The sequence below is a fragment of the Helianthus annuus genome, chromosome 15 (genome assembly GCF_002127325.2).
Source record: "Helianthus annuus cultivar XRQ/B chromosome 15, HanXRQr2.0-SUNRISE, whole genome shotgun sequence".
NCBI classification, from domain to species: domain Eukaryota; kingdom Viridiplantae; phylum Streptophyta; class Magnoliopsida; order Asterales; family Asteraceae; genus Helianthus; species Helianthus annuus.
The window spans coordinates 171117905-171171734 of record NC_035447.2 but is presented as its reverse complement, the minus strand read 5'-3'; the positions used below and the strand labels follow the sequence as shown (position 1 = coordinate 171171734).

The window sequence follows — 53830 nt, the reverse complement described above, 5'->3', positions numbered from 1 at the left end:
CCATTGACATTCCTAAATATTGGTAAAGCACCAAGTTGGTGTGTGAGGGTTATAAACAGTAACCATACCGCTAATCATAATCTATCATTACTGTTTATTAATTTCTTTTTTATATTTTTTTATCGATCTAAAACATGTATTGTCATTTTTTTTACCGACATTATTTTTACCCTTAATCATGTAATAGTTTATGTTGAATGTGTAATCACGTAATGGGTATTCAAAATCACGTAGTCATGTACCGCGTATTCAAAATCACATAATCATGTAGTGGACTAATGTATATTCAAAATCCTGCTATTCAATTTAAAGAAAACTATAGCAATAGACTGCTCGAATTAAAGAGAATAAAATATTCGTTAATACGGTGTCATTTAAAATATATATATATATATATATATATATATTAACGTATGAAAAAAGTTATAGCCGTTTGAAAACCAATGGAGAAGTTGTTTCAAGTGAGAAAAAGACTAAATTACCCTTCAAACCAATACCACTTGTCCTCCCCTCAATGTCTCGTGGCTTCGTACGAAATTTTGTCTTCTACATGATCCAACATCATATAATCTAATCTATTTGAAATGCTAAAATAGAAATTTAAATATATATTAAAATAAAACAAAATTTAAATAATTGAGGTTAAACCTTTAAATGCAAACTTATGTATCCCATCACGCCAACGTCGGTTAGATGGTTTCGTTGGTTTCAAATGGATAAAAGCAACCACCACAGTTAGATTATTGCAAATATGATGCCCCTTTTCTCTGCATGTTTCGATATTCATCCATAGGTTACAACGAGATAGAAGGTAAACGGGCAACAAGGTGCATTGCTACCCCTTTTTGGATATAGCAAAAGTAAGTTTTTTAAAAACTACGTCCATAAATCTCGGGGTCATAACATTATTATACATGATCTTTTAACACGACTAAACAGGTCCACAACCTTTGACGTAAGGAGACCATAAGTATAAAAAACAAATGGGATAAACACGTGTTGGTTATCAAATAGATTATGTGCTTGGTTGTAGGTTCCTTGAGGGGCATTTTCAACTAGTTTAATTTGACACCCGGATGCAAGACGATATTGATTGATCTTCCAAACACTTTATTTGCTTGAATCAATGACATTGAAAATTCGATGGCGGTGATCCAAGCAAGGATACAAGAAAATATGTTCAAAGAGATGGTGTATAGCCATTGATGAACTATAAATGGTTGAAGACTTATGGTGTATAGAGTGGAGTAACAAGACTGCGCATCGACGATGATATCACAGTTATAGTTATGTTCTCATTCTCAACTGCGATTCACTGACCGACACAGAGAACTTCCATATATTTTAACAGGAAGAACAGAGAGGGGTATGAAGGCGCATCGACGATGATACCAAGGTTATATATATTTTTGTTCCTCAATTGGAATTTATCGACCTACACATAACTTGCATATGTGTAACTATATATTAAATATACATAACTACACATGTGTTAAAGGGAAAAGTTTAAACATTAAAAAAACATATGAACAAGCTAATTTGACGGGTTTTTATGTATATAGCATACATATTTGTGTAATTGTATGCAAAAAGTAAAAGTTATAAATAGGTTGGATGAATCTTGAATACATTTCCAAGTCGGAGGTTTTTAAATCCTTGAGTTTTTGTTTTACTTCGTAAGTCTCCGTTAAAAAAAGTAGGTATATAATATACATATTTGTATGTAAATGATATTTTTCCCCCTTTTCTCACACTAATACCATCTTCTAAAATTATACTTTTTCAAAGAAAATAACAATTTTCATAACATAAGTAATTGTTTTATTTATTTTATTTTATAACAGCGACATAAATAATAATGTAATTCCGTTGACGTTGACTTAGAAAGTAAATCAATGTTTCCACATTGCCTTCCTTTCAAAATAATAGAGGAAAATGACATTAGAATAAATAATTGTTAGAATGGAATCTCCTTTTCTAATTTTCGTTTGTTTAATGCAAATTGTGCTGTAATAATTTGTGATTATTATTACACACAAGGGAGAGGCTTAGATGGTATGCGGGGAGGAGTTCTGTACATGGCCCCTTATCTCGAGGGGCATATGTTTTCAAAAAAATATACATGTTACTTTTTTTAAATAGTAAACCCATACCAATTTTAAGTAGGCAAATTAGACTTAAATAATCACAACTCACTGTTATTGGCCAATAATAATTCCAACTCATTTAATCACCAATAATAATCCGAACTATTCCCTTTTGTTTGTAAAATACTCCCATGTTAAAAAACACTAACTAGGTTAAAATATTGCTGATGTGGCTTAACATGTGTGGACTGACGTGGCTACAATAAACATTACCATCGGTGCCAAGTCTAAAAATTACCATCGGTTTCCAGCCACCCTACGAATTGCAAGCAATTCATGGTTACAATAAACATTACCATCGGTGCCAGGTCTAAAAATTTTGGGGTTTTGTGAACGAATTGAAGGAGATGGAGAGTTTGAGCTCATGTTTTCGTTTGGGGATCAACTGAATTTGCCCAATTTGTAGAATTAGGGTTTTGAAGGAGAGTGCGATTGTGTGTGCAAATAAGGCTAATAATGATTATATACACAGGTAAGATGTTAGCCTGCCACGTCAGTGCACACATGTTAAGCCACATCAGCAATATTTTAACCTAGTTAGTGTTTTTTAACGTGGGAGTATTTTACAAACAAAAGTGAATAGTTCGGATTATTATTGGTGATTAAATGAGTTGGGATTATTATTGGCCAATAACAGTGAGTTGGAATTATTTAAATCCAATTTGTCTTTTAAGTAAGGCTCGTTTACAAATATTTTTTCATGGTTTAGACTTTAGAATTTAGCCCACTGGGTTAATTGAGCCTATTACTAATTGAAAACGAAGTCTTAGATAATATAAATTGTGAAGAGTTGATCCACCGATTTGCTATGAAGAATGCAAGGAGGTCTGCACGAATCATTGGTTAGCTATTAGCTTATTAGTTATTACGGTATGTAACTCATTCGAATACTATTTTCTCATTTTTCGTAATTGCATTGTTTTGTCGAATACTGCGATTTTGTCATTTCGTAATTGCATTGTTTATTGTTAAGGCATAAGGGCACATTTTTTGAGCTCGAACAGGGTACATGAGTTCTCAGAGACGCCACTGATTACACATGACCACCCTTCTAAAGAAAAGGACCTTCCCATTAATAGTTATTTTCGATAATTCAATGGCAACTTCTGTTCTAACTATAAATTGTAAAATTTCCCCCTTTTCTATTAGTATGGTGATTAATTGAGATTTCATGGATTAAACGACTACACCCTAGTTGAAAGGGGTTTCACAAATTAACTTCGTTAGGTTTAATCGTGACGGAGTGTGAATTTCCGTCCTCCTTTAGTTGCCAATCGACAGGAATGCTTTTTCACCCATACTCATACTGTGAAAATGGCCAAAAATTTCCTAGCAATGATCGCCAGGTATCCATGATCATGCTTTTTTCTTGCCATTAGGGATGACAAACGAATCTGAATCCAACCACAAGCTGAAACTGAAACATTTGAGATGGGTTATACATATAAGAAATATTAAGAATCTAACAGATAATTTTTAAGAAACGAACATGTATATTCGTTATCCATGGATAATAAGTTATTGGCTACCAGGTGGATTATGGATAGGAGATACCGTTTTACAATCAGATATACGATTATAATCAGGAATAAAATTGTTTGCAAATAATTTCTGGAAAAAAAAAAAGTAAAACGACATATGTTACTTCACTAACATTTTAAGAACTATTTTTCCTGGGCGGCTTAAGTTACACAAAATTTGTCTTTGATGGGGCTCTAACCCTTAATTTGAAGGGGAGAAACACTTTAACTACAATGGTATTACCAATTAAACTCGATCCCCAACCCTTTTCAAGAATTAATTAAAACATCAAGCGACTGTTAATAACCGAACCTTTCACCCCCACCCAACAACAACCTCTACACTCGCCAATAGGCATAAGTCTTGACACCCAACCCTCTCCCCCTACCTACACGAGCTTCCATGACAAAACAATCCAAGCCATCGCAACTACAGTTTTTTCTCATCTACGACTATAATCTAAAAGATTTTAAAAGTTCAAGGGGGGGGGGGGGAGGGGGAGGTTACATAATCTTACGTGGGGCGCTCAGGATTATAACGTGTGTATAACACTGAAAAAAAAAGTTTAGTGGGGGGGGGGGGGAGACGCACCCCCACAAGAGAGCGTAGATCCATCCTAGTCATCCTCCTCATCGTGAGAGAGGGTAAAAATATTTATTGCTCAAAGGGTTTAACAAAACCCTAGAAAATTAAATCTCACGTATTGACACTTTGATGTTTTATAGATATTTTTAAAAACTTTTTGTTATTTTGTTATCCTTACAAATGGTGAACTATTAGGTGTTTTCACTTTTCACCATATTACTTTTTTTTACTCTCATTTTATTACTCTATTTTTAATGGCCAACAAATTCGTCAAATAGGCTATTTGTGAAATTCACCACATCAGGATACCCTCGCATCCGTACTGGGGAAAACTATCACCTAGGGCGGAAGCCCGTGAACACCTCACTCGAAGGTACGACAGTGCAATGAGGTAAAAGGCACTTAAGAATCGAACTAGCGATCGTCGCCTACTCATCCAGTCTCGAATTATCATTAGGTACCGCCGAAACTAAATAGTGGGATAGGAATCAACCCCGTTTATCATTTAATTATCATTCAATTAAATAATTAGATTCATCAAATACTTAAATATTCAATCCGTATTATTATTACAAATGATGAAACCATATTAAAACCTTATCTAATCAAACTATATAGCATATCTTATTATATCTTATAGCATTCACATTGAAACCTTTATATTCATAATTTCTATATAATATAGAGAGAAATATAGAGAAAACAATTAAAATAACACTACATTGGATTCTCTACTATAGATAACATTTTATAGAATACAGTACACCTCTATATTTAGAGGTTTATATGTAACTCTTTATTATTATTATTATTATTTTTTTTTTTTGTAAGTGTGTATGAAAGAGAAAATAATAATAAAATAAGTATTTATGAGTGAGATAAAAGTAGAGATAAAGAATTGATGTGAGATGTTTTGAAAAGTATACTAAATTTATAAAAAAGAAATATGTTTTTTTTGGATCAAATTTGCAGAGGAATATAAAGGTTTCAACATGAATGCTTTTCAACACACCTCACAATAAAATAAAATAAAAAGTTAGAAACTAATAACAAGTGCTACATTGCCACGTGGCACACAGTCACTTTACTTGCAACTTTTTCTTCATGATCATCAACTATCCACATTCCACTTCGACAAATATCTTTCAAGTTTCACTTTCTCTTTAAACTAAAGTCAAAAAGTCAAAAACACAATAATGGGAAATGCACTCCGGTTTCTGTACGGCCAATGCTGTTCTCCGCCACAAACCACCGCAGACGGCGCCGCCGGTGACGTTGTCCTTGGCTACCACGGCGTCTCTTCCTCCACCGTCGGCGTCTCCGCCCTTGCCCAACACCTCTACCACTTTGAAATCACCTCACAGGTACACAATATTATTATTTTTATTTTTATTATTATAATATTATAAACTTGTTTACACAATAATATTGCAGGTTCCTGATGGGCTGAGTGCACATGTGATTTCATCCAAGAAAGCTCAGTCAAACTGGTAATTTTTAATATTTTTTAGTTACCCTTTTCAGTTTTAATTAATATTTTTAAGAGTTTTATGAAGGTATAAGAAGCTATCAAAGGCTTGGAGAGAGTCAAAACCTCCACCAACTACACCTGAAGAAGCTTCTAGACTTGTACTTCACACCCTCCAGAGACACCAAGTACCTGATGTTCAGGTAAGTAATTGATCCGTCCAAACGGGTCGGGTCGGGTAGTTTTATTCATTTAGTTTTGGATTTATTTTAGGCAAATTGGATTTATGTGTGGGCGCTCGGGGGCAAAAGTGAAAGTGCACTAATTTTAACGTTATTTTAAAATAAAGTTAAAAGAGGGGATGGTTAATCATGCGTGGTGGCGTTGATAGCCGAAAGACAGGGGTACATGCACTAATCGGCAGTTGTCTCAATTGTTGAGTGTCATGTGCCTTATGTCAAGGCTTGATGCAAAACTACTATTGAGCCGGGGTCTCACTGGAAGCAGCCTCTCTATTCCTATGGGGTAGAGGTAAGGCTGTCTACATCTTACCCTCCTTGGACCCTACCTTAGCTTAGCTATTGGTGGGATTTACTGAGTATGATGATGATGACGATGATGATTTATTAATTCAAACCGTGACCCATTGGCTGATAATAATTTATACATACGACAATATGACTAGTGACACAATATGTCACGTCATCAGGCGTTACGTTGAGATTGCCTTTGGTGAAAATAGTGAAAGTTAGAAGTGTCATTGGTCAAACTGTTAGCGTGCATCATTATCGGTCAAGTGGCCATAGTTTGGACTATTATAATCCAAATTGTCTTTGTTTATTAGTATGCTTACTAACATTACATAATTACATTTGTAGACGGCATAGTTGTTAATGGCGAATAGCGACAAATAGCGATAAGGTACCTCTATGCTACAGAGCGAGTGGCCATAAATAGCGATACACTAGAAAAAAAAAATTATATGTATATTATATCAAAATCGTGATATATATGCTATTTTACAGGTATATTTAACAAAAACCTAAAATCCAGCTATTTGATAGCTATTTTCAATTGCTATTTATATTGAAAAAACAAAAACAAAAATTGTCGCTATTATTGCTATCTATCGCTACAACCCTAATAGCGAGCCTAGACCTATATGCTACGTAGCGCGCTATAGTGGTCACTATGCTCGCTATTGACAACTATGGTAGACGGTAACCATTGTGGGCCGGTTTAGTGGGTCAATGCCCGTTACTGGTCGGCCCATTAGAGTTAAGTTCAACATCCCTTACAAAAATTGTATAAGGACTTATACCCACATAAGAGTTGGAAGAATGATGTCTCAGATTTCCTTTATGTGTTGGTATAAGTCCCCTTATATAGATGGATGTTGGGCTTAACTAGAGGTGTAAACGAGCCGAGCCGAGCCCGAGCTCGGCCAGGCTCGAGCTCAAGCTCGATTAACTTATGAGAGCTCGGCTCGATTCGAGCTTTGTTTTCAAAGCTCGAGCTCGGCTCGTTTACTAAATAAGCTTATTTAGGCTTGCGAGCTCGATAAGTAAAGCTCGGGCTCGTTTACTAAATAAGCTTATTTTTAGGTTCGAGTTCGGCTTGTAAACAAGTTTAAATAAGCTCGGCTCGACTCGGCTCGTTTACACTAAGGCTCGACGAGCCTAACGAGCTTCACATGTGAGGCTCGAGCTCGGGCTCGATAAACAAACGAGCTTTGTTTTGAGGCTCAAGCTCGATAAGGCTCGGCTCGTTTCGAGCTTTTTCTCGAGCTGATCTCGAGTAGCTCGCGAGCCGCTCGGCTCGTTTGCGCCCCTAGGCTTAACCATAATGGGACTACAAGACTATGCACTTAAGCCCACTAGACCGGGCCCAAAATGGGCACCGCCCACAACACTATCGAATTTCAATCCATCTTTATTTGCATAAAAAGATTTAAATGGTTGTATGGATCACAAATGTAGTTTGGATGACTTTCGACCTGTTCGCCTGATTTTGCCTTTTATGCGCGTATTCTATTTCTGTTTTATAAAGGGATTACTGTCATTTTATGGGCTTCCTATTCCTTATTCACTTGATGAACTCTCGGCCGGTGAAGCTCCATCCGTCGTGGATGGCCTTATGTTTGAGTTACACACTCTTCCTGTAAGAACAAGTTCCTGCGAAACTCACAATCACACTTTCTTCAAACACGAATTCTTATTAGTTTTGCATATTTTTACTTGATTACAAAAGGTTGATGGAAAGACGGTACCAGATGGAGATGGTGTAAATGTGTATGTTAATACCACAGATGTGCGGGAGTCGTCTCTCGTGCCCCATGAGGTACATATGGCTGCGGTTGAGCGCAACCTAGCGCGTGCCCAAAGGAACTACGCTATGGCAGACGCGCTACACAAGCAGATTACTGATGCGGGTTATAAGTATTTACTCATGTCCATGTCATACTAAAGTTTTTTTTTTTAAACTTTAGTGGAAATCATTTCTTGATCGTACTACTTGTTGATACAGGGTGCTAAATATCAACGACGAGGAAATTCTAGCACGAAAATACCGGATTAGACTAAGGTATTTCAAATAGATTGTGGAGTGAATTTCAAGAATTATCCTTTATCTTTATACCCATTTTAGGCGTTGTCCTTTATGTTCAAAATTGACGAGTTTTGTCCTTTATGTTTTCATATCATACACGTTTTGTCCTTTAGGCTTAACCCAGTTAGCTTTTTCAGTTAAATTTGGTCATATGCTTTGCACATGAGGGCATTTTTGTCAATTCAAAGGTAAGTTCAACGGCAGATTTACAACTCAAAGCTTCTGCAACCTTTGAATTGACAAATATGCACTCATGTGCAAAGCACATGACCAAATTTTACTGAAAAAACTAACTGGGTTAGGCCTAAAGGACAAAACGTATATGATATGAAAACATAAAGGACAAAATTCGTCAAGTTTGAACATAAAGGACAGCGCCTGAAAATGGGTATAAAGATAAAGTACAATCGTTGAAATTCACTCTAGATTGTGCCTTGTTTTTGTTTGGTCTTGCTCTCTACGATGAAGTGCCAAAATGTGTCACTGCGAGAAAGGTAAGGGTGTGAATTTCTGATACGACAAGAATCTAACACGAAATTTGCGGGCTTTGGTTAAATAGGTTTAGGCCAGTTTTCCGTTGAACCTACAAACAGATTTAGCTAAAGGGGTTATGTTTAGGATGAACTGTGTTGACTCGTTTAACCTGTTTATTTAAAAAAAAAATTGTTTTATGTCGTAACTTAAACTGACTTGGTATTTTATGCCAAAATTTAAACATAAATGAGAAATGAAAAATCACGTGTTATAGTATAAACGTGATTATAATATACGTGTAAATTTGTAATTTTAGAAATATGCAAAAACTGAAATAAAATAAAGAGTAAACTTTCGTTTTGATCCCTGTGGTTTGGTCATTTTAACGGTTTTGCCCCAAACCTTTAAAAATAACCATTTTCCTCCAATAGTTTGCTATGGTTTTTCCATTTTGCTCCCTGCCTCTAACTCCATCCAAATTGTCTGTTTTTCCATTTTGCTCCCCGCAGGGAGCAAAATGGAAAAACTATAGCAAACTATTGGAGGAAAATGGCTATTTTTAAAGGTTTGGGGCAAAATCGTTAAAGTGACCAAACCACAGGGAGCAAAACGAAAGTTTACTCTAAAATAAAGTTTCGAGTTGAGCTGGTCGTTTACAATGTCAACTCGTGAAAACCCATGTCGTGTTCGTGTTTGACCTGCCAACCCGAGAACAAGACCCATTGACACCCTAAATAAAAGAGTCAAATGGGATTGCCACGTGCCTTTTGACTTTTCTTTTAAATTTAATAATAGTTAGGCCACAGGGTGTGGCTTAACGCGACCCCGCCACCTCACCAATTATAGCGCCCGGGGCGCCAACCACCATAATAAAAACGGACGCAAAGTCAACGGTCATTAGTTAAATCTGTCATGAACATATAATCATGTGTCCAAAGTCGGTGAAAAATCATATATGTTGCTTTGCTTTTTCATATGAGTGAATCGATGTCAATGGAAACAGGGGAATAGATGCGCCTGAAAACCAGCAGCCGTATGGGAAAGAGGCCAAAGACGAGCTCGTGAAGATAGTTGATGGCAAGTGTTTGAAAATTCAAGTCTTTGACGAAGATCAATACGGGCGTTTTGTTGGAGACGTTTACTGCAATGGCCTCTTCGTACAAGTAATTCCATTGCTTTTATACGTGTACTGACAAATGTAACGCAACAAATTTACAAAAACGTGATTATGCAGAAACGAATGTTGAAGAAAGGACTTGCATGGCATTACACTGCGTATGACAAACGTCCACAGTTTGAGAAGGTGACTGTTTACTTCTTTAAAGTTATGTAATCGTGTTAACAATAATTTTTTTTTTTTTTTTTTTTGAGTAAACTGCCATTTTCCTGAGGTTTGGTCAGTTTTGTCATTTTAGTCCAAAACTCAAACTTTTTGCATCTGGTCCCTGTGGTTTCAATTTTATTACCATTTTGGTCCAAAAATGAAATCAGGTCATATTTGTCTTATAAAATCCTGCAATTTTGTCTTTTTCCTCAAGGGCAAACCAGGTCATATTTGTCTTATAGAATCTAGTATTTATTTATAAAAAGAAATTACCATTTTGCCCATGAGGAAAAGGACAAAATAGCAGGATTTTATAAGACAAACATGAACTGATTTCATTATTGGACCAAAATGACAATAAAACTGAAACCACAGAGACCCAAATGCAAAAGGTTTGAGTTTTGGACTAAAGTGACCAAACCACAGGGACCAAAATTACAGTTTACTCTTTTTTTTGTGTTCTAAAATCGGGTTACTGGTTTGATATCAGTGGGAGAAAGAGGCCCGGGCTAAGGGAATCGGGTTGTGGGCTTTACCGAACCCTGAAATGCCATGGGAATGGAGAAGGAATCATCGCCAAAACAGATTTTAAGCCCGGCAACACAGGTTTAAGATGGTCTTGATTATCAAAGTGTTAAAATTAGTTTACTCTGCATATGTATGTTGTTTTGATCATACGTGCTTGTTCACTAATGCTCGGTCTGGTATTTGCAACACCGGTGTAAACTATGTAAAAATGTTTTTGGATTTTTCGGTCTTGATGAAGTGTATGTAACAAATGGTAGATATGGAACAATGTTTTTGGTTTTTTCAGTCGTAATCATCCAGTGGCGGAACTAGCCCAAAAAGTTAGGGGCATCCTAATTTTTATTTTTTAGGATCAGGGGTATCCTTTACATAACAGAAACGGAGTTGAGTTGTATTTTTACACTACGGAAATGGAGTTAAGGGGTGTTTTTATACTACGGAGACAGGGTTGAGGGGTGTTTTTTATACTATGGAGTTAAGGGGTGTTTTTATCAACACTATAAGTCCGCCACTGTAATCATCCGAGTTTTATTAAGACAATTATGGTGGCAACGTCTAGTTGTAATCGCTTTACAATAACTCTGATGTCTGATCAATAAATTTTGGGTCCGTCGACAATTTGGAATTCAAATACTTGAAAAGTAATCTAATTACTTGATATATTATGCGTAAAGCCGTAGTATTTCATTTTTGAAAAATACGAAACATAAATGTCACTCGTGTATCAAATGTGTACTTTGAATATGTTTTAACGATGTGTGTAATATTATACAAATGCTGGCTAGTAGCTTAGCGGTATGAAGGGGTTCCTTTATAAGTGGTTGAGGGTTCTAGTCTCATGGTTTACGTATGTTTAAACATATGATCCATGTATGTTTAAAGGGGAATTGGCCTGTAATAATCCCACTTAGACCTTATTTGCCATTAATAATCCCACCTCAGAATATTCCCCCCACCAGTCCCACCTTTCACCTATTTTTCCTACAATGGTCCCCCGTTAAAAAAACTTAACGTAGTTAAGCTTTTTTCCAAATTACAAACAGATTTTTTCGTGCTTTTGATCAAAAAGATGATACGAGTCCATTGATGTAAAACTTACTTCGAAATGGTGCTCCAAGTGACTTGATTTTGGTTACTTCGAAATGGTGCTCCAAGTGACTTGATTTTGGTTAATTCGAAATGGTCCATTGATGTAAAACTTACTTAACGTAGTTAAGCTTTTTTCCAAATTACAAACAGATTTTTTCGGGCTTTTGATCAGAAGCGCTGTTTTCAACGTTTGGATCACCGTTTCGAGGCAAGTTTTACATCAGTGGACTCATATCGTCGTTCTAATCAAAAGCCTTAAAAAATATGTTTGTAATTTGGAAAAAAACTTAACTCCGTTAAGTATTTTTAACAGGGGACCATTGTAGGAAAAATAGGTGAAAGGTGGGACTGATGGGAGGAATATTCTGAGGTGGGATTATTAATGGCCAATAAGGTCTAGGTGGGATTATTACAGGCCAATTTCCCATGTTTAAATGAGCATTATTAAATGATTAAATACTTACACGTCATTCGTACAAGTGATAATAATGCTACCAAACGGCTTGTAGCCTGGCGGTATCAAAGTGTAGTAAGGTGTTTCTCTCATATGGCTAAGGGTTCAAAGTCCCATGGTAGACAAAAGATGTTGACTTGGGAGTAGAATTAGGGAGTGTGCTTTAGCCGTTAAAAAAAACGATGATAACACCCGACTACAGCCACCAAACACAAAATCCGATGCACAGAAATAAGAAATCGGTACGGAAAGAAAACACTAGAAAATAACCCTCGGTTAGAGGGCTGAACGCCTGAACCTAACAAAAATTTTGAAACCAGAAGTCATGTCTTCAAATGGCTGTAGATATGTTCGTTTTACCTGCAAAAAATATGGCGAATCAGCTTAAAAAAAAAACTTCGATTCCTCATAGGTTTGCGGTAGAGAGGGGCGTTTTAACCCACTTTCTTGTAAACAAGGTCAACTTGGGTGACCCATTTTCTTGTAAATGGATCGACGTTGGCTGTGACCCATTTTCTTGTAAACGGGTCTACTTGGGTTGTGACCCATTTTCTTGTAAACGGATCGACGTGGGTTGTGACCCATTTTCTTGTAAACGGGTCTACTTGGGTTGTGACCCATTTTCTTGTAAACGGGTCGACGTGGGTTGTGACCTATTAATAGGAAACAACCTTCTAAGTGTTTTTATTCGAAAGTGTCGATTATTATAACAAACTATTGTTTTTCTTGTCATAAATAATACATCAAGTGTAAAAGATAACAAAAGCGTTCACCAAGTCCTTGTTTCAGCCCATACAAAAAATGATACCGTTCAACCCGACCCGTTTTTAAACATTATCCAGCCCACCGGTCTCGCCAACGTAATTAAAAATATATATAATTTCAGCACAAACCTACGACTTTATCGAGACTGTTGCAGCAGTCTTGCCTGAAAAAACAAAAAAAAAAAGAAAAGACTTTTTATCAAGAAATTTGTACAAAAATAGATATAAAATAACGAGTTAATTACAATTTGCCTCCTTGTAGTTTGGGTCACTTTTCACTTTGCCCCCTTAAATCAAAAGCTTTTTGTGCTGCACACTTAGACTTGTATTTGCTTGCAATTTGTCACGCTGTGGTATGACTTCCGTTAGTCTAAAGAATATTTTGTTAACGTTGACTAACGTGGCAAGGGTAAATCGGTCAATAGAAGTCTCTTTATATCCACAAATAGGGGTGCAAACGAGCCGAGCTACTCGCGAGCTACTCGAGCTCGGCTCGAAAAAAAGCTCGAACGAGCCGAGCTTAAACGAGCTCGAGCCTGAGCCTAAAAACAAGCTCGTTTAGTAAACGAGCCCGAGCCTGAGCCTAAAAACAAGCTCGCGAGCCTAATCGAGTTTTTTAGTTATATATTTTTTTATTAATATATTAAACATATATTTATATAATAATAATTACCATTTATATAAATATAAAAAATAACTAAATTATATGTATAATAATAATTATAATTAATAGGTTTAGGATCCTGTACAAAGTGCTTAATTTGTAAGAAGTGTAAGAAATATTCCTGGAATGACAAGTGTCCATCCTCTTAATTAATTCAAAAGGGTAGTTTTGTAATTGTACATTTTGTCATTTAATTCAAATATCAGCGAATTATATGGTAACCAGCGAATTATATGGTAACCGTCATCAATCTCCAAAAAATCAACGAATTTCTTCATACTTTATCATAAATAGATCTATAATCAGATTCATGGCGTGGTGTTTTAAAACAACTGGATAAATTGACTATGATGTTGGTCATGGTGTTTTATATAGAAGGTTGCTGGGGATTCTAGATAAAACACCATGACTTGAATCATGGCGTGGTGTTTTATCTGGTGACATTGTTCATGGCATAGTGTTTTAAACATCTGGAGACAAAACACCACGCCATGAACAATGTCTCCAGATAAAACACCACGGCATGAATAATGTCTCCAGATAAAACACCACACCATGAACAATGTCTCCAGATAAAACACCACGATATGAACAATGTCTCCAGATAAAACACCACGCCATGAATAATGTCTCATGATAAAACACCATGACTTGAATCATAGATGTTTTAAAACACCACACTATGAACAAGGTCTCCAGATAAAACACCATGACTTGAATCCTAGTCTTGGTGTTTTAAAATCTGGGAATGTTTTGTATTTATAAAACACTACGCCACGAACAATGTCTCCAGATAAAACACCACGCCATCAACAATGTCTCCAGATAAAACACCATGACTTGAATCTGCGATTACGTTTTAAAAATCTGGGAATGTTTTAAAGTATGAAGAAATTCGCTGATTTTTTTTTGGAGATTGATGGCGGTTACATATAATTCGCTGATTTTTAGGAGTTTGATGGTTGTGTTTGAAACAGTTACCATATTTGAAAGAATGGAAAAGACACTATTGCCCTTCAATTTTACAAAAGCCCCTTCTAATTAAAACACAATTTACATTTTAATACCCTTTTGATCTCAACCATTAGATCAAAGATCCAATGGTTTAAAACACTTCTTACACTTCTTACACTTTGGACACTTTTTACCATATCCCTACCCATAATTAATATAAATTAATTAAAAAATACTAAACGAGTCGAGCCCGAGCCGAGCTCGAGCTTGAAAAATTACCTTCGAGCCGAGCTCGAGCTCGAGCTTTCATATGTTAAACGAGCTCGAGCTCGAGCCTGGTCGAGCTCGGGCTCGGCTCGGCTCGTTTGCACTGACCACAAAAACCTTATCCTCCTACAGTGTGACAAATTGCAAGCAAATACAAAAGGTTTTTGATTTAAAGAGGAAAAGTGAAAAGTGACCCAAACCACAGGGAGGCAAATTGTAATTAACTCTTAAATAAATGAAATATAATTAGAATTGTTTTTACCAGCATTCTGCTCTAAAAAGTAATCTTGAATAGCGACCATTTCGATTTTCGTCGTTTTCAAGCTTCCGATAGCCTCACAAGTCGCCAAAGCACCCGAAACCGTTGTTATGATCGGAACCTTGTACGCAAGCGCCATCCGCCTGAGCTGACGCCCGTCAACCTGATCAACATCATCGTTCGAGCTCGTAATCACCATTAAATTAATTTGTCCGTTCGCAATCATATCACCCGCATGCGGACGTCCTTCGTGCAGCTTCAACACCTTCCCAACCGGAACACCTTCTAATTCAAGAATACGAGCGGTACCAGAACTCGCAACAATGGTAAACCCGAGCCCTAGAAAAGCACGAGCAATTTTCGTTAATTGCGGTTTTGTCATATCGTTCATACTAAGAAAAACGGTCCCGGAAACGGGTAGTTTCTGGCCTGCGGCGATTTGCGATTTGGCGAACGCGATTGAGAGTTCGGTCCCGATCCCCATTACTTCACCGGTGCTACGCATCTCGGGCCCGAGAAACACATCGCATCCTTGGAATTTCTCGAACGGAAGAACCGCTTCTTTAACTGAAACATGTTTCGGGATTACTTCGTTTGTGAAACCGAGTTCGTTAAGAGACATTCCCGACATTACAAGTGAAGCGTATTTAGCTAAAGGGCGCCCGATCGCTTTTGAAACAAATGGGACCGTACGAGACGCCCGCGGGTTCGCTTCGAGCAAGAAAACGTCCCCAGCACCCGTAATTGCATACTGGCAGTTCATAAGTCCGCATACGTTTAATCGCTTAGCGAGTTTAACAGTCCACGATCTGATCGTTTCTAGGCTTTTAGCCGAAACTGTTTTTGTCGGAATCATGCAAGCGGAGTCACCGGAATGGACTCCTGCTTGTTCAATATGCTCCATAATTCCACCGATCACGACATTACCGTGCATATCCGCAAGCGAATCGATATCGATCTCAATAGCGTCCGACAAATACCGGTCGATCAAAACGGGTCGCTCCGGGTCAACCTCAACAGCCGTTTCAAGATAACTTATCAACTTCTCATCACTATAAACAATCTCCATGGCCCGACCACCTAAAACATAAGACGGCCTTACAACAATCGGATATCCGATTTCTGACGCAATCGCCAACGCATCAGCATCGCTTTTCGCAATCCCACCCTTCGGTTGTTCGATTCGTAGCTCTTTTAACATCGCATTGAACCGTTCTCGGTCTTCAGCAGCGTCAATGGAGTCGGGTGATGTGCCCCAGATGCGGACGTTACCGCCACTGGCGGACGGCGGTTTGTGTTCGTCAAGGTAGTGTTGGATCGGTAGAGCCAGTTTCAGAGGGGTTTGACCACCGAACTGCACGATGATGCCATCGGGCTGTTCAATGTCGATGACGTTAAGTACGTCTTCAACTGTTAGCGGTTCGAAGTAGAGACGGTCACTTGTATCGTAGTCGGTGGATACGGTCTCCGGATTTGAATTCATCATAATAGTTTCGTAACCTGCTTCCTAATAAGATTCAAACAAACAATGTTATTAGGATCCAAAAGGTTTGAAATCTTGCCATTTTCATCTAGTTCGTTAACTTCATCCATTTTTCTCCGTTAAGTCAGGGATATTTTCGTCTTTTTTGTTAACTAAAAGGGCAACTCGGTTTTTTGAATACTTGTACATTATGCTAAATGTTTATACATAAAGTGAAAAAGACCGAATTGCCTTTTAAGTTAACAAAAAGGACGGAAATACACCTGACTTAATGGAGAAAAATGGATGGAGTTAACGAGCCGGATGTAAACGGCAAGATTTAAAACCTTTTAGAGGAAAATAAAAAAACCTTTGAACAAAGTTGCAAAACTGGCCAAACCTCAAGGACGAAAATGGCATTTCACTCAAAAAATATATTAAAAGAAGTAGGGGTGCAAACGAGCCGAGCTACTCGCGAGCTACTCAAGCTCGGCTCGAAAAAAAGCTCGAACGAGCCGAGCTTAAACGAGCTCGAGCTCGAGCCCGAGCCTAAAAAACAAGCTCGTTTAGTAAACGAGCCCGAGCCTCGCTTATCGAGCTCGAGCCGGCTCGCGAGCCTAATCGAGCTTTCTGTTTATATATATTTTTATTAATATATTAAACATATATTTATATAATAATAATTACCATTTATATAAATATAAAAAATAACTTAATTATATGTATAATAATAATTATAATTAATATAAATTAATTAATAAATCCTAAACGAGTCGAGCCCGAGCCGAGCTCGAGCTTGAAAAATGACCTTCGAGCCGAGCTCGAGCTCGAGCTTTCATATGTTAAACGAGCTCGAGCTCGGGCTCGGCTCGGCTCGTTTGCACCCCTAAAAAGAAGGGTCAAACCGCCGAAACAAAACTGACACACTGTCAAAACTGGCCAATCCAACCGTCTTAACCAACCCGGTCAGTTTCCAAAACCGTAAGTAGGGTTCGGCCAGGAATTTTTCGTAAAAACTAGCCGAACCATATCAAGAAAGTAAGAACAAACCTGAAGGGCAAATGAAGCATGGCAGCAGCAATAGTCAAACTCAATCCCTTGACCGATTCTATTGGGCCCACCACCCAAAATCAGAACTTTTTTCGTTTTAGTCGGAGCAGATTCACATTCATAATCATAAGAAGAATACATATACGGAGTGTTTGCTTCAAACTCCGCAGCACAAGTGTCGACACGTTTATAAGCAGGAACAACTCCTAAACTCAAGCGTTTCACGCGAACTTCTTTTTCCGTCGACTTTGTAGCAAACGCGATCTGCTTATCGCTAAAACCACGCTTTTTAACCTCGTAAAACTCATCTTTAGTGACCTGAGATAAACTTTTTGCCATGATATATTGCTCAACGTCTACTAATTCTTTAAGTTGAGTGAGAAACCATTTGTCGATGAAACTTATTTCATGGATCGCGTCCACTTTCATGCCTCGTTTCATTGCGGCGTATAGCGCGTGGATACGGTCCGGGTTCGGGACCCGCAGACTGTATTTAAGTTTCTCCCAATCCCAATCGAGCTCTTTTATCGGTGCACAACCCCAACCCGAGTAACCGCATTCTAGCGATCTAACCGCCTTTTGAAACGATTCTTGAAATGTGCGTCCAACTGCCATCGATTCACCAACGGATTTCATTTGTGTTGTTAATATGGGTTGAGATCCCGGGAATTTCTCAAATGCAAACCTGGGTATCTGAAAAACATGGATTAAGATTAGGGACTTTTAAAATATGACCGTTATACCCTTTTAAACGTTAATAGTTTCGTAGTAACCAACCCAACTTCAGAAGATCAAACATACCCATTGAAACTTAAACGCTCATAATTACCCGAGTAAAGGACACGGATGGTCCCTATGGTTAACCAAAAATTTGGATTTGGTCCCTAGCTTTCCAAAAGTACACAAATGGTCCTTGTGGTTTGCACTTTGTAGCGCATTTAGTCCCCAACTTTTTCCAAAAGTACATGGATGGTCCCTGTGGTTTGCACTTTGTAACGCGTTTAGTCCCTAACTCATAGTTGTCAATAGCGGCTATAGCGACCGCTATAGGGCGCTATGTAGCCATGCGACCAAGTGTCGCTACATGGGTCATAGCGACCAATAGCGTATTTAGCGACAATTTTTTTTGATGTGAATAGCAATTAGATATAGCTATAAAATAGCTGGATTTATATGTTTTTGTTAAATATACATGTAAAATAGCATATATACAAGGGTATTTTGATGTACTATACATATAACAATTTTCAAAATTCTTTTTCTAGTGTAATCACTATTTATAAAATAGCCGTCACTATTTGTCGCTATTCGCTACGTAGCCTATAGGTGCCTTGTCGCTATTCGCTATCGACAACTATGCCCTAACTTGGACATGCTAAAACCTTTAGATTTGTTGATTGGGGACTAAATGTGTTACAAAGGGCAAACCATAGGGACCATCCGTGTACTTTTTGAAAGCTAGGGATCAAATCCAAAATTTTGGTAAACCATAAGGACCATTCATGTACTTTACTTACTATTAATTTAATCAAATGATCATAACCTAAAGAAGGTTTACCCAAATGCTAAAAAATATTATTTTGAGTAAAAATTTGCAACAATTTAATTATCATATAGACCCTTACAAACTTCAAAATTTTTATATATACCCAATCAAAACTAAAAATACCGTATATGCCCTTATAAAATAGTTAAAATATCAAATATACCCAAATTATTAAAAACAATCTATTAAATAATCATTTTACCCTTATTTTTTTAACTTCAAATTTTCATATATGCTCATCTTTCAACTTTATATTTTTATATAACACATTTTAAGCTTAAATTTATTTTTACCCATTTTTATTTTTTTCCCAAAAATAATAGTATATTCCTCATATATAATATTTAAGCTAAATAAGTTAAGCTAGAAATAAGTATATATAATATTTGAAGTTCTCATATACAAGATTTCAAAGTTTCAGAAAATAAGGGTATAACTGTCATTTATTAAATTGTTTTTAATGAATTGGTTATATATGATATTTCAACTATTTTATAAGGGTATATACGATATCGGGTATATATGATATTTTGCAAGTTTGTAGGGGTATATTTGAAATTGCCCCGTAAACTAATATAACGGTCAACGGTTCTAACCTTTGTGACAACATAATCAATAGACGGTTCAAAACTAGCCGGTGTCTTCATCGTGATATCATTCGGAATTTGATCCAAAGAATAACCAACCGATAACTTTGCAGCCATCTTCGCAATCGGAAAACCGGTAGCTTTAGACGCCAACGCAGACGACCTCGAAACCCGAGGATTCATCTCAATAACCATAACCTCCCCATCATCAGGATTAACAGCAAACTGAACATTAGAACCGCCACATTCAACTCCAATCTCCCTAATAATCGCAATAGAATAATCACGAAGCCGTTGGTACTCCTTATCGGTCAACGTTTGCGCAGGAGCAACCGTGATCGAATCTCCGGTATGCACACCCATCGGATCGATATTCTCGATTGAACATATGATAACCACATTGTCAGCCAAATCCCGCATAACCTCAAGCTCGTATTCTTTCCATCCTAACAACGATTTCTCGACCAAAACTTGTGACGTCACACTCGCTGCAAGCCCCGACTTACAAATCGCCTCGAATTCTTGTTTATTATACGCAATCCCGCCACCGGAACCACCTAATGTAAAAGCGGGCCTGATAATTAACGGGAACTCGCCGATTTCTTCGGCTATTTGCGTACATTCTTGTAGGGTAGTACCGATCCCGGACGGTGGAGTTTTGAGCCCGATGTTCTTCATGGCTTGCTTGAACAACTCTCGATCTTCGGCTTTCTTGATTGCTTCAAGTTTAGCTCCGATTAATTCTACGTTATACTTATCCAACACCCCACGTTCCGCCAACGCCACTGCGAGATTAAGCGCGGTTTGGCCACCCATGGTGGGTAAAATCGCGTCTGGTCTCTCTTGTGCAATCACCTATCAAAAAATTCAAAAGAACTGAAAAAATGTTCTTATGAATAATATTTTATGTGCATTAAATAACTGGAATCACCCTTACTGTAGGGATGAGCTCGGTACTGTACTGGTACCGTACCGTACTGTAAAACGCAAAAAGTGAGTACCCGTACCGAAAGTGGCTGATACGGTACCGGTATTCGAAAGTAAATCGACCCAAAATATTGTATCGATGCAGAAAAATGCAAATAAATGGGTACCGAAAATGGCTCAGTACAGTACCAGTTGATACTGTACCCGGAACCAAATGCTCACCCCTACTATACCGAAGGATTACAACAAAAAGACAAAAATAATGATAAAACGTTAATAAGACTGCGGGGAGTGGGAGCGTTGGTTGGGCGGGGAAGCCCTTCAACGCCAGCTACTCCACTCCGGGTGATAGTTGGGCATGCCATTGCCCCTTAGGCGTGGGTACTCAGCCTTGGGGGGGGGGGGGGGGGGGGGGGCAGGGTGACTTGGCTGGCTTTGGTTGGCTGGTTCAATACGGCCCTCTTTGATTGGCTACTTTAATTAAAAAAAATCACATGGCTGGCCACGCCACACCACACCCCTCATTTTTCAACATAAACTTGTGGAATCCACAATCGCCACGAGCAAAGCCCCCAACCCAAGCTCCCCCCCCCCCCTCCCCGCAGTCTAACTACCTTAAGTTCAAATCCATTATTTGAGCCATTTTTTTCGGCCCAAAAATTTCAACAGCAAATGGCAAAACCGAAAAAACCGAAATCATACCGAACCCATCGTGAAAACCGAAAACCAAAACCGAAAGGTTTTGAATTTACGGGTTTTTCTTTAGTTTGAGTCCAAAACCGACCCACGCAGTTATAACTAACTAACAACTTAAAATAAACGATAAATCAAATAATAATAACAGTAACAACAATAACACTATAACAGATAGTAAACTCGGTTAACAACCTGCTCGACTAACTCAGGCGTCATGGGTTCAATGTAGGTCCGATCAGCCATCTCAGGATCAGTCATAATAGTAGCAGGGTTCGAATTAATAAGCACAACCTCATAACCATTCTCCCTTAACGCCTTACAAGCTTGAGTACCCGAATAATCAAATTCACAAGCTTGACCAATAACAATGGGCCCAGCACCCAGAATCATAATCTTTTTAATGTCAGTTCTCTTACCCACATTGGGTTTTTGAGATTTTTCACATTCACCCACTTGATTACCCTGTTTAGAGCTGCAGACATTTTGACAAACACCTGGTGTGCGTGTTGAAAAAGTGAACAATTTGTGGCTGATTTGGGTGTTGTTTATTGACAGTAACGAAGAATGGATAGATTTTGGTTTTGGGGAAATGAGAGTGGGTGAAATGAAGATGTTATCGCATGGGTTGAAGCAATGAGTCGCCATAGATTGAATGTGAGAATGGTGGAAGATAGCGGCGCAAGATAGGGTTTATAGCTAAAATGCGTCACCTTTCGGCTGTGTTTCTCCACTATTGTGCTCCTGTGTCCACTTGGCAAAGATGATTTAGGGCCCAAAAGTTTTTATTTGAAAGGTGAAATCGTTTTCTTCAATGTGTGAACTTGTCTCTTTGTTGGTGGAATTATCAATGTATGTTTGAAATTCTTTTCTTTTGTGCTAGTTGATGTCACGTCTGCGTTGCGGGGCGATAGGCCGAATAATTTTCAACCAATTAAAAAATCAGTACTATAGTTTTACTAGAAAAAAAAACTAAAACGATGATAAGACCGTAAATTTGAGGTCAGGGCAAAACAGTAATTTGTAAGGACTAATGAGCGAGTGTTAGGCAGCTACTTGACACGAAAAACAATTAAATCGACTCAACCAATTAAAAGAAAACACTTTTATACTTTTTCTATAAAAACTAAAACAGTGGTAATACTGTAATTTTTTTAACTGTAGGCAAAGTTGTATTTTTTGACTGAGGGTAAAATCATAATTTGCTAAAAGCTAAAGTGATGGCAATACTGTAAATTTGAACCAGGGGCAAAATCATAAATTTGCGCAAAGGCAAGTTCGTAATTTTGACGTTGGGGTAATATCGTAATATAAATTTGAACTAAGGGCACAATCGTAATTTTAAGCTGGAAGCAAAAGCATTATTTTATTTTGAACTGAAGGCAAAATCGTAATTTTGAGTTGGGGCAAAAGCATAATTTTATTATAAACGGGGAAAAACATTTAATAAATACCCGAATTTATAACAACAAATGATAAATTGAAGACATGCATAAAAAGGAAGACGAAAACTATATTTGACCTGACGGAAATCATGAAAAAATCTACGTCGAAACTTAAACCAATTGGTATTATACTAACACGTACATAAAAGAAAGCATGTAAAACTTCAGGGAGTAAACATGACATTTTACAAAGTTTTTGAAATATTGAGAGGCTATATTAAGGTAAATAATAATAAAACCAATATATTATATATATATATATATATATATATATATATATATATATATATATATATATATATACAAAAGAAAAGAGTAAAATGCACGGATAGTCCATGTGGTTTTGCAAAATAACACCTATAGTCCCCAACTTTTGGAAATTACACCGGTACTCCCTATGGTTTGACAGTTTGTTACTCGGATAGTCCTTGGAGTGGATGACGGTTAGTTTTCCCCGTTAAGTGGATGTGAAATGACAAATTTACCCTTCATCTTCTCCACTCTATAGAAACAAAACAACCTCAGCCCAACCCCACCCACCCCCCACCTTTCTCTCTGTTTCCCCCCACCATTAACCACCAACCACCACCCACTTCCCACCTACACCACAAGTAACCAACTTCATCGTCTTCTCCTAAATCAGCAATATCGTATTATTCCTGACCAGCGCCCTATGGAATTCCTTCATTATTTGAGTGTTGTACCGAATAACCATATTATGTGTGTAAACACTCCGACTTTTTCATTGCATGGCGGGAAGATCTAAGGTTGATTCGTCATCGTCAAGCTTTCAATCCTCCGATCATCATAACTAGTGGCTTCAGTAATTAAGATCCTTCAATCTGCTCACCTTATTCATTCATTCCTCTTGTATATCACATATCCAATTTCATCCGACTAGGGCTCAGGATTCCTTAAAAGAAGAAATTGGTTAATTACACCTGGAAATTGGAGGAACAGAGTAACGAAGTAGAAAAAGTATATAAGTGGAGTTGATATAAGCTTCTCAAAAGAATAATCCCTCTGTAGCTTGCGGAACTCTCATTGATCTGGATTTCAAAACCCTCCATGTCGTTTATGTGGATTCTTAAGTTGTTGAGATTGATGTTCCTGGCTTTCTTGCCTTCACAGAGGTATGCCTATTGCCTATCGCCGGATGCACCGCTGATTTAGGAGAAGACGGTGAAGGTGGTTGCTTGTGGTGTAGGTGGGAGGTGGGTGGTAGTTGGTGGTTAATGGTGGGGGGAAACTGATGCGGGCCCAAGTGTGGAGGAGCGGGCCATCTTGTATTTGGAGACCCAAGATCGCGTAACAAAATGGGCTTCACTAAAATGGCTCTAACTTGGGCTACAAGTGTCCGTTTTGGGCGTGCGACCAGGCGAATCGATCGTGAGAACGAAGCCCATCTTTCTACAAACCACTGTTGGGTCATCGTTCAGGCCCAAAAACGCTTATTTCTATGAGTTATTTATATTTTTATGTTGTTAGTGCTTTTCGTGGACTTTTATTTTGTTATAGCTTTTGGCCAAAGTGTGTTTTGAGGCCCGTTTTCAATTTACGTTATTATTTATATGGATGTAAAGGGAGAAAGATAATCGGTTTTGAAATTTATGAAAAGTCATTTTTCTCTCCCGATTCACTATTGAGTGTTTAGAGTGTGAAACCCCCAACTTTTGGCATTCTTCGTGAATCAACGAATTTTGGAAGAATCGTTCCTGGCATTCTGTGAGAATCATCAGGTTCGATTTCGTATCCCGTTTTCTAGTCTACATCAGAAACAGATAGAAGGGTGGGGTGGGGCTGGGGTTGGGGTTGGGGTGGGGTTGTTTTGTTTTTATAGAGGGGAGAAGATGAAGGGTAAATTTGTCATTTCACATCCACTTAACGAAGAAAACTAACTGTCATCCACTCCAGAGACTATCCGAGTAACAAACTGTCAAACCACAGGTAGCACCGGTGTAATTTTCAAAAGTTGGGGGCTATAGGTGTCATTTTTGCAAAATCACAGGAACTATCCGTGCATTTAATACAAAAGAAAAACAAAAAAAAGTAATAAAATACAAAACAAACACTATTCATTGGGATGTTATGAATTAATATATAACTAGATTCTTGCCATAGGCCGCGCGTTGCGGCGGCAACGACTTAGTTGTTTATAGCTAAGGACACGTTATGTGATGCGTTAATCATATGAAAACGTGTGTTTCCACGTATCCGATCTAACTCAGTGTAACCTATATAAACATTGTAGTTACAAAAGAAACAGAACTGAACCCACCACTACATCATCCTTATATTTGAATCAAGACCTAGCAACATCAACAATCAGTGACTCGAATTTATACTGTCGAATGACCAGAGTCCAGACTCGTTTCCAAACATAATTTACGTCAAAACATAGACCAACCAAAATCGTATGCAAAAATAAGCATGAAAACGTATTATACTTAACCAGAGTTGTTTCCGAAAAAATTTATGTTGAAACGTGAATTTATATAAACTGAAACATGAATTTATAGCCACCCATAAAAATAAACATGAAACGTATTATATTGACCCGACTTGTTTTCGAAAAAAATACGTGAGAAAAGTTGCGTCGAAACGTGAACTTATAATGACACATACTTAAAAAATAACAATGTGAAAATATAGTTTTTTTTTTTAATTTTAAGCTAAACAATGAAAAAACGAATTAGAAAGTGGATAGTTGTACACGAAAAACAAACATCTACATACAAACCTACATATATTCATATATATATATATATATATTCATTCATATGTATCATATTTATTATATGGATGTATATAGAAAAAGAAAAGATAAATAAAGAAATGTATATTGGAAAAGGAAAAATAAAGAATCAAAATGAAAATGAAAATAAAAAAAAATAGAAAAGGGAAAAAAAAGTTGAGAACACCTAGTGAATAAAAAATAAAAAAAACAATGGAACAGAAAAAGAAAATAAATACTAAGAAAATAAATACTGAGACTATTAAATGAAAAAAATACCACAAAAAAGTAATGGAAAGGAATCGAACCTGGATCTATGTGTTACAACAACAAACACTTAACCAATTCAATCAAATCTCATTTTGTTAACAACTTTCAGGTTATGACATATATATAAAAGAATGGGTCGGTGGCTTTGATGTGACAGCCACCGACCATTCTCTTTAAGACTATATAAATATATAATATATAATACAAAAGAAAAACAAAAAAAAGTAATAAAATACAAAACAAACACTATTCATTGGGATGTTATGAATTAATATATAACTACTTTTTCTTTAATCTATATATATATATATAAACATGATAAATAAGGGCTTAGGTGTCATGTTATAAGGGCTTGAGAGATGATGTGGCATCTCGTAAGACCATCTAAATTTTGGTTTTGGCTCCAAAAACTTCCGTGCTTTTTCCCCTTCTCCCGAGACCCGAATTGAATAATTCGGCCCGACAAATATGGATCTTATTTAAACCCTTTTTTCAAGTGAATATGGAGACACTTCCATTTCCCTCATACGCCGCTCTCTAAAACCCTAGATTCACATCTTGTTCCTACATATCTTTTTCTTCATCTCTCTTTCGATCCCTTTTATTTTATGGTTTTTGTTCGTCCATTAAAAGCCGATGATTTTGAATTTTGGCGTATTCTTTTTGGTGAACAGTTTTCTTTTTCGTTTTTCTTCATCCTTCCTATAAGAAACCCTAATGGCAAGCCAACCGATCGATACTTCTTTGGAATTATTTGTGATTCTTGCTTTCACCGTCATGTCCACCTCTTCCACAGCCGCCGCCACTCTGTCACCAGCGATTTCAACAGGTACGTTTCTATCCAGCAGTTTTTGTTCAAAGTTGTTTCTATCCAGGTACGTTTCTTTTTGTCTCTGTATCTTAATTCTTCACTTCTGATTGTTGCTCTTTTTTCAGACTACATGAACAACATTCAGCCATTGTCTGCTTGATTCTATCAATTGTAGGTGGTATTTGTTTAGAGGTATGTTAAATTGTTTCTTTTTGGTTTATTTTTTAGATTTCAATGGATGCTTTTATGGTTTGTTGCATTTACGTATATTAATATTTTGATTTATATGTTGAAACTAATTGCATTGAAGTGCACATAGGTTGCTCGATCATATGCCACAATGAAGTTTTAGTCTTTTTTATTGATTTCGGCCGGTTTAAACCTATTGGATTCGATTTGAATTATGTCCGAACTAAAGGGATTCCATATATCACCCTACTAAATTCTTATCATCTGAGAGGGTGGAAGATTCAGACTTTGTTCACTAGCACTACCTATGACATGAGGGGTTTTGTTAGATTTTCTAAGTTGTTGACTTAATTGAATGGTTTGACAAGTTTTTATGTGGTTACATTCAAGATTCGTTGTAGATATACAGAAAACATCTATCTCAGCAACTAAGGTGACCTTATTGGCGGGTTATGAAAACACCTGCTGACTTACAACCCGCTCTATGAAAGGTCTGAAACAGGATTTTGTATGGAGCAACTAAGGTGACCTTATCCGGTGATGACGGCGAGGGTTTCGACGAGTTGATTTCAGAAATGGAAAATAGGTGAAATTTATTGAAAGGGCGATTATATTAGCAGCTAAAGAACTGGATGACTTAACTAATAGCAGGTTTGTATTTTTTTTTGTTTTTGCAATTTTTGTTATAGGAACTAGAATGGAGGTTGTTTTGATTTAACTAATACAAATCGTTCATTTAGGTTTGATTGTTCAGGTTGACTTCGGAAATAAAGACGATAATAATCAAATCTAGGGCATCCATAGTTGTACTGTCGAAGAACTATGCAAAATCCAGATGGTGCCTTAACGAGCTTTGGTTGATCCTGTAGCAAAGGAGGGAGTGCAAAATAGCATATTTATATTTATAGTATATATAATTTGGTTCTCTCTTGCGAGTACGGTGACGTCTCACTCGTCGGTATTTCTCATGTTCAACTATTTCTAACCATTTATCTCTTTGTTTTTTTTTAATACAGAGGTAGTCTATTTAAATTGTTGCATCGTTCTAATGTCCAACTTGATGAAATGAGGCGACTGCACATGGCTCTTGATGTGGTAGAATGTTACTTCTGGTGTTATACTTTGCTTTTTATTTCTATATTCTTTTTTTAATAATTATAAGAAATGCTTCTAGGCAAAGGGAATGAACTATTTGCACACTAGCAATCCAATGATTGTGCACCGGGATTTGAAGACACCAAATCTTCTTGTCGATAGAAATTGGGTTGTTAAGGTTGGTCTTTCCTTTCGAATTAGAGTTGTTAAGGTTTTATATTATTTTATGTGTAATGTTTAACTTGTGTATTGAATGTATGGCAGGTATGTGATTTCGGGATGTCACAAATGAAACACCATACCTTTCTGTCTTCTAAATCTACCGCTGGAACTGTAAGTTATCTCCAAACTTAAGACCATTACCAGCCCACGAGAAATAAAATAAAGAGTAAAATGTCGTTTTCGTCCCTGAGGTTTGGCCACTTTTGCGACTTTCGTCCAAAGGTTTATTTTTCCGCATTTGGATCCAAAAGGTTTGAAATCTTGCCATTTCCATCCGATTCGTTTAACTCCATCCATTTTTAACGACAAGTCAGGGGTATTTTTCTTCATTTAATCTTGCCATTTTGATATAAAAAAACAAAACATATAGCTAAAGTGACGAAAATGCCCCTGACTTGTCGTTAAAAAATGGATGGAGTTAAATGAGTCGGATGAAAATTGCAAGATTTCAAATCTTTTGGATCCAGATGCGAAAAACAAACCTTTGCTTTGGACGAAAGTCGCAAAAGTGGCCAAACCTCAAGGAGGAAAATGGCATTTTACTTAAAAAAAAAAGTGAAGCTGCACTTCTCGATGAAAGTTTTACACGGTTGTCTGACGGCATGCTGTTTTGTTGCAGCCCGAATGGATGGCACCAGAAGTGATGAGGAATGAACCGTCCAATGATAAGTAAGAACCATCCTCTATAACAATTAGTCAATTCGGGTTATTTTTATGTCTTAACTTCTTATGTTTTAACCATAACCACAACCGACCGAATATGACGGTTTTGATTAATCGGTTTCAGAGGTTATAGCGAGTCGGTTATGGTCGATTAACTATGATTTACGTCTAGCTAAAAATAACTAATTTTTTTTAACAATGGAACAATCCATTACATCTTTGTATATATTAATATATGGCATATAGAATATGCAAACAAAACGATATGATATATATAAACAATAAATCTAAACAAACTTTCAACCAAAACATATGATATGATCCATAAACTCAGGTGCTGTACTGTTTTTTTATTCATAATATTTACCAATGTTATTGTATTTGTAGAATTATTATCCGGTAAACAAACTAATACTTCATGTGATTGTCAGGGAGAAAGTGAAAATCTAACCGTTAACAACATGAATAAACCCAAGGTATTCGGAAACAGTTCAGACGGGTGCTGGTAAAGATGTATCTATTTGTCATTGGCGGCGTCTTGAAGTTTTATAAGGTTATTGCTAAAAGCAAACTTTTGTGATATTGTTTTCTTATTTTAGTATTTAATTTTGACTATATTATGAATTGTAGGGTTAATGCATGCTTGAATTTGAGTTTTCTTTATCAAATAGATGTAATAATGTGATTGTTATTGATCCAAAGAATTCCTTTTTCATAGCTTTCAAAAGTTTTTTCCAGGTTTTAACCTTGATAAATTAAGAAAACAGAGGTCACGTGTCTCATATGCATCAATATCTGCAATTGGTAAGTTTTTTTTTTTTTTTTTGCTTCAAAATCCTCTATTTCATGATTAAATTATGAAATGTTTGTGATTCTTATGGTTTTTTTATTTGTTTAGAAACTATAGGTACGAGTTACTCTCGACACATGGAAGATGAGTATCAGAAGTTTATCCGGAGAATGAACCCGCCTCGAGTCGTAATCGACGAGGAATCGTGTAAAAATGGTACAATCATTCAGGTATTAAAACTTTTTAATTTTTTTTATCTTTTTGAATGCACACCAGGTTATTTGTGTTTATGCGTGAATGAAAATGAGTTAATGAAATTTTTTATTAGACTTCATCATGAGAATGTTCTTGATAATTTAAAAGAAGATAACATTATTGGTAAAGGGGGAATTGGAGTTGTTTACAAAGGGGTAATGCCAAACAACGAGCTTGTAGCCGTCAAGATATTACTGGTTATGAGTTGTGGTTCAACCTATGATCATGGGTTCAAACATGAGAAAAATCTACTGGTTTATGTGTATATATGGAGCTGCCCCTAGAACTGTATTTATTAGAATAATTTTCAAAAAGATTTTGGAAGCAATTTTAGACCTTGAAGGTTGTTTTTTTTTCTTTTCAGGATTATGTTTTGACATTGACGAGATAATACAAGCATGGCATGAACTGTATGAAGTGAAAAGATGGCAAAGTGGCGTTTTTCGATTAGCGCCACTGTTTAGAAGATGAGTTTTGGTTATTGGTTCAAAGAAAAAAGTATTGTGGATGAAATTTAATATAAGGGTGAACACAACATACATGTTTTGGAGAACAGTTAGATGAATATATCCGGGTCGCTAGCTTGGGAAGTGGGATCACTTCCGCGGTTAAGGGTACCGTGCATCTACCCCTTTTTTTCCGGTTGGTTTTGAAAACATGTGTTTTTATTTTATTTCGTGACATAATTCGATTAATATAAATTAATTTTTCCTACCTGGGAAGTTCCCGGGTGATAACCTAGGTGAACCCGGGCCGGTCAACCCGTTTTTTTTTTTTTTTTTTTTTTTTTTTTTTGTAAAATAACATATGAAAGTTAAAGTCTTACTAAAAAAACACAAACGTATATAACACTTATAATTTGGTTGTTTTTTTAGAGGGAACTTAATTTACTAAGAGAAAGATTTTGGTAACTCGAAGGATATGAATCTTCAAAGGGACTCGACTATCTTTAAATTGTATATCCCCTCTATCACTAATTTATGCAACATCAGACTTTGTTTTTTATTTTATTTATACACTTGATATTTTTCTTAATAGTTTTCTCCAACCCGGGTAGCACCCGGGTGATAACCTAGTTATTCATATGCTTACTAGTAATTGGACTTGCAATATGGCTTACTATGGTTAACATTTGCTGATTGAAGTAGTCGCATCAAATAGATATTTAGTTGCTTTTGATTATGGTGGCATACGCATATGTCCTCGTCTAGTAATTGGACTTGCACTACCATCAGTTATATTGCAAGAAAAGAGGTAATGGTAACGGGTCAAAATGGATAATCTGTGCGTGTCGGGATGTTATGATGTAACCTTTTTTTCTTAGATTTCGCTATGAATAATTAAGGCATTAAGATGATTACCAAATCTATATTATGATAGTAACCTGAAAAAGTTCATTTGATTTTTTTTTAAACTTGAGAAGGAAAGAACATTTTAGTTTACCCAAAGGACACGAAATGAATGGCCAAATTGAAGATAATAATCACATGTTAATTAAATATGAACTAGTGGTATATTCCCGCGTGTTGCGGCGGACACTCTTTTTATTACGCGTGTGAAATTCGGTTGAAATCGATTCAGTTCGTTACGGTGGCGGAAACTGGTTTATTACATGCGGGAAATTCGATGAATAGGTTCATTATGGTATTGAGTTCATTACGGTGGCGGAAACTGGTTTATTACACGCGGAAAATTCAGTTGAAATCGATTAGGTTCATTATATAGTATTGATTACGGTATTAAGTCTTATAATTTATAAAACTACAGAAAATAAGACGCAAATTATTAGAAAGCTCATGTTTTGTTGTACAAATTTTCTAGCATCTCACATGATTACTATTTTTAATTTAAAATAACAATCATATATTAATTTATAAAACTCACATAATTTCTAATACTACAAACATATACAAACAACAAAGAAAGGGTACAACTAAAAATAGCATAAACCATAACTAAAACCACACTTACAACACAACATTGCACTAACATGTTGCAATATTATAAATAATAATAATCATTGGAGATATATAGTTATATTAGAGTTGTGATGTTAGTTGGTAGAGTATTGATAATTCTGATATAATATTTTATTGTGAAATTATGTTTTATACCTAATTCATTATCTGCCGGGTATTTATTGAGTAATTACTCGTCAGGTATCGAGAATGTCTGTGTGTATCGGGTTTACCCATTATTTTTTTTAAATAATGATTCTCATGATTTTCAAAGATATTTTGTTTATTTCCCCTCTAATTGTATATATTTTTTTGTTTATATCAGCTACAATAAACTGAAATATGATAAACTACATAATAAATTGAAATATGATAAACTACATATACGTTCTCATGCCTATAATATATATGAAGTATCTAAATTAGGTGTATTTGATGATAGAGTGAAGATACAATAGGAAATTTATTTGGCTAAGAAAGCTAGTAAGTGATCTTGATCATCTATTTAGTTAATCAATGACTAAGATTAAATGATGGAAATTGAAGGGAAGAAAAGAGGTGCGTGAGTTTGTTTAGGGGTATTCTAGTCAATGCAAGGCAATAGTTTCTCTCTCCTCCAATTCCCCCTCATTTTTTATACTATTGCAATATTTTCAAAAAAATAAATTTAAAAACCCAGTTGCGTAAAACGCAATAGAAAAACCCCCGGTTACGTAAAAAGCAATGAAAAAAAACATAAAAAATGACATTTTTCTAAAACGCAATGCACAAAAAACACAAAGAAATGTCTTATCTGTAAAACACAATGGCCAGAAAACACAAAGAAATGTCTTATTTCTAAAACACAATAGCCTAAAAACTCAAAAGAAAATGTACTTTCTAAAACGCAATGGACTAAAAACACATAAAAATGTGTTTTACCTAAAACGCAATGCGCACCAAAAACACATACAAATGTCTTATTTCTAAAATGCAATGGCCAGAAAACATTTAAAATGTCTGTTTTCTAAAACGCAATGGACTGAAAACACATAAAAAAGTGTTTTACCTAAAACGCAATGCACCAAAAACACAAAAAATGTCTTATTTGTAAAACGCAATGGCCAGAAAACACTTAAAAATGACTCATTTTAAAACGCAATTGCCTAAAAAACAAAAGAAAGTGTTCTCTGTAAAACGCAATGGACTGAAAACACCTAAAAAAGTGTTTTACCTAAAACGCAATGCACCAAAAACACTTCAAGAATGTGTTTATCTAAAACGCAATGGCCAGAAAACACATAAAAATGTTTTAGTTCTAAAACGCAATTGCCTAAAAACACCAAAAAAAGTGTTCTCTCTAAAACGCATTGAACCATGACAATAGTTTTGTCTGTGCTGTGAATTGTCTGTGCTGTGAACTGTCTGAACCGATGAAGTTTAGGAATGCAGTTTCTAGAGACAATTTACAGAAAATTATTTTTTCTGATGCAGCTCAACCCCAGCTAGGGGCTCTGCCCCTTGGACCCCGCCAGGGGCTGCCGCCCCTGGGACCCCGCTACCAGGGGCGCTGCCCCTGGACCCCCGCCAAGATCGTAAAACGCAATGACTAAATCAAAAACCCAAATCGTAAAAATGAAATTAAAGAATTTCTTACATGGATCGAAGTGATTTCTTCAACAATTGACAAATTTTGAATGATTGAAACACTTATCATCGCTCGAATCGAACGAATCGAGTGATTATCTTCAAAATCACCGGAAAAAACGAGATTTTGTATGAAATTAAACTGGGTTTTCTTCAAAAAAGCTGAAAAACACGTTGATCGGGTGTTTGAATCATTGATTGGTGATGAAAATCGCAATATAATGTAGTGATTATTGAGATAGAAAGTGAAGAAATGGTTAAAGATGGTGGGTTTTGAAAATGGTGGGTTTTGAAGTTACTGGGTTTTGAAAAGGAAGAAGAAAGAGGTTGGATTGACTAAAATACCCTTTTTCTTTATTTTAAATGTTGCCACATATCTTAATCTTATTACTTCCTACACTTCATAGCCAAAATAAACTTCCTATTTAATCCTTTCCCTTTCAGGTTCATGATAATATAAATTCTCAAAAGGTAATTACATATTTTGTAGCATAAATTATAAATAGAATCATTATAATATATCCGTAAAAGAAAATTTAGCACTAGAATGAAACATTACTAAATAAAAGTTAATGAAAAATATAATTAAAAATTTTGGAGTATATGATTCAGGTATACAACAAAAACAACAACTGTACCCATTAAATCATATTAATATCAAAGCTATTGGTGGGATCTGAGGAGGATGGGATGTAGACAAACCTTACCTCTATCCATATGGATAGAGAGGCTGCTTCCAAAAAGACCCACGACTCAAAACCAAAGTGCATGCAAACAATCTGAACTAGACATATAGCAATATAAATCTACCAGTCACAAAATACATAGTAACATAATAGAATAGACACAGATATAACATCCTAAAGCAATAGATACATACACACACAAGTAGGAAATATTAACCCCTAACCCAAAAAGCTCATAATTTCAATACCCTCTCCTAAAAATCCTTAACCTTAAACATACGTCTTCACGAACTTTTACCCTCAGAAAGGTGCAACTCTATCAAATCTTGCCTAATCCGCCCATCCCAAGTTAAATTGGGCCTTCCTCTACTCTTCCTACCCTCCACACAAAGGGCGACCACAACTCTAACTGGTGTCGTCGGCAGCATCCTCCTCACATGTCCAAACCATCTCAATCTTCCTTCCTTAATCTTACTCGATACACTAGCCACCCCAGCCTTTCCCTAAAAACCTCATTTGTCATACAATCTGACTTTGTGTGCCCACGCATCCACCGCAACATCCTCATCTCTGCTACATCTATCTTGTGTGCCTGCGTCTTTTTGATAGCCCAACAATCTGTTCCACATAACATAGAATGTCTAATTGCAACCCGATAGAATTTTCCCTTTAATTTAGTTGGGAACCTCCTGTACACAATACCCTAGCGGCTGCTCTCCACTTACACCAACCAGACTAGATACGGTGGGCAACGTCACAATCTATCTCCCCATCCTGTTATACAAATTATTTAAGTATAAATTTTGGCAAACGAGTATGCAGTATCGGGCAATCAAGTCGGGTATCACCTGATCCAAAGCCCATGAAATTGTTTTTTTTCCAATTCCATACCAAGCGGGTTTCGGGTATACCAGATTGTTTCAAGTTCCGGGTATACTTTTCGGACTCATGTACTTTTATCATCTCTAGATTAGATCAATTAGAGGTATAATTAGATCATAGTCTACAGAGTTAGTTACTCAGATGGTCCTTGTGGTTTGCCTAGTTCACAAATACCACAACTTACATAGATGCTTTTGGTGTTATGAGTTTTGTAACTTCGTTAGTACATGTTGGAACTTATAAGAACAATGTATACTGACATTGTTTGAAAAAACATAGAAGATCGAAGTCAGAAGAATTGTTTTCTTATGTATTTGTTTTGTTTTGTAACCGGTGACACTTCGTGTGTCGCCAGACCTTTACGTAAGGTACATGTTCGGATAAGGGTTGTGTTGGCAACTTCTCTGTAAACGGCGCCTCTATCGTTGGTGCAAATGTCGGTGACAAAGAGTGCCATTGTGGCAGATATGTTTGCCTATATATAGCATGGTTTCAAAAGTCATTAGGCGCTCCCGAGTCGTCAATTAGTGAGTTGAGAGTACTTGTAGATGGAGAGTACTCGGACATGTTAAATTATAAAGAAATTAGTTTTTGTGAAATTATATATATATATATATATATGTGTGTGTGTGTGTGTGTGTGTATGTATGTGTGTGTGTGTGAAATATCACAAGTTTACTAATATTTCTAACAAAATACTTGAATATCAATATAAATAATAAATACATGTTCAAATAGTAGTATCTCAAAAACTGATATTCAATTTTTAATATGATAGACATAGGAATTATGTTTTATTTTATTTGTTAAGTCAAACTCGGCCCAAGTTAACCTAATAGATTAGAGTTTGGCCGAGGTTAACCGCATTTTATCAATTTCAAGTAATTAGGCACAATTAAAAAAACTCACCTAAACAGTGTCACACCCTGACTTTTGCGGAAGCTTGATTATGGTGTGACTTTCTTGTTATCATTGCATTCAACCATATCAAACAACTATATGAAGAAAACCAAAGATTTGTCATCCATAAAATGAGTTTAAAACATAACAACACTGTCTAGAACGTAGACTTCAAATTTAAGTTTTACAAACCATATGAATTGTGTAAAAGTTCACTAAGGACTCGTCAAAAGATATTAGTTGTAACCAAAGTTTGGAAGACGTATCTCATCCAGGAGTAAGGCACACTGACCAAACCCAAAGACCATGGATGACATCTTTATGCTTAACATGACTTGAAACCCCAACACCCGCCAGATCCATACTTAATTTCCTGAAATACATGTAGTTTGAAAAAAAACATCAACAAAAGTTGAGCGAGTTCATGTATCGTTTCTTTTTGTCCAAGTTGCTTCTTTTTTTGTCTAACTCACTTCCTGTGTATGAATAAGCAAAGTATGTCTGTATAAACGTATGTCCCTGGTATGTAGCAATAAGGAAAAACAGATCAATTAATGTGTAGCTAATACATTAATAAGTGACATGGCCTAGGAAGCACTCAAACCTGTATGCGTATTTCGTACCGGCCCCTCCGGCGGAACGACATAGTCACCACATGCAGCCAACTCGCCGGCCCATGGGTGGGGCTCGCAACACCCAATAGATCTATCACTCATGCCCCTCGGTCCTTATACAAGGATTAATGGTCTTAAGACAATAGCCTACCCATTCACGTGATCTAGTAGTACATTCCTTAGCTAATCATACTGTAACACCCCGTGTTTTCCAAAAGTCAAAGTCAAAGTCAAGTGTTGACTGTGATTGGAATTAAAGATAAATAAAGATTATTTTATCTTAGTTTCATTTTGATTTTCATATTATGTTGAGTAAGTGTTGTATAATCAAACTAATCGATCGATCATTTAACCGCGAATCGACGACCGACTGTGAATAGTAGGAAGTAACAATGCAATAAAGTTAAGCAATCAGTAATCAAGCTAATCAAATCAATCATCGAACTCAAGTGTGGGGATTTTAGTACTTTTATACGTGTGCGTGTGCCTTACGTGTTAATTGTGCATGTTTACTTTTATGTTAAAGTGTGTGGTGAATCAATCAAATCAATCGAGACTCGAAGGATAATCAAACTCAATCGAATTCGAATTTGAAGATTAGGTTGTAAGGATGCTTGTATGATATAGTCCCGACTACCACTAAAAGTAATTTGAATAGAAACTCTATCCTACCCTACTCATCATCCATCGAAATCGAAATATCGAAAATCGTCGCGAAACGCTCAAAACAGGAGACTCTGATCGAACAGGGCAACCTGATCGAGCAGGCTAGCCGATCGAACAGGCTGTTCGATCGAGTAGCCCACTCGATCAGGAATGCTGCTCGATCAGGTGACCCTTTCCTCTTTTGGAAGCCTATAAATAGGGCTGTCTTTGTCAAACTTTCCACTTTTGGAAAAGCTCTGGCCGACCAGCCTCTTCTTCTCACTAAATCTCAGATTTCTCTCAATCCGGTAAGTATTTCACTCAAATATTTGTACGTTTTTGTTCATTAATCGATTCTACACCTTTCTATCTTTCAAAACTTGGATTTCAACCGTGAAATCACCAAGATTTAGGTGTTCTTGGGTGATGTCATCATGGTGTTCTTCAAGAACACTAAGTTTTGACATCATTCCACCATGAATAGCTTAGATCTAACCGATTTCCACATAAATAACCTAAAATCTACCAAAGATCTTAACATTTCACGGTGGAAAAGGATTGGAAGATGAGTTCTATCTATCTTTCAACTCTTTTACACTCAAACTGGTGAAAACGAAGCTGGAACCGATTTGTAAATCATCCTAAACAACACATGGTTCAAGATTCGGACTCTACCATGAGATTTACCGATTTCGGGTGAACGTTAAACTTAGGTCCTGAAACACCTACTGACCGGACTTGGGTGATTCCTGCCCGAATCAGTGAGTCAAGTAAAGACTGAGGTTTTATGGTGCAACTCGTAATCAAACTATCTCCAAAATCACACCAAATAACGGGAATGACCAAGTGTTAAGAGATAGGCTAACCAGGTCAGAATGCTGGCCGAACGGTTAGGCTGTCCGATCGGACAGCCCAACCGAACGAACAACACCAGCCGATCGACCGGGCTAACCGATCGACTAGCACTTAGGCCCACAAACTCACAAGTGTAATATTGACGAAGTGATGTTCGATCGATCGAGCCACTCGATTGTAAACATTACTCATCGAATCATGAGATATTACACTTCAACACTAAACCTTTTCGAAACATTGGAATGTCACCCGATCGAGCATGCCACCCGATCGAGTGACACATTGCAAATCTGATCCACTGAAGTTGCTAACCGATCGGTTGGTCCAACCGATCGAACAGACCGTTCGATCGGCCAACTTGAAAGGCAATGCTGCAAAAACTTCAAAAGTTCAAACCATCATGCACAAACACATCTTTCCCATTAAAGGAAGGAACAATCCACTCGAAAAGACCAGCCGATCGAGCCAGCCGGCCGATCGAATGGGAATGTTCAAACGGACTTTCAAACCAGCCGAACAGCCCATCCGATCGAACCAGCCGTCCGATCGAATGGCCTACTCGATCCAATACCTATTTCTTACTTTCTCGCGTTACTCATTGTTATGATTATCAAACTATTCAGGCTAACCTAATCTCAGTGCTCCCTTCAATCCACATCAACCACTGTGAGTATACTCGATCCCTTTTTGCTTTCAGCACTTTTGGGTGTTACATACGTAAACTATCAAAATCACAATCAACACAAACTATTTGAACGCTAACCTTTTTGCATGTGCTACTTGACTAAATGATTGCTGTTTATTATGTTTACACGTGGAGTGCTATCTACCTGCTTTAGCAACATAGTACTATAGTTTGGACTCAGCACCCGTTTCCACGGGGGTTGCTAAGGACAATTACTTGCATGGATTACGGTGGTAATCATGTATTGCGAACTGTCTCGGACAGTCAACCCGCATTCGTTGGTATCGATGGTCCCTCGTTGATAATTTACATGCATCGTTTTCCCTTGTGTACGTGCTTGGTTATGCGTAAACTATTCGAACTCTATATGCTATATCAAACTTGTGTACTCACCTTTACATTACATGTATTGACTTTATTTTAACGTATGTGACAGGTGTTTAATGTGTTGGTTTGCTAGGGAAGCGAGGCAATAATAAGATTCTAGGAGTCCGTAACCTATGGTCCCTGCCCACGTACCTGCTCCAGGGCCATAGTTATCTGTAGATCTTGCCACTGGCACCTGTAGCCAGAGGGGTCCGCAAATAGGGGTCTTAGAAACATCAAACAATATTTAATCCGGTTTGTAATAATTAGAATCTGAGTTGTCGGAACAGCTTGACTTGTTTAGTTGCTTTCTATGATAACTTGTTATTTATTTGGGATACGGTATGGGACGTATCATTTAACTGAATTTGTATGATAGTTGTTGTGGAAACTTCTGAACAATCTGTTTCGCTCAGTGCCGCGCCCCGATGATTCCGCCATCGGTTGGGGTGTGACACATACCATGTATAAAACGTTTGTAATCAGTATGTAACATGTATTTCACCCCCGAAGTTGTAAAACTGAAAACAGTTAAAAGAAAAGGGGGACATGAACTCACAATGTTGCGTCTTCAATATGTGTAACCCAAGTCTCCTCAGCAAACACGACTACCTACAGTGTACTAACATCTATTAGACGAACGGACCGTGCCTTTGCTTAGTATGAAGGTTTTTGAGTTACGTTTCTTGTGTTCCCAATATTATTTCAAGTTATAATTATTAGTTAAAATAATTATTTTAACTCTAAATTATACTTCATTTTGGAATAATTGTTAAACAATATTTTTTCATTAGTACTTCTCAAGTATTTTAACTTCGTATTTCCTTCCCAAGGATGGGGGGTATCTCATACATGTGTATTCGTATCTTTGTATGTGTGTATTTAGCCATGCATTGGCGTCGTATTCCGGTGTATTATTCCAATTAAAAATATACCAATATATTCCCAATATATTTCTAAAACAATATATTTTCAAGTCTCACTTAGAAAATATATATAAGTTATTTGTCAAAAATAATGTTTTCCAAGAAAATATATATTTTTTCCCAAAGATCATATATTTTCTAAATATACTTAGGAAAATATATTTTTAACTCCCCAAAAATAATATATTTTCTCTTTGTCGAAAATATGACATACTTGGTAATATGTACGAAAATCATATTTTTACTTTCCAAAATAATAATACTTTCCCTTGTTGAAAATATGTTGTGACTTGGTAGTATTTACAAAAAACCATATTTTCATTCCCTTCGTTTCCAAAATAATATTTACCAAAAATATATTGTAATGGTATATTCCGGAATATTTTGTAAGTTACGTTTTAGTGTACGATTTCACAATATCAAGCGTGTAACTTAAATATTTATTCCGTGGGAATTTTGGTATTATTTTAGGGTTGTAATTTCATGGTATATGTTAAGTTATATTATTTTACCCTAGAATAATATAACTATTCCACGATGTATACAAATATTCACACAAGTGTTTTAGTATATATATTCTAAGTATATATTTATCCACTTTCATTTACGAAAACCAACCTCAGACACTTTGTATTTTGTAACAAAAATTATGGCGAGGTTTATATTTGAAAAGTATAGTTTAAAATATGCTAGTAAACACTTGTCTAGAAAAATATTTTCGAAGTGTTGGAATTTTTAGAAAATTTCGCCATAGTTTCCTTTGTAAATGGAGGTGTCCATGCTATTTAGCATATCATTTTCTTTTCAAAAAAATCATTCAACAATCAATAACAATTCACTAAACAATATCACACTTACCAAGTGTAAAAACAATGCACTTTACATAGTAATATGAACTTAAGTTTTCGTAAAAACGCGTAGTAACTTAGTGCGGTGTTTAGTAAGTTTAGTTACCCTTTAAAGTGTGGTTGTTTATATAAAAACATCATTCTTGAATGATTTAGATGTTTACAACTTGTAATAATATTTTTCAAAAATATTTCTTTATGTATTCTTCTTGTTACACAAGTGTTTCTACACTTGTTTAACCACTAATAATAAGATTTGTTTACGTAAGAACCAAGTTTTAGCAAAACTTATATTTTTAGCTTGGTTTCTTTAGAAATCCTCCATAAATCTTTAGATCTACGAGTATTATTATTACTCACCTTAATCATTATTTTTCAAGAAAACTATATATTCATTCAAGTTCATAACTTTTGTAAGGATGATCTATGCATCTTTAACACTTTCATCCTCTCACCTTGCTAGATTATGTTTTTAATCATGATCTAGCAAGGTCATATGATGATCTACATCATTTCTACAAACAATCAACAAGTATAACAACTCATAAACCTCTTAGTTACTTCATTATTCATGCTTATGTTCAAGTTTCTTTCTTATGATTCTTCATGTTCTTCAAGATTATCATTATGTAACATCTTTTAACCACCTAAAATAGAATTAAAATGGATGGATCAAGACTCTTACCACTAGCCCAAGGCTAGGGATGATCAAGAGGAGAAAACAAGCGGATAAAAGCAAACGGTGAAGGTCCTTCAACTTCCGAAGGTTCCGCACTTCGTTATTCACCTTCTTACACCTTGTATGGAGCTTGGATTGGATGAGCTTGAAACAAAATGGTGGTGGTGTGTGGTGTTACTTTTGGCCGAAACCATGGGGGAGAAGAAGAGAAGTGTGTTTTGTCACAACCCCCGATCCCTATTTCCCGGGAACGGGCGGCCGCGAACCAGTTGCGGTGGTATCACGTTATTGCTTATTTGGCAGCGGAAATTTTCATCAGGACCGTAGTTAGGAAATATTAAATCAGAGTAAACCACCATATTTTTATACTATTAAACACATGGGTAAAACCCAAGTTTTCATTACAAACTGAATTACATGGATAAATCCCACTTTATTGAAATAAACGCTTTCTTTTATTTAGGTAACTTTTATAGCCACTTTTCCAAGCCTTCAGTGCTGTCCAATTGGCTTCTAATTGGCTTTCACATTGTGTTGCCTGAAACGCGTTTTAAAAAGGTTTTGTCAGTGGAAAATACTGGTGAGTGAATCTCAGTTTAATCAAGAATTATGAATTTAATTTAAACAGTATTGAGGGCGATTACAATGTTTATATCTACCCAATTACTCATTCAGTAGTGTCAAGTCTGACTAGAGGGTCATATTACGCATTGGCTAACTCTTTGTCCAATGGTAACGTTACTCAAATTTTGTATACAAAACCCCAACATACCGGCAGTAATTGTAGAATTACAAAGACTCAATCACTGCTAAATTGCATTGTAAAAAAAGTTAAGGTTTTGTAAAAACTGTTAACAAAAAGGAGATTACTCACATTGCTATTTTAGGGTTTTCAGTAGTGATTTCCTGGGAATAATCTATAATTTACACAAATGCACGTGTGTTAATATAATAACCCATTTTAACATTAGTAATACCCTCCCCGAGACGGCATTCCAACGACTACGTCGGGCAGAACCACGACAGCCGTTACGGAACCCTAGATCAATCGGGCAGAGTATCTAATACGTATCCAGGGGTTATAATACTTACAACGGAGCAGAACCTCGCTATTTAGGGGGGTATAATGCCCGAGTATAGTGATACTACTACAGAAATTTAGAAAGAAAGAAAGGATTTGAGCGTCGGAACTGAAGGCCCGTTGCCTTCTATTTATAAGGCTGAAAACGGTCTTTCTTGCGGCCCGCGTTAAGAATGGGCTAAGCTTACGCGGCCCGCGTCAATACAGAGTCAACGCGTAGCTTGGCCCGGTCATCGCATAGACTCTCCACGCATCGAACACGTGGCCACACCGGGCTGTGCCAGATTTTAGGACGCTCGCGGCCCGCATAAACTTAAACGGGCTTGTACGCGGCCCGCGTCAACTAATGATTTAAGCAAAGTCTAGTTATACCCTCGCGCGGCCCGCGTTAAGTTGAGGTGAGGTCCCATGCGGCCCGCCTCAACTTAATTTTTATTGTTTTTATTTATTTTATATATTATAATCTACTTTGGGCTTCGGTTTTTACATGCGGGGTGCATATAAGACATATTGGGACCTTTTTAATATATTAGGGTGTTGAAAAATTTATAAGGGTATCGGTTTACACTAGGGTTGTTATATCCTCCCTACCTTATTTTAGAGCTCGTCCTCGAGATCTACTGGAATAAGTGTGGATATTTCTTTTGCATTTCTGACTCATGCTCCCAAGTATACTCGGGTCCTCTTTTGGAGTCCCACTTCACTTTGACCAACACTAGTCTTTTGTGCTTGAGATTCTTGATTTTCCTATCTTCAATCTGTAGAGGCCTTTCTACAAATTTGAGTTGCTCATTAACCTCTATATCCTTAAGAGGTACTACAAGTGATTTGTCAGCCATACACTTTTTAAGATTAGATACATGAAATACATCATGTATTCCTGCCATTTCTTCTGGCAGTTGTAGCTGATAGGCTACATGCCCTATTCTTTTAATAATTTCAAAGGGTCCAATATACCTGGGACTTAGCTTTCCTCTTTTGATGAATCTTACCACTCCTTTCCAAGGTGAAACTTTTAACAATACTTTGTCTCCTACCTGAAATTCTAACGGCTTATGTCAGTTGTCATCGTAGCTCTTCTGTCGATCACGTGCTGCTTTTAGTCGTTCCTTGACTTGAATAATTTTGTCAGTTGTTTCTTGTATTATCTCGGGTCCAGATAGTTGCTTTTCCCCAATTTCTGCCCAACAGACTGGGGTTCTGCACTTTCGTCCATAAAGTGCTTCGAATGGTGCAGCATTGATACTTGTGTGATAACTGTTATTATAAGAAAATTCTATCAAAGGTAAGTGTTCGTCCCAATTACCTCCGAAATCAATTACACAAGCTCTAAGCATGTCTTCCATTGTCTGAATTGTTCTTTCACTTTGCCCGTCCGTTTGAGGATGATAAGCGGTACTTAGATTTAGCTTGGTTCCCATTGCTTTTTGGAAACTTGACCAAAAATGAGAAGTAAAACGACTATCTCTATCAGAAAAAATTGATAAAGGTATTCCATGCAATTAAACGATTTCATTTACATACAATTTAGCTAATTGTTCCATGCTAAAGGTTTCCTTCATTGGTAAGAAATGAGCTGATTTGGTTAGCCTGTCTACAATCACCCAGATTGTATCATTATCTTTTCTTGTTTTGGGTAGTTTGGTAACAAAATCCATTGTTATCAATTCCCATTTCCAGACTGGCATTTCTAATTGCTGTAATAAACCTGAGGGTTTCTGATGTTCAGCTTTAACTTGTGAGCAAGTTAAACATTTAGAAACATAAGCTGCTATATCCTTTTTCATTCCTATCCACCAGAAATTTTTCCTTAAATTCTGGTACATTTTATCATTTCCTGGATGCATTGTATATTTAGATTTATGAGCTTCTTCTAATATACGGTGACGTAGGTTTCCTAATTTAGGTATCCAGGTTCTTTTTTTATGGAATCTCCAAATTCCATCCGTTCCTTGTTCTAATTCCTTAATCATTCCTTTTAATTTTTCAGTATCTTCCTTGATTACCGACTCTTGTGCTTCTCTAATCTGTTCATTTAAATCTACTTGTAGATTTAATTTAAGAGAACGTACCCTTTTTGGCTTTTCATAATATTTTCGACTTAAAGCGTCAGCCACCACATTGGCTTTTCCTGCATGATACTGGATATCACAGTCATAATCACTAAGCAATTCCATCCAGCGTCTTTGTCGCATATTCAACTCTTTTTGTCCGAAAACATATCTTAAACTTTTATGATCTGTGAATATGGTAAACTTACTACCATAAAGATAATGTCTCCAACTCTTAAGGGCAAAAATTATAGATCCTAATTCGAAATCATGTGTTGAATAATTCTCTTCATGACTCTTAAGCTGTCTAGAGGCGTAAGCTATAACCTTTTGGCGTTGCATCAACACACATCCATAACCTAATTTAGAAGCATCACAATAAATTACAAAGTCTTCAGTTCCTTCTGGTAATGCTAATATAGGTGCATGGGTTAATCTTTGCTTAAGGATTCTAAAAGCTTCTTCTTGTTTTGGTCCCCATTCAAACTTAACAGATTTTCAGGTTAACTTAGTTAAAGGAATGGCTATTCTAGAAAAATCTCGAATAAACCTTCTATAATAACCGGCCAATCCTAAGAAACTTCTAACCTCGGTTGGTGACTCAGGGGTTTTCCATTTAGTAATTGCCTCGATTTTTGTTGGATCTACATGAATTCCTTCATGATTCACTAGATGTCCAAGAAATTGTACCTGTTCTAACCAAAACTCGCACTTTGAAAACTTAGCATAAATCTTTTCTTTTCTTAACAAACTTAAAAGTAAGTGCAAGTGCTTTGCATGCTCTTCTTTACTTTTAGAGTAAATTAGAATATCATCTATGAAGACAATTATGAATTTATCCAAATATGGCTTACATATTCGGTTCATCATGTCCATAAATGCGGCTGGGGCATTGGTTAAACCAAATGGCATGACAGTAAATTCATAATGACCATACCTTGTTCTGAATGCGGTTTTAGGAATATCCTCTTCCTGTACCTTTAATTGATGATATCCTGATCTTAAGTCGATTTTAGAGAAAAATCGAGCTCCTTGAAGTTGATCAAACAAATCATAGATCCTTGGTAATGGGTACCGATTCTTAATCGTGACTTTGTTTAATTCACGGTAGTCAATGCACATACGTATTGATCCGTCCTTCTTTTTGACAAACAATATCGGTGCTCCCCATGGCGATGAACTTGGCTGTATGAATACTTTTTCCAATAATTCGTCTAACTGTTTCTTCAGTTCTTGCATTTCAGCGGGTGCCAAACGGTAAGGTGCTTTGGCAATTGGTGATGTCCCTGGTAGCAGATGGATTCTAAATTCGACTTCCCTGTCTAGCGGTAATCCTGGCAATTCCTCTGGAAAGACATCTGAAAACTGGGACACTACTGGAATGTCTTTTAATTCTTTTCCTTTAGTGTTAGTGATTATAGAAATCAAATACACTATAGATCCTTTTCTTATATAACTTGCAGTTTTCATCACAGAGATGAATTTAGTGGATCTAAAGGGTTTATCTCCTTTAATTGTGATCTTTTCACCTCTTGGTGATTTTAATTGAATTGTCTTTTGATCACATAAAATACTGGCTTTATTGGCTATTAACCAATCCATACCTAACACGACATCAAATCCAACCAGCTTCATTGGATAAAGATTTGCAGTAAACTTTTGATTAAAAATTTCTATTCTTGCTTTCTGCAAGATTTCAGAAATCCTAACAGTTTCTCCATTTGCGGTTTCTACTAGACATTCTTGTGGCAGTTTAGTTAATGATTGATTTAGGAGTTTGCAAAACGAAGTATTAATAAAACTTTGGTTTGCACCAGAGTCAAATAATACTTTAGCAAAAATATCATTAACTAAAAACGTACCAGCAATAACGTCTGGAATCATCTTGGCTTCATCTGCAGTTAGAACGAATGCTCTAGCATTTTTAGGGTTCTTGTTGTTTGCAGCTGGAGTCAATTTTGGACAGTTTGGCTTGATGTGACCTGGTTCCCCACAGTTGAAGCATACCCTGCTATTGGCTTTCTTCCTGCAATCTTCTTCCTTGTGACCTGATATTTTGCAGAAATTGCAGTATATGGGGCATTTTCCAGAATGCTTCCTTTTGCAATACTTGCAATAAGGTGCAGACGTAGAACCTACATTCCTACGGTTGTAATTTCTAGAACGGAATTCTTGAGTAAGCTTTTGGGATAAGTTTCTCCTCTAATCTTCTTCCCTAGTACGGATTAGCTCATCTGTCAAGGTATTAGCTAGTTCTACAGCTTCTTCTATGGTTTGAGGTCTAGCTGCCTTGACTACATGCCTAATCTCTCCAATTAATCCCCAGATGTAACAGGAGATTAATACTGGTTCTGGTGATGCAAGGTTTGGTACTATCCTAGCATATTCAAAGAATGTGGTAGTGTAACCTTTACTGTCTACCCCGGTCATTCTAAGATTCAGAAACTTATTTGCTATTTGTTCTTTTTCATTGGGAGGGCAGAATTTCCTTTCTACCATGTTCTTAAATTCCTCCCATTCCATGTTATAAACCCTATCACTTCCTCTTGATTGGAGGATAGTGTTCCACCATTCTAGAGCTGCATTTTTAAACAGATTTGAAGCAAACATTATTTTATCTTCCTCCACACACTTGCTTATTTTCAGAACTGCCTCAGTTTTCTCTATCCAGCGTAAAGCTGCAATGGGTCCTTCATTACCCGAGAATTCTATTGGTTTGTAGGACCAGAATTCTTTGTAAGAACAACCATGTAGCATGGTTCTTCCTCTCTTGGGAATGGGTGCTTGAAGTATGAGTCTATTGTTCACGCTGTGTTCTGGCTTAGTTGATCGCTTACTGCTATGCTTACTTTTATTATTCGCTTCTTGAACCGTTTGAATAATAAATGGCATTGCATCTATAATTCCCTGTGCCACAATATGTTGAACAACACTATTATCCATTTGGTTTCCGTTGTTATTGTTGTTCGGATTCTCGTTAACCACGTTATTGTTACTCTGGTTATCATTATTCAGATTATCTTGATTTCCCTCGTCGGCCATCTGAATTTTAAACATTTACCAAATATTAATATCACAAATAATATTTGAATATAGCCAATCACATGACACACACTTTTTGGTCAAAAGCGTCGAGCATTGCGACTTTTACTCTATTCATATAGTATGCATCATTACACACCAATACATAAATTAAAATTACAATACCGACTGAAATGTAAAGCTACAATACTAATAGTATGCATCCGTAGTTTTTTTTTCTAACACATACACACATATATTATTATTTTATTATTATTACTATTTCTACCATCACATTCACTGATATGGATTCATCCAGAAATCCATATTGCGCTCGTCGTACTTCCAGACGAGGCGCTCTCCCACCTGTCGCATTCTTTCACTACTTTCTAAAATTTCCTCCCCAAAAGTCCTAAGTTCTTGGACATTTTCTACACTCATTGGGGGTGCAGGTTCTAGGACTGGGTTTGGAATCTGAGGTGCGGGTTCTTGGTACGGGGCCTGGTAAGGGTATGGATTTTCTAAGATCTCCCTAATGTATGCATCGTTAATATTGTAGGGATCTTGAGGATCTAACCCTGGGTAGGCTCCTAGATTGGGCATCGGCACGTTTTCCTGAATCGGGTTTTGTTGCACATAATCCCTAACATCGTTCCACCAGGGGTCGTAATTGTTTGGGTCCAGGGGATTTGGTGCAGGTACCCTAGGTATCTATTCTGGGTTGAAATTATGCATTTCTGGTTGAATTTCAGGGTTTTCCACTTCCATGGGTTGGTCATGATTTGGTAATTGTGGTTGGGGTGCTAGCATTTGTTCCAGGTTTGGGTCAGCTGCAGTGGTTGCTAAAATGTGGATATTGGCTATACCCCTATTGAGCATATCCTGGGCATAGGCATCAGTTTCTCTTTTAGCTGCGGCTAACACTCGCTGATCCTGTAACTTTTTCATACGTTTCCTACGCTCGTGTGCTCCCCTACTGAACCATCCCCTCTTTTTCTGAGGAAATGGCTCTTCAGATTGAGCCTTAAACACAAAGATTCCTTCTTCCGTATCAGCAGAGTACCCTGAGAGGGCAGGCTGAGAAGAGGAGGTGCCTTCGCTTCTAGGCGAACCAGACAATTGACGATACGCGTCAGATGGTCCTTGGTCGCTCATACTGTAAACTAACAGATAGTCAGATAACACATAACAAGAAAATACAATTATGCACGTATTTCCGTAATTAATTTCCTAACAATTTGAATTTTGATGTCAGCAGAACAGAACACTTCTGTGGCTGAATCAGTGGCATAGCTCTGATACCACCTTCTGTCACAACCCCCGATCCCTATTTCCCGGGAACGGGCGGCCGCGAACCAGTTGCGGTGGTATCACGTTATTTGCTTATTTGGCAGCGGAAATTTTCATCAGGACCGTAGTTAGGAAATATTAAATCAGAGTAAACCACCATATTTTTATACTATTAAACACATGGGTAAAACCCAAGTTTTCATTACAAACTGAATTACAGAGATAAATCCCACTTTATTGAAATAAACGCTTTCTTTTATTTAGGTAACTTTTATAGCCACTTTTCCAAGCCTTCAGTGCTGTCCAGCTGGCTTCTAATTGGCTTTCACATTGTGTTACCTGAAACGCGTTTTAAAAAGGTTTTGTCAGTGGAAAATACTGGTGAGTGAATCTCAGTTTAATCAAGAATTATTAATTTAATTTAAACAGTATTGAGGGCGATTACAATGTTTATATCTACCTAATTACTCATTCAGTAGTGTCAAGTCTGACTAGAGGGTAATATTACGCATTGGCTAACTCTTTGTCCAATGGTAACGTTACTCAAATTTTGTATACAAAACCCCAACATACCGGCAGTAATTGTAGAATTACAAAGACTCAATCACTGCTAAATTGCATTGTAAAAAAAAGTTAAGGTTTTGTAAAAACTGTTAACAAAAAGGAGATTACTCACATTGCTATTTTAGGGTTTTCAGTAGTGATTTCCTGGGAATAATCTATAATTTACACAAATGCACGTGTGTTAGTATAATAACCCATTTTAACATTAGTAATACCCTCCCCGAGACGGCATTCCAACGACTACGTCGGGCAGAACCACGACAGCCGTTACAGAACCCTAGATCAATCGGGCAGAGTATCTAATACGTATCCAGGGGTTATAATACTTACAACGGAGCAGAACCTCGCTATTTAGGGGGGTATAATGCCCGGGTATAGTGATACTACTACAGAAATTTAGAAAGAAAGAAAGGATTTGAGCGTCGGAACTGAAGGCCCGTTGCCTTCTATTTATAAGGCTGAAAACGAACTTTCTCGCGGCCCGCGTTAAGAATGGGCTAAGCTTACGCGGCCCGCGTCAATACAGGGTCAACGCGTAGCTTGGCCCGGTCATCGCATAGACTCGCCACGCATCGAACACGTGGCCACACCGGGCTGTGCCAGATTTTAGGACGCTCGCGGCCCGCATAAACTTAAACGGGCTTGTACGCGGCCCGCGTCAACTAATGATTTAAGCAAAGTCTAGTTATACCCTCGCGCGGCCCGCGTTAAGTTGAGGTGAGGTCCCATGCGGCCCGCCTCAACTTAATTTTTATTGTTTTTATTTATTTTATATATTATAATCTACTTTGGGCTTCGGTTTTTACATGCGGGGTGCATATAAGACATATTGGGACCTTTTTAATATATTAGGGTGTTGAAAAATTTATAAGGGTATCGGTTTACATTAGGGTTGTTATATGTTTTGTGAAGATGAAGCTCAAGTGACCCATATATAATTCTAATCTCTATTATCCATAGGTTAGTGTGTTCAACATAGTACATACAAGATCTTACATATGATTTATGGAATATTTATAGGCATTTAGGAAGGATTATGCAATCTTTGGGGTGGGGCCTAGCTTGGTCCGAAAATCAGCAAAAGGTGGGGGGGGGGGGGGTTAGTGTAATAGTTGATGGTAAAATGTAATAAGTGGAAGGTTAAAGTGGTATGTCTAGTGTTTAGTGTGTACCATGTCTTATGTAATGTGTTTAATTGCTCGGGAACCAATACTAGCTCAGAAAAGTGAAACAATGCTTTTTGCCATAATTTAGTGTTCCGGGTAATGTCCAGTTGTTCGGTTTGATACCGTTCCGTTAAGGTGCTAAGTGATATCGTAAAGTGTCCTTTAGGTAACTTTTAGTGACATTTTTAATTCCCGACACTTAGGAAATCATACAGGACCATTTTGCCACATTTTTGCAAGTGACTAGCATGTTTAAATGCTGAATTTTGTTAATAGATGCAGAATTTTGCATTTTAAGTAGGTTTTAGGCACTTTCCGGCACCTATGTTATCACCTAGTGACGCAGTTTTATGGTCCTTACTTCCCTGCACTCCCTACTAGTGTAGTACCTTGTCTCTGGCTCATACTGGGCCTCAGTATTGTCTGTCTGTCTATGTGCTGGCATTGTCAGCATGTTTCTGAATTATCCGCTCACTGTGCCAACTGTTCTTTGTGCATCAAGTTTGTCACTAAGGGTTGTGTGCAATAAATGGAGTGACAGTATGAAATGTGATGCATATGTATGTATGATACAAAAATCATAAAGCAGTTTAATCATCAGTTGGAATTTAGCAGAGTCATTAAGCACAAATCAATATTAATTAAATGTACGGATGCATGCAAATTTGACAGTTGTCACAAACATGCCAACCTTGTAGCGATTACTTGGGGAGTACGCGGCTTCCAAGACCTTGTTTTACAACATTGATAAGTAGGCATGTTTTCATTTTACAATTACTTTTCGATATTATTTCTCTAACATGTGTGTGTTTATGTGCAGATCTAGCAAAATTCTTGTCCATTTTATAAACCATTTAGACTTAATTCAAAGTTTCCTCATGAAGTTCTTATTGTGTTCTTCTTATGATTATTAGTTTACTAGCTACTTTTGGGTTCAAACATCAAATTTATTGATGTTTTGGATCTAAATCTATTGAGAAGCATCACTAGCATTGTAGATCCAAGGTTGAGACTTACAATTTGGTATCAAAGCTTAACTTCTCTTGATTGTTTGAGTTTTGGAGGTTTTTTAAAAAGTTTCAAAGTTTTTGCAATTCTCCAGATTCAGATCTATTTCGATAAGTGATTGCTGTTTTTAATTCAAAGAGTTAATTACTGTTTTCGTCCCCGTGGTTTGTCAAAAATCACTATTTCAATCCATTAGTTTAAAATTTGTGATTTCAGTCCCTGTGGTTTCACTTTTGTAACCATTTTAGTCCACCTCGTAACCATTTCAGTCTCGTACTAACAGAATAAATGGATCGAAATGGTTACGAAAGTGAAACCACATGGACTGAAATGGTTACGGAAGTGAAACCACAGGGATTGAAATCACAATTTTTAAACTAATGGACCGAAACAATAATTTTTGACAAACCAAATGGACGAAAACAATAATTAACTCTAATTTAAAACTATTAGAAAAGTGTTTCTAAAGCTTCATGTTGATTTATTTGCTAAATTGATAGTGTGTATAGATTGATTTGTGGTATTTTTGTATTGTTTTTGAAAAAGGAGTTTTTATCATCATGTTTTTGGCGACACTGAGATGAATATGGCGATACTAAACGTTTATGTAAAGAAGATGATGACGTGTCACTCAGTGTGTTTAGGTGTGTGTGTGTGTATCAGGCGTGCGTCTTTCAGTGTCGACAACTGTTTTGGGGGGGGGGGGGTCGGACTTATACTATACGATATTACGCTATACTATACGATACGATACGATACTATACTATAATAAACTATACTATATGATACTACACTATAAGATACGATACTATATTATACGATACTTATACCACATATATAGGCCAATAGGGGACTTAAGATACTATACGATACTATATGATACGATACGATACCATACCATACCATACCATACCATACCATACCATACCATACCATACCATACCATACCATACCATACCATACCATACCATACCATACCATACCATACCATACCATACCATACCATACCATACCATACCATACCATACCATACCATACCATACCATACCATACCATACCATACCATACCATACCATACTGATGCGTGTGTAGTGTAATATATTTTTGATGTATATTTAAGCCCCTTTTTACACTTCTAGCCAAGTTTTAAATTTATAAAACACGATATTTACTAACACTAAACACACATATGGGCAAGTGCACCCATCGTGGACGTAGTATAGTGTTGGTAAGATACCGAGGTCGTCCAAGGACACAAGAGCTTTTAATACCGGTTTATCCTCAACGTCTAATCAAATCAAAAAGTGAGAAAAATGTTTTAAACTAAGAAAAATAAAAATTAACTAAATGCTGAAAAATAAAATAAAATAAACAGATAGACAAGATGAATCACTTGGATCCGACACGTGTGTTAGTATAACCTTTGATTATTTTCGCACCTTTGCACTTGTTTAAGAGATTATCTTAGTTATTGTAGTAGGCCCCTCTTTTGAAGGCGACGTTACCCTCAACCCAGTAGTTTGAGTCAGCAATGATACAATCCTAAAGGGTCGGATTATTGAAAGATAAGGAATTAAGTTATTAATGCAAATTGTGGTAGGCCCCGCTTTCGGCGGTGACGTTACCCTCGGCTAAGTAGTCTGAGTCAGCAGGGATACAGTCCTAAATAGCCGGGTTATAGTATTAATAGTAGTTAACTTATGAGGGGGTCAAAGAGTTTGGATCCCCGCCATCCAATACCTATGGGCATTGAAGGAGATCCTACTAAAATTGACCCAGGTCCCAAGCAGGACCTCTAAGCGCTGAACAAGGGCAAGACCCTTACCAAACCGTTCCCTTAACCCCCGACCAGGTAGCCAACATACCTACTTAGGCCCAGCCTTACACAGGCCGCAAGCCAGCCTAGCTCACTGAAAACATGATCAGACTTGATTTTGGGCGCGACTTTGTGTTATTTTGAGTTTAAACTTGTGTTTAATGTCTTAAATGCTCACCAAAACCCTATACCAACCCTTCCCTATAAAACCCAAGTGTAATCCTCACATTTTTCACTTTGCAACTCATCCTAAACTTTCTCAAATCAGTCACAAAGTTGCTGTTAATCAGAAGTGTAAACAGATTCGTATCAAGTTGTT

The 53830-nt window shown here is 36.8% G+C and overlaps 2 protein-coding genes and 1 non-coding gene across 6 annotated transcripts; 2 read left to right on the top strand and 1 right to left on the bottom strand.

Moving 5' to 3' along the window:
- The first annotated feature begins 5377 nt into the window (after positions 1-5377).
- Positions 5378-10946, top strand: LOC110912788 (staphylococcal-like nuclease CAN2). Its single transcript, XM_022157597.2, has 9 exons — positions 5378-5617; positions 5688-5743; positions 5810-5924; positions 7771-7881; positions 7972-8159; positions 8248-8304; positions 9806-9965; positions 10037-10105; positions 10617-10946. Exons 1-9 carry the CDS (start codon positions 5450-5452, stop codon positions 10716-10718), a joined length of 1026 nt encoding a protein of 341 aa, XP_022013289.1. The 5' UTR covers positions 5378-5449; the 3' UTR covers positions 10719-10946.
- A 1224-nt stretch (positions 10947-12170) lies between these two features.
- LOC110912787 (carbamoyl-phosphate synthase large chain, chloroplastic) lies at positions 12171-22218 on the bottom strand. 2 transcript variants are annotated; one of them, XR_004880347.1, is made up of 7 exons: positions 21566-22218; positions 19760-20605; positions 17618-18310; positions 15109-16612; positions 13207-13309; positions 13091-13125; positions 12171-12557 (listed from the first exon to the last, which is right to left on the bottom strand). XR_004880347.1 is itself a non-coding variant. In XM_022157594.2 (6 exons), exons 1-5 carry the CDS (start codon positions 22016-22018, stop codon positions 13091-13093), a joined length of 3531 nt encoding a protein of 1176 aa, XP_022013286.1. In that variant the 5' UTR covers positions 22019-22174; the 3' UTR covers positions 12171-12557. The 2 variants fall into 2 exon arrangements, 1 of the variants encoding a protein (XP_022013286.1); XM_022157594.2 differs by lacking the exon at positions 13207-13309 and having other exon boundaries at positions 21566-22174.
- A 4131-nt stretch (positions 22219-26349) lies between these two features.
- LOC110914418 lies at positions 26350-30907 on the top strand. 3 transcript variants are annotated; one of them, XR_004880345.1, is made up of 13 exons: positions 26350-26648; positions 26756-26822; positions 26950-27470; positions 27560-27754; positions 27836-27914; positions 27994-28092; positions 28179-28247; positions 28756-28805; positions 29231-29352; positions 29538-29603; positions 29698-29819; positions 30209-30486; positions 30720-30907. It is a non-coding gene; the product is annotated as an uncharacterized LOC110914418 (transcript). The 3 variants fall into 3 exon arrangements; XR_004880344.1 differs by having other exon boundaries at positions 26756-27470; positions 30209-30458; XR_004880343.1 differs by having other exon boundaries at positions 26756-27470.
- Positions 30908-53830: the final 22923 nt, after the last annotated feature.

What these genes read in the sequence shown, in the direction of transcription:
- LOC110912788 (XM_022157597.2), top strand. Translation starts at nt 5,450, where the DNA reads ATGGGAAATGCACTCCGGTTTCTGTACGGCCAATGCTGTTCTCCGCCA. An exon ending in AAGAAAGCTCAGTCAAACTG is followed by an intron (nt 5,744 to 5,809) that starts GTAATTTTTAAT and finishes AGTTTTATGAAG; the next exon opens with GTATAAGAAGCTATCAAAGG. An exon ending in ACCAAGTACCTGATGTTCAG is followed by an intron (nt 5,925 to 7,770) that starts GTAAGTAATTGA and finishes TGTTTTATAAAG; the next exon opens with GGATTACTGTCATTTTATGG.
- LOC110912787 (XM_022157594.2), bottom strand. Translation starts at nt 22,018, where the DNA reads ATGGCGACTCATTGCTTCAACCCATGCGATAACATCTTCATTTCACCC. An exon ending in TTGATTATGTTGTCACAAAG is followed by an intron (nt 18,311 to 19,759) that starts GTTAGAACCGTT and finishes CATGTTTTTCAG; the next exon opens with ATACCCAGGTTTGCATTTGA. An exon ending in CTTTTTAGAGCAGAATGCTG is followed by an intron (nt 13,126 to 15,108) that starts GTAAAAACAATT and finishes TTGTTTTTTCAG; the next exon opens with GCAAGACTGCTGCAACAGTC.